Here is a 72,089-nt window from a genome sequence, read left to right as displayed (position 1 = left end):
TTTTTCCTTCCTGCCGGGCTGCTGCTGACTCGTTGGACTTCACTGTGTAAATGGTTCACCACATATGGCAGCTGCAAGCTTTTGGGCCAACTTGTTGAACTTGATGGATAGTGAAAAGGCCTTCGGGCTGCGTGTGTTGGCCCTCCCTACCCCATGCTTACTTTCTGTCTTTCTGTCTTTGCTTTCTCCTCTCCAACTTACTCTCTGTGCCTATTGATTATCAGAACTTCCTCGCAACACTCGGATATATTAGCTACTCTCCTCAGCGTGTCTTCGCTGCTCTGACTGCTGGAGGTTCTCCAGCACTCTCCAAACAGGTCTGATCCTTAACAAAGGTGAGGGGGCTGGAGCTCGTTGTGTTCCAGCACAGCAGAGGTGAACGGAGAGAGGTCTGTGTTCCTGGCACACAATTCCTTCAGCACGCTGTCACGTCTCTTCAACTCTCCCCCTCTCTGATGTTACCTGACAGGTGAGGGTGTGTGTGTATGTATGTTGTTTCATGCATTCTGCAGTTGGGGCGGGATAGGAGTGGTGGGGGGTGGGGGGAGTGAGAGGAGGGCTGGGGGTGACGAGGAGGTGAGGGAGGAGGACAAACAACAGGATATGGATAGGGTCGAATTGAAAGGGGTGCAAGGTAAAGGATAGTAGGAAGACAAGAGGTGGGAGGTAAGTAAGTAGGAGACGAGGGGCGCACGGTGTATATGTGCATTGTGGATCTATGTGTGTCTGGGAGTATGTGGGCATCTGTGTGTGTGTCTGTCGATTTGTGTATTTGTTTGTGAGTGTACCGTGGACAGGGAGGGTGTGTGATGGCAGTGCCTTCAGGCTCCTCCAGGCGTAAGAATCAGTGAGCAGGTGGAGCGCACCAGCATCGCTGTCTTCTGACGAGTCCCCGCCGTCTCCTGTTTTGTCAGGACCCCTGGAGCGAAGACCGGGGAGTGTGCGTGTGCGTGTGTGTGTGTGTGCGTCTGTGTGTTGACCGGTTGGGATGCACTATGATCATTAGGATTCACAATGGCTTTGACAGCGGGGCTCTGGAGCAGTGGACACAGCATATGCCCAGGGAAACAACTGGTTGGCTGACTGGTTATCTTACTGGCTGGTTCGCTAACTGTGTCCACCCTGCTAATAAATTCAGATCTTTTAATTCAAACAGACTTTGCTCTGGATGTAAGGCTCACTCTGTGCAGCCAACTGGTCTGTATTGCATCAGGCAAGGCCACAAGTCTGAATTATTAGTTTGCTCTCAAAGTTGGGATTCATTTTGCTGCAGTCTTGCCTCTGTGAGTGTCAGAGTGGACACTGTTGATTGATTGTTGATTTTGTAATGTGAACATTTGGGGCTGCTGCCACAAGATAAGGGCTTTTCTGCTGTAATAATTCTAGGGATAAATACCAGGCCTGTTTCCCCACGAGCATCATTTGTTCTTACAAGCAAGCTCTTTTGACCGAGTTGAATGTAAGTGTGAGTGTGTGTGTGTGACTATCCTAAGTGTGTAAGTGGCTCAGGTGGTAAAGAAAGGACGTCCTAATAATAGCCCCCTGTCTCCACACTGGTCCACAGGCTGTAGCCGTATCGATTCTGCCTCTCCATCTTCCGCGTTGCCCAGCATCGTTATAGACCATGTAGCGAGGGTTTAGTTTGGAATCTTGTGCTGCGCAGAGCCGCTCCGACCTGAGCTGGATAAAGCTGAGCGCCCTGGGGGGAGGCAGTAGTGGTTTTTAATTGTTTGTAGTGTTAGTTGGTCACGCTGGAGGCAAGCTCTCCAGGGACAGGCCTCCAGCCCGGGTCCTGACCTCGCTACTTGCACACAAACAGCAATGACAAAACAAACTCACTAATGCACACAGCCTCGCACAGGTAGACTGGAGCAACAGTGTCTGCGTACGCACAAACGCTACTACATGCACATGCATACATGGGTGATCCTGGTTTATAATGATAAATCAGACAAACATTTGTGCTAATGCTGAGACTATTAAAAGAATATATTAAAAACATCTTCCTCTAACTTGATGTTTGCCACTACTCCACCCATCACACACTTTATTTAGGGTCCCAATTGCGCTGTAAACTTCTGGTGCATGTAAGAAAATTCAACTGTTTTTCCCACAAGTGAAAAAGAGTCCCATTTCATTGTGCATAAATTAAAGAGACTAAAGCCATTAATAACAATCACGCACATATACTGTATTTTTTTAGTTTTGGAAATGTATGAGGTAAGCTACATAATAAATGTGCTTTGATTTTTTGCTTAAGTGCCTTTTAATCGTTTGCGAGCCTGTAATCATTCCTAAGAGTGAGAACCCAAATGGACTTCTCATAAAGAAAATTTAAAATCTTCTCTGCACTTCATTTTTTTTTTTTCCCCCTCATCTGCAGAAGCAGTTGTTTTATCCTTTGATCCACAGTACATTAAAGTAATACTGTGGGTTTGAAAAACCATTAGATGGCCTTTTGCAGGGCAGCAGGTCTCTTTTAAAAGCACTGTGAACCTCTATACAGATCAGGTTAGAAACTTAGTTAAAGGCACAATAACACATAGTCTCAAATTAGTTTTAAATGGTGTTAGCCCTCAAATAAGACCATTGACTCCTGACCTGCGCTGCTGCGGTCCAATTACACCTACGGCTTATTCCTGTTTTCAGCTGCGAGCGAGACAGTGAGTTCTCAGATTCAGTCGAGAGTTAAAATATTCACATGGTGTGTCTTTTGTCTTTGACCGCCTGTCTTACTGCCCGTCATGCTCTCTGTCTGTCTGTCTGTCTGTCTGTCTGTCCGGGTGGCAGGGCTTGTTGAATAGAGAGTGGGTCATCTCCCTGACAGAGCTCAACTGGTAGTTATGGCAGCTTCGGCACGGCTGGCTGGCTCCACACAGTCACCAGGAGACAGGGGATCATCAAGCGGCTCCGCCACACACACACACACACATACACGTCTGTGTTGGACACAATCATGCGCTCGCTCTCATAGACACACAACATGCACACATCATAATAAGAGTGGCAAGATAAAATTGTAAGATCGTTATGACAGACAAGGATATATTTGTCCATTTCCTAACCTTATTTGCAGCTTACAAATTGTCATATTTCTATAGGCCTACTGTCAATAAAAAAGGCTTAGCTAAACTTAAGTTAAACTGAAATTTAAAATATTTTTTGACAAGAAATCTATATACATATAAACATCCTTAGTGTTAGTTTCAATGTGTGCGTTTATTTGGTTGAAATTGTAATTCGCTATTTGTATTGTTTTTTTTAAGTAACGGCGCCTCTTATTTTAGCATTCTCCAGAGGACATGAATTCCTGGAATCAACAGTGTTGCTACTGGACATTTAATCAGTTAAATAAAATAATGCTGAGGGGCTGATGTTTTTAGCTGTTGCTTAGCCCAGTACCTTTCTCTGTGACTCCGTAGTTATCCGTGTCGTGATTCCCGAGTTTAGCTGCTAACACTAGCCAAATCCCCTCCTAACACAGGAGCAGGAGCTGTCGATGCCTCAGCTGGGGCTAAAATAACAATGAGCAACAACAGCTAGTGCGCATCAGTACAATTGTTAGCAAGCTAGGTTAGCCGGCTTCCACTTTCCTAGATCGCTAGCTGCCACGTCAAATGACTGGAACGCAGTCTTACCCCAGTGGGTCCTCCAAACTGTCCAATGCTGTAAAATTGCTCTTGGCTTTTAACCAACACTATGTAGACTTCTTGAAAAATTCAAATCAATGTTTGTAGGCAAACATTATGATGTTTTTCAGTTAGCAGCGCTCCGCAGCTGTGTACGGCATGTCTCTTGGCTGAAGCTTGAAACCTGTTTCCACAAATTTATCCACAAAGAGTTTTATCCCCTTTTGAAAAATGCACAATAATATATGTTTTATTTTTTAAATTCACGTTTGTATTACAGTTGAAGACGATTTAAATTCCAGTTCAACTTTGAAATATTTTGACTGCTCAGAATACGCAGTTATCAGTTAAAAAAAAAGTCATAATACCCCACCAGTGAGCCTCCCACTTATTCCACAAAGCCAACAGTGTTTTAATCTTCTACGCCACTTAATGTCCCATTTAAATGTTCTGCAGCCTTCAAATATGAATCATGAATATCTGCACCCGGGGGTTGGCCAGCACAGTCTATTAGAATACATCACTACCGTACCAGGGGACCACTTTGTGCATCCTTCTAAAATGTATCGTATCTCCACAGTAGAGAGGGAGACATGACTTCATGTGTCTTGTGATGTAAGTATTATTACAATTCATGAAATTCAAACACTTATGGCAGGGCCATTAATTTGAACCATAAGCTGTTGGCGGGAGATTTACAGTGGAGTTAAGGGCGATCACACCATTAAAGGACTTGGGAGGAAGACAGAGAGAGACTGCGAGAGATAACTGGTTAGAGCTGGAGCTTGGCAATGGAAGCAGCGGTTTGAATTTCTTCATGTGTAAGTGCAGCAATTAATATTTCTGTTTCATGCTCTCAGGTCAAATTTGCAAACATTTCCGTCAGAATTAGAGAGGGAATAGTTGAGTTCTGAAGGTTCACCAGTTAAAACATAACCCCTGCCTTCTGCCTTGGCTCCATCTCGGTCTACATACAAAGCGCTGAATTTTGCATGAGCGCCTGAGCGTATAGCAACTGGAACCCTATAGCTTTATTTACTGATACTTCCTTGAGGCGTCTCACTCACACAGCCCATTGTGAAAAGAGTGCGAGCAGCTGAGACCTGTCTTCCGTCGGTGCTGTGTGATGGTCTTGTTATACAGCTATACAGCAGAGCATGAAGAAACAACGGGCAGAGGTCAGGACATGCAGACGTTCTTCTGTGCTTCAAAATGACCAATCAGGACGTCTGCTCCCAGCCAATGTTCATTTCTCAGAAAGAACTGGTACAAATTGACATGTGACTCACAGCAGAAATAGTCTGGGCAGTCCTTCATGCTGTTAAGTGCAGCAAAAGTTATTTCCCTATTTCGCGGAAATCGATATTAGGATTTTACTGTGATATGGTGTGACAAATACCCTCTTTTAAAACGATACGTAGTAAAAGATTTACATCCGCCACACAAGGAAAAACATCCTCATGACTCTTGTTACTTACTCTTACAGTAAATCTCTCTCTGTATCTGTCTTTTAGATATGATGCTAAAACCAGGAGCTTGTTAGCAAAAAAATGGAAGCAGGGGAGGAAACAGCTCGCCTGGCTCTGTCCAAAGGTAAAAAAAACCACAACATTTTAACTCTTCAAAGCTAACGGTCTCCTGGTTGTGACTTCATATTTAATGGACAGACACGAGAGTGGTGTCAATCTTCTCACCCAAAGAGGTCAAACTATTCTTACTTGACTTGCCAGGTGGTTTCAGAAATACAAATAGATTCTTGTCAATTCACCTGGTCTAAATAATGATTGCAAACATAACACGAACAGTGAAAACCTCAAACCTGAAATAAAAAGCTCCTTTTTTAAAGATTTAGTTTGAACTAAGCTGACTATAATCAGGCTCTGTGTTTGCTATCATTTGTCACATGGCCACAGTGTTATGGGTTCAAACAGAAATGTGCAATGGCTCAGTGCACTCCAACAGCACAGTTTTCCATCTCCGCTCTCCTCTAGCCCAGTTTCATTATCCTCAAGGTATTCAAGGAGTAATGGCTTTTAGGGCCTGAAACCCTCTTGGCCATTTCAAGTTCTTTGCCCAGACCTTTTAGTTATTGTTCAGGAACTGCGTGTTAGTGTTTGGAGAGACGCGACAGAAATTCTGAAATGATTTGTACACCTAACTGCAGCTGTGCCTGCTGACATCCCTCCCGCTCCTTTTTTTTAAGCTGTACATCTGTTCTAAATGTGATTTTAGGATAAGTAAACGATGTGAACTCCACACTACGCCTTTTGAGGATTTAAATACACATTTGAATCTTTTTTCTTTAAAATTGGTTTGACAGTTTAAAAAAAAGTAAAAAAAAAAAAAAAAAAAGAGAAAGCCAAAGAGGATTTATTTTAAGCGTAGCCCTGAATCTGACATGCTCCAACCATGCAAGAAATCGTCCACATTCACTGACAGTCAGCAAACTATATGAAGTAGAAAACTGCATTTGAATAATTTGTTTGTTCTCAAATGTAAAATGTATTTTCATGCAAGTGGCAACAATTATACAATTTAGCAGCACTCCTTCATGTCAGCGAGTCAAAATTGCTTGTTTACGTGCTTAAAATTCAGGTTCTGCGTGGTTTCTACATGTCTATACATGTAAACATCGTCTGAGAACCAGGCCGTCTTTTCTCTGAGGAGCTGCTGTAGTGTAACTTCAGCTCCGTTGAACATCACCCTTCACTGGGTTTGAGGTATCTGATTGAGTCCATCCATGTGGAGCGCTATTGAATCAAAAGAGTAAACCTCAAGGACATGGTCCACCACACACACATCTACTGCGCGGAAGCCAAGAAAAAGTCCTACAAGTACAAACGACGGCACACAGAAAATCTGTGTTTCGGGTAGGTGTACGCACAGGAAACTTAGCACACTTAGTAGTGATTGTCATAACAACAAAAAGTGTACATGTGGGTTTAAAATGTAGTCTGTTGCAAATTAGTACCTGCTTAAAATACATACATATTTATTTTAATTAAGTTTAAATCTGTAGAACATAAAGTTAAAAAGAAATTTTATTGTCACACTTTACTGCATTTGATTCAGACGCTGTAATGAGCAACTAGTGATTTATGATTTAATCCCAGCATGTGTAATCTGTTCCTCCACAACCCCGGTGAGATGTTTTTCTCATAATTATATTGTTCCTGATTGTCAGACGTGGATTCACATTAGTGGCAGAAAGGCAAATTCTTGCTCAGAGGGAGATTTGTCTCATTTCAAAGAGCCAACAGAGAGAGACGCAGAGAGCTGCTGAGAGATGGACTGGTCAGCAACAATAACCCTGCACTCACCACTGCAGGAGACAACGCTGGACTACTGTAGACTCGGCTACACCTCTCAAGTGGTTAATTAAATGAGTCCAAGCATAGAGCTAGCACACAACGCTTGGTTTACCATAAACAATGTGATTAAAGTGGCCATGGGCCAGCCAGAATGTAGAGTTGAAAGAAAAAATCAGATCACCATGGAGATGTGTGAGAAAGAAAGAGGTCTGAATACAGACAGGGATGTCATTATTACTTTTTTATTCATTATTTTCATAATGACTGTCATTATGCGCAGGCTCTGATTGAATTCCATTTTGCTAGTCAGGTTTGTGGCGAGCGGAATAATTATCACTTAAGTGATATTAAGATTCATGCTAAACATTTTCATGGTCAGAGCCTCTTCACGTTTGGCAAAAAGAACTCGCTCAGCTTTGATTATGAAAGAAAAAATGAAAAAGAAATGCTATGTTTTTTAGATGTAAAAATGAGTTCTGACTGATGAGAAAAGGGACAGAAAATACTGTTAAAAAAGACATTATTTCCATTTGCATGCTCAATCTTAGCTACTTGGAGGGTGAATATTACACATATTACACACATTGTTTTAGCTGTATTACTTATCAGCAGATTATATCCATGCAGAACACAACAACCAGCTTCATTTGTTCTATGTGCAAAATTCAAATGCGGTCATCACCTTTTATATAAAAGTGATGAAAACAGATGATTACATCATGGGAAGGGCAATCATCAGTGGGCTAATTCATTTACAGCATGTGAAAGAAAAGAATTGATTAAATTGGCGCAGCCATTAAAAATTATTTTTTAGCTGCTTATGCCTGTCTGCATTCCCTTTCTGGGTCTAATAGAAGAATCCTCCAGGCTCTGACAAAGCTCCAATGGGAAGCAGATGAAGTTTGGAAACAGTTAATTGTGATCATACAGCAGTATTAGCATCACCAATCAAATTTTACAGTCTGGTGACACTACATTGCCTTATAATGATGCTATTGATGTACTCTTGAGCAAGGCAGCAAACTCCCAGCAGTCCCAGTACAGCGCAAGCAGAAGCTTTAGTTCTCTGACATGTAGAACCTGTGTTTTAGATGTTGATAGTTTTCCTCTTGTTACTCAACCTCGTCATACTAATGTGTACGTTTCACGCAGCATTACCCCTCCAAAAACTCAAATAAGTCTAATATTTAGATGAATCTCGCTAGATTTTTATAAAAGTTTGTTCAGAAGAGCTGCAACAGGTTGACCTCTGGAGTCTTATTGACCCCTAACATAAGTAACATCACTATTCAGTACATTTCTCTGTGAGTGAATGACTTTTGGGTAAACAAAAGGAATATTTATATTTACGTGACATTTTTCTTATATGGTGTCACAACAGTGCTTTATGTTAATTTCTGTATTTCTGTGACAAAGTGTTATTGATTCAATACTTTTAAACATTTAAGAAGAACAGTATGTATTTAAAGGGAAATAATAGTTGTTTTTTTCTGTCTGTGGAAACATGATAATTAGATTGGATTTCATTTTGAGATTGATCCAGTTACCTGTTAGATTCTTATCAGTACAAGACTTACGGGACATTTGAATTGCTGCTGAGTGGATGGAGATGCATACATGCACTCGCACGCAGCAGAACTCTGTTTCCCGTCTCTCTGTCTTTTCCCCTCTCTGTGTCTCTCTCTGCCTCACACAGTAGCAGGCGGGCCTGCAGCCTACCAATGCGTTCAGTGAGGGGATTTGGCTGGGCTCTAATCAATCACTGACAGATTACCTCCAAAGCCACTTCCACGGCCATTAAAGCAGGACAAATGCAGAATTGCAACTGAACAAGTTGGAGTTTTTAAGCCAACACCAGGACTTCCTGGTTATTTGTCAAAGTCAGTGCCGCTGAGCCGCATGAGTGGCTGCGTGAGTGTGTGGGGCTCAGAGGCAGGCCGGCCAGGCGTTTGCAATGCGTGTGTGTGTCAGGGAGAATGAGGGAGAGAGCAAGAGACAGTAACAGAGTGAGTGAGTTATTGTTAGTGTGTGTGTTTCTATGCTCTCAGGTGTGTGTGTGTGTGTGTGTGTGCGCGCATGTACACACACCGTCGGCTGCGTCGCTCTCGGCCCAGTGGAGCTTACAGTAAATCACATTCCCTTTATTGCCAAATTTAGCAGCTTATGCTCAATAGGCTCTGCTCAAATCTACGCCGTGTCCCATCAGGGCGTTAGTCTGGGCTCATAAAAGTGGATTGGCCACACACACTAGCCTCTGAGCAAAGACGACTCATCCCCTTGTCTTTTTTTTTCCTACATTATTTCCACTGTCTTCTTTATCTGAGCCACCGGAAACTCTGTATGGGCTTTTTTAATCTCCCTTTTTTCTCCCTCTGGATTTCCTGCTTTGAGATTCCCCCACCATTGTCCCCCATTCACTGGAGCTTTGTTTATATCAGGGTACATTTGATAGAAGACACTAAGAAATTGGATATCATCATTTTCATAGCCTGTATTGCCAAGGGAACATGGTCTTTTCTAAATGTATTGTACAGTTTATAAAGGACGGACATTTCATCCTATAAGCTTTCTTCTTTTTCCCAAAGTGATTCTGACATTTTTACGTCTTCGTAGACATGGCGGGTTAAGTGCTGATAATTATTTGGAAGAGATGAATAAAAATATGAAATGTGTCTAGAACAGGTGACATCAAAGCGGCGGGGTTTGTTGCATGTTTTCCCTCTTATACTGTGAATATGGAACATTTGGAGTAGGGGTTTGATTAGTGTGACATTCAATGGGTCCTTTGATTAGGCACTTATTGTATAAAAACTCCTTTGTTTTTGCGTCGCATTAGAGAAAATGCCTTGTACTTCATTTATAGCAGTGATTTTATAAATAACACATGAGGAATAATATCAAATCTGGTTTGTTTGTGCTCTTCTCTGTTTTTTGGAGTATGTATAGGGCGGAGTGCAGTTGCAGTGAAATGATGAGGGCCGACAGTGAAGTCCGCAGGCACTGGAGTTGAAATTTAGCTGGTCATGTGACTATTACTCCCCCTCCCCATGACCCTGGAGAGAGAGGGGAGGGAAAAAAACACCCCATACCAACACAGGAGGCGGGATTGTACTCGTAGGTGTGTGTGGATGTGTCTTTGTGTGTACATCCTTTTGTGTACTCACAGTTGCATGGGTGTCCATGCAGTGTATACGTGTGTGTGTTTCTTCACCCCCCAACCGCGCCCCCCTCCTATTCAATTAAGAGCTTAAGCTCATTAGTGGCAGACTTACATCATTACCTCTCCAATGGCTAATGAGTTAAAATCTATTTAGATTTATGTTGCCGTTAAATCTCCACCACACACACACGCACACACACACATGCAGTTGGTGTCGGTCACAAATCAGAAAATGTGTTGCAAAATGAAATCTGAAAGTGACCTGTGAGTCTACATACGATTTTCTATATCACTGAGGGAGCCTTTTATAGCAACACTGCATATTCAACACACTTGAATTATACCTTTGCCTTCGGTATGTAAATCAGAGAGGAGAAAGAGCACGGTTGGTAACGTATCTGCACACAATAAAATTCTACAAAGCCCTGTTTCCTCACTATTAAAGGCTAATTTAAGTCTTTTCTTTCTAATTACTAACTAATAATTAGCACAGCATAACAAAAACAACAACACTTCTTTACAAAGCTATTACACAGCGATTAGTTGAGTTTTCAATCAATTCTAATTACGCTGAGGAATCCTTGATTGCAGTGCACACTGCATTGCAGGGTAGACAAATGAAGTGATGGGATTGTAAAGAAGAAAAAAAAAAGACAATTAATTATAGACATTGGATAGTGAAAGGTGGAGTCGTAGCTCTCAGTAATGCCGAGCTCTGGCCTGCAGGAGTGTGTAATCTGCTGCAGCCGGTGCTCTCAAAAACAAAGACTGGGAATAGCAGCAGGTGGAGGAAGGAAACAATCCGCCGTTTCTACACATGCTGCTCACTGGTGTCTCAAGGACATCATGTTTGACTGCATAGGCGTGTGCACGTGCACGTTGACCTCAGCACAGGATGCACATTTGGCCTTCAAGATGTGTGTGTGGGCAACTGCTTTTCCTCCACATTTTTATTTACATTTTCATTAACCCCGCCTTCAATTTTATTTGACCATATTAAAGGATATTTTCTCTGGCACACGCATTATCAACTTGTGGGGGTGATTAGGAACAATGAACTGACAGTTACTCCATCTTTGATGTCTTGTTTAAGTCTAGTCTCCCCACTGATGCTTTGATAACTCGCTAACTGGGACATTTTCATTCTAATTAGGGCTTCAATTGCTAATTCCATATTGCTGCTATAATTATCACTGGGAGATAGGCAGACACCGACGGCGCATTTGCAGTGAGATTTCGGGGCTCACTGGGGAGGCGGATGTGCAGATTTGCCCCCCTGTTCACTTCAGTGGGTTCCCAAGCTGAGGCCATGGGGCTTCTAGGGGTCCTCCTGTGAGCTATAGAAGGGCTATGGCTTCATTTCATTGTGCTGTTTTTGCAATCAATAGGCTGGAGAGGTGGGTGCAAAAGTTGATCCTCGCTAACAAACATGCCAAGAGTTTCTGGGGATAAAACATCTCTATGACTGATTAATAATTATTTTTAATGTTTATACGCACATTCCATAAATCAATGTCATTTTAACGACTGGATTCTCTATTAAACTATTAAACTCCAAAGCTTAAAGGCTCTACTTAAAGTTAATGTGCAGTAAAATGAAATGACTGCCTCACCTTTAATGTGTTAATTTGGGCAACATTCGGATTCAAGTCAGAAGTGCACATATCCTGTAGAGCAGTGGGTCCTCAGTCTCTTCTGATTCTATCTTTGGCTTCTAAACACTTTTCTGTTGTGTTAAGCTTCATCTCTCCTCACCATTTAGACTCCCTTTGACCACTTTGACACGGATTGCCACACAAACTAGACTCCCATAATAACCTTATGGCCAATAAGTGGAATTGAGATTTTTCTTCCCCTCTTTACCCCTTTGTACGCATGCGCATTGGGGAGCGTACTGGTCAGTCCGAGAAGCAGCTGTTCAGGGCTGGTGAAATTCCAACATGGCAGTGGCTGTGGTCAGTGTTTCCTGCGTTAACTTGGAATGGTTTCAGCTCGCACGCAACCCGGCTTAACCTCGGCACCCCGTTCATCAGAAGAAACCCTCCCCGGGATCGATGCGATCCTAACTCCCCCACGTGAAAGGTCGACCTGTCGCTAAAAAAGCAGGTAAGGACGGATAGTCTGGGGATCCGCTGCGTCGGCAATTAGACAGTGGTCAGAGCAGACAGGCTGTCCAGGCAGCGCGTCTGAAGAGGAGGGGAGCTCAGAGCAGCCTGTGCACGCTGTTTATCTCGGAATAATGCATGTGCAGTTTGCGATTTAACAAGTTTCCCCCGATTGCAAAACGAGACCTGAGCGTGAATTGCTGTGTACGTTTTTTTTTGTTAAATGTGATTTTCAAGGAGCGCACCTGCGCCACGGTTAAATCGCAGAGGCATGGACACGCAGGCTGCACTGTAGGTACCCTGCTTCTATGTGTCTGTCGGCGGTGCGGCAGTCACTGTATGGGGAAAAATACACAACTTGCATGCACAAGGAGCCTTTTCCTGCCTCTATCAGGCGGCTGCGGCGATACGGTTACAACAAGTTGCCCTATGCATGCGTGCAGAGAGCGGAGACAATGTCACCGCTGCATGTGTGGGTTTTTTTTTTAAAGCTTGGACATTTTAGGGCGTCATCAACCGATTTAACTTGACTCGACACTCCGGGCATCATTTCCAAACAATCTCTGAGCTGCACCAGTTGATTTTTTCTCTCTCCACCGCTGCCTGTCATCTCGGGCTCCACTTTCTAATGAGATGCATGTAGGTTAGACGCCTCTCCTATTGAGTTGCTCGCTCCAAGACTTGAATGGCCCACCTTTCACACGGTTTGAAATCCGAGCAGTGACGGACCAGAAAAAAGTGTGTGTGTGTGTGTGTGTGTGTGTTGTAAAGCTTTTTAATATATATTTTTTTTTGGTAAAGAGGGAATCCTTCCGCTTCTTTTTCTCCAGAAATTAATTCCAATGCTCTCATCTCCTCTCCCTGTCCCTCTTCCTCTCATGTTCCAGCACGAGATGATCAGCAGCAGCAGCGTCTATGGTAGGTGGATTTTCCATCAACTTGTGCACTTTTCTCTTTTTTTAATAAAATGTTAGAAGGTGTAAAAATGGTCAGATGCATTTCAGTAGCTGGTGGAGGTGATGGGGAACAGTCGGCATGCCACACACCCAGTGTTTTTCTTTATTTTTCTGAAACTGACGATTATATCGCGTGTCTATTCACACCTTCAGATTCAGTTAAAAATGTGCCTTTATTTGTTTTTCTATGATAAATCTCCAAAATTGTAACTGCCATCTTTAGGTTTATTTTTCATCTTTATGTTTTGCTCATATCACACTAATACAGCCCTTTGTCATACACACACAGCCACACCTGGTTATTAATATAACAAGTGTGCTACATTTAATTTACACATGGATTCATTTGCAGCCCTTATTAGATTTTTTTTTTAAAGATATTAAAACCTGCTTAAACATTGTTCTTGAACTTTTTAATAATAAATCTGCAGATTAGTAAGTTAGATATGAGTCAGGAGGTGTTTCTTGCTCAGTGTGTGCAAACACACACACACACATGCTCTCGCATACACACTCGCACAACTATGGGCAGTTTACTTACAGTGAGTTTACTTTTGATGCTTATTATAAAAATATATAGTCCGCTTCACTCATTGCTTAATGAAACAGGTGGCATGTGGATGTAATAGCATGCGATTGGAGTCAGAGTGAAGAAGGCCTCAATGACTGCAAAGTCAAAATGTATATTTACCACCAGGATTTATTTATTAGTTACCTTTTCACACATTTTATAGGTTATCACATTAAATTCTCTTATAATTATTAACATTATCATGTGAGGGAATTGCGCAATTATAACAGGAATAAACAGTGTTTGACTGGGACCTGCAAAAATATATTCTGCCTGTACCCATTCAAATTTCAGGTATTTTAAAAAACTGATTTATGTGGGCTGTTTCTAACGCCGCAGAGTGTCGTGGCAGGAAATGTGTTCTACATTCATGTAGAACAATGGTGGATTGTTGAAGTTGAAAATAGCCATCCCACCCTGTTGCAAGCGAGAGCGGCGGCGGATAGTTTTCTAATGAATAATCACGTTTGGAACCGCGATGGGCTTTCTGCACACGCGCCGGCTGCAACTTCCACGGTTGCACATTCTTGGTTTTTGTAGCAGTTATTACTGAGGACTCAACCTCTCACCTTCGATCTTTCTCCCTGCTCTCTCTCAACTACACACACACACTCACATATAGTTATTTCCTTCACGTCATGTTCCGTTTCCTCTTTTTCTCCTGTTGATGCACTTTGTGTGTGTGTGTGTGTGTGTGTCTGTGTCTGTGTGCGTTGGTTTTAAACATGTGGCACGTGGATTTACAACCTTGCAAATATTTGCATGTTTGTGTTTTAAGGTGTATATGTGTCCATACTGTCAAATGTTAACTGCAATGAAAATATAGTTGGACATAGAATAATAAGACTTCATTTTGAAGCATTATTTTTTCCTTTTTGGTGTAGAAATGATCTAAAATTACATATTACAGATATATAGGCATGCACTTTAGTGTTGCACACAAATGACACATAGAATTTCACCTTTTCTGCATTTCTTTTTCATTTTTATTTGTTTATAACTGACTGACGTTTGTGTGATTCAGATTTGTGGATAAGAAGTTATTAGAGATACTGGAGGACAGGTAGTATCATTCAGTCACTGGTTTGCTTAATGGCAGTGTCTTGTTCAATAAGAGACTTCTCTGGCGTTCTAGATAAACATGGGAACTGATGGCGTGCGTGAGTTTTGAATTGTGCGTGTGCATGTGTGTAAGAGACGAGGAAACCCAGGTGCAACCACGCATGTTCCGTCTTGTGTGTAATGTAAATAATGTAGAGACTCAGCGGTTTGTTTATTCCCTTTAAGTCTATTTGTTTGCTACAGTTCCCGGCTTAAGATCTGTCCCTCCGCATCCGCTGTCTGCGCATGTTGCAGTGACAGTAGCAATAATCCCCCTCATTATACACATAACATATTGCCTCACATCTCCAGCAGCCCCCCGATACAGCTAATAGGGACAGAGATAGCAGAGATAATAGGAGTAGAAGAAAAACTGCTTTGCAAACAGGCACCCCTTTACTCTGCTTTTATTTATCTAAATACGGACTTTTCCCTCAAATGAATAGAGAGAGCCTGTGTGCTGCGAGGGTGGCTAAGCTACTCCCAGTGGGACCGTATAAATAAATTATCCCGACACTTTCTATCAGTCTGTAATGTTTACCATTAAAAGCTGTTTTACCGTCCCAGAGCCACCGGCGTGCGATCTATCCCGCCTCATGGGACTTCTGCCAGATGTAAGAAGATGTGGGGAAATATTGTGCTTTTTAGACACACACGCACAGGCCAAGAGACATTTGTTAGTCTCCGCCGCGTCCGTATCAGTGGATTTCTCCTGTCTGCACGTCCCTGACAAAGGGCCTCTTCAAACGAGATCCAGCCAGGGTTGTCATCTTTTAGCAAATATGTTAAGTGTTATCTTTTGTGCTCTCGGCTCGCCGAGCAGAGCTGGACCCCATGGGAGCCCGACGCATGCAAATAGAACAAATCCCTCTCGGACCTGTCTGTCTGTTTCACTCTCTCCATCTCTCTCTTTTCCTCTCACTGTCTTCTCAGCCCCCCCCACCCCCCCTCTTTTCTCCACGTTTGCTCGACAGTGCGTCAGCCTGCCTTGTCTCCTTGCTCTCTCATCTATTCCACTCTTTGTCCACTTATTTCACCTCCTCTCTCTCTCTCTCTCTCTCTCTCTCTGTCCCAGAAGACAGTGCTGGGGCTCTGTGTCAGAGCTAACTGTAGTGAGGCTGTGTAGTCTTTGTGTGTTTCCCTGCATGCTCGCTGACAGCCCCTCCTTGCTGATCTAAGTTCCTCTCCCAGAGACGGCTGGCAGCTGTCGGTAGCGCCGCAGCCTAAGACACGTTCCTCCGTAGATGAGTGGACGCCAGTTCCTTAAAATCCCTGACACCATGATCCACTCAATCCTCCATCCCCTCCTCTCCTCCTTCAGTAGTGGTACACTGGCTGCATTTTTTTCCTTTCAAACAGGGGTTTTTGGGGGGGGGGGTTACTGTTGCTGTGACTGACAGTTGCTGGTTGACAGACCCCCCCCCCCCACCACCACCATGTTGCAACTGAAGAAGAACCTTTTCTCACACACACACACACAACCGTGCAACCTCACACACTCCACATTATATTCATCCTGCCCTCATGTCTTTCTCCCAGTGCTGACTGGTTATTATCCAGTCAGAATCTGATGGGTGTACTTAAGACGAGGGGTATCCACACAGGACTGACTCAGCTGTGGAATAATACTTACAGCTTACTACTCCTGTGATACTTTATACTAAGATAATGCTTTCACTGTAACACTTAACACTTGAAAGATCTGGTATTTGACCAGGTTTTTAGTGCATACGCATTCGAACCAGTGCCCAGGATGTGGCGATGTAACTGAACGGATGTGTTTAGCTATTGTAAAAAATCTACAAAGTTAAATCCTGGATAAGAAATCTCCAAAGCATTTCAGATTATCTATTAGCAGCTTTGAGGTAAAAAGGAAAAGTAAGAAAAGACATTATGTGGAAGTTTTAGTCTTAATAACAGATGAATACAAGTATGTCAGAGGAGACAACAGCAGTTCCACTGTCAGTTCAGGTCCCAATAACAGCTGGGGACCTTTTGAGCCAGTGGTGTCGCAACTGATCTAAGATCTGTGTCCCCAAATTTCCAGACATTTCCACCTCCTATTCGCCACCCTGGAGGAGACATTCCGCTAAATTCATTTCCATGTTAATTCCACCATTAAACGCATTATCTCACTTTGTTTGAAATGTGAATCCCCCCAAATGTTTGAAGTTTCTTTGGTTTATGTAATGCGTCATTTTCATAGGTTTTAATCAAATCAAAGCTGTAGATTTCCCCCCCCCTCCCTCCTACCATCTTTGCAATCCGCTAGACCCCTTTTTCTGAATTTTAAGCAGACCCCCGCTCACCTCCCTTTACTCTTTACCAGCAATCTCCACCACCCATGGCCCGGATTCTCTGGCAGATATTAAAACATTCAGCATGTGGAAGCGTTAAATATGCTAAGGACTTATTAAAACAGAAAAAAAAATCTAACTTCCACTTTGGAATATTCCACACCATTAGACCTCAATAGATGTGGCGGCATACAGCTTATCCTTTACATTGTGCCTTCAAATGAGAAGGCGCCGTTTCTAATTAGGTTATTGCCATGGAAATCTTAAGTTAAATTGTGCATTGATATGCGGAAAAGCTCGCCACTCATTTGGCCCGACGATGGAGGATGTCGACGAGAGCCTTTTTTTCTCCTTTTTTTTTTTTTTTTTTCTTTCCAAGGGCCAAAGAAAATGACAGCTAGGAGAGAGGAAGGATCTGACTGTAATCTCTCGCCACTGCTGCTCTTCTCAGAGCTCTTCTGGCTCTGGCTGGATGATCTGATTTTGTTAACAGCGAGCCTTGGCTAGATAGTGGCCGTCTGCTGCCCCCCAACCACCCCCCCCCACCTCCAGTCTGCAGCTCAGTTTGAACGTCTTGATTAGCGAGGCATCTTGCGCGAGCGGCAAGTGCATCGGACACTTTTGTCTGTGGGGCGGCAAAGGTGTGCGTGCGTGTTAATGCACAATGGCTCATTGGGTGCGAGGAAGAGCTGGTGTGTGTGTGCTTGAGCTTGGCAGGCTGCCAGGGGATGGACACAAAGGATGTTGAGTGGCTGGGCGTGTGGCACAGCATCACTGTGGCCTCTGAGAGATGGACACAAACTGGGAACGAGAGCAAAAGCAACTGCTATTGCTATGTAGCTTCACATTTAGCAGTGTCTATTGTAGGGCTGTAAAAATATTAATATTCCAATACTCCAAATAAGAAAAAATTGGAGCATTTGTTTGATAAATGACTGAAATGATTAATCAATTTCTAAAATTGTTACTGACTGTTTTCCTGTCTTCCTTAGTCTATTGTCTAACTTGCATCTGTACTTAAGTACTACTTAAGTGTCAACGTGCTGTATGTATGTGGTCTTGCCTTAAATTAAGGCTGCAACTAAGGGCTTCATTAAAGAATATGTAAATAATAAATCTGCCAACAATCTGTAATTTTCTACCACAGTTTCCAACAGTCCAAAGTGTTGTCTTTAAAAATCTTGTTTTGTCTAATCAGCAGCCCAAAACCCAAAGATAATCAATCAATTTCCAATCATTTAAATCAGACAAAAAGCAATAAATCCTCATATTGGAGAGATTTTCTATTTTTGCCTGAAAAAATGACTTTAAATATGTTTGTGTACCAAGGCCTGCTGGGGAAAGAAGGTGTTTGTATGCTTACCTGTGATTATGTGCGTGCATGCTTGTACTGCGTGTGTGTGTGTGTGTGTGTGTGTGTGTCGGCCAAGTTTCCCCACTGGAAGCAGGCGTGAGCATTAGGATGTTGCTTGTACGACTCTGTTGGCAGGATGGACACATGTGGTAGATAGCTAATGATAGCATGCAGCGTATAATGAGATCCTACTCTCCGTCTGTCTCCCCTACCTGGCATCATGCATTAACCATACAAGAGGAAAAGGAGGCACGCATGGTATTGACTTTTGAGTGGGTGTCTGCTTGTCCGTTGTTGGTTTTGTTTAGCACTCAGAGGTCAGCATGGCTGCAAGCGCCGCACAGTTATAACAAGTATTTTTTATTTTTTTGGGGTTTTATTTTCATGGCAGGAGCTCTTTTATTTATTTTTTTTGTAAGGCAAGAATCTCTTCATCTGCACCTCTTGAGCTCTGTTAAATGGTCGTAAATTGATTTTGGATGTGTTGCAATGTATACGCTTAAGAAGCCAAATGGGTTCAGTTTGTGTGTTAGTTTGTGTGTTCAGAAGATTATTCTATTAATGTATTCCACACTCTCATAATCCACAGTATGGTGTGTGAGGGGGGTAAGCATTGGCAGGGATCCATCTTCGTGCCCAGTAACATATATTTATCCTCTTCACCACACAATCCTCTAGGCTGCTCAAATCCCCCAGGGGGTCCCAATGACATGCTTACTAATGTGTGCTTTGGAAACGGAGTGCTATTGTATCCCCTAAATCTCACAAAGCACTGTATGATTTGCCCATTGTCGTTAAATCGCTTTGCTTGTGCCAAGTACTTGCATCTCACAGAGGCTTAATGCTTTGAGGGTTTCAGGGACAGCTTCGAGTTCCTCTTTTGTTGATTTCGGGGAAAAGTGCCAAGACTGCTGCGCTGAATATTGTTTTGAGTATGGAGGAGGGAGGGGAAGAAGGGCCATTGCCAAGCGACTCCATTGAGTCCCGTGAATGGGCCATTCATATTTAGTAGAATCACCCAGATGCCATATTGTTGGCTCAACAACGCTAAATATTCTCCAACAAGGATGGGATTGTAACAGGTTTTGGAATTGTGCAAGTGTAGAAAAGGACGTTGGGAAATTGGGGGAAAAAAACAGTCAAGTCTACAGTCGCGTTGAAAAGGGTGAAGAGTAAAGCAAGACCAATACAACTGCGACACGATAGTGTTCCTACTGTGCTGAAAATGTTTTATTTATATTTATAATCATGCAAGTTTAGAAGTATGTGTGCATTTTTCTTCTTTCTTCAAACATGCACCAGAAATTCTGCATTGTTCTGTACAGTCAAATAATACATTTTTAAAAATAATGTCAGTAATACATGCCAGTTTAACAAAGTTCAACATCACCTTTCTTTATATATTCAACATATGGTAACAGTTTACTTTAGCACACATGTGCTTACAGCCACATTATAGTGTGTCATAAACCATTTGTTAAATGTGTATATGCTGCTTGTAAATGTTAAAAAGGGAGGTGAAAGTGAAGTGTAATATTTAATGCATTTCAGCCTCAACAGTAACTAAAATGTATTTTAAGCATATACCAATCTGAATTTCAATATTAATGATTTTAGAATATGATTTTAAAAAATGACATTTAGACATATTGATGCCATATCAAGTAGGAACTTAACTGTCTAACTATCAGCCTTTGGATGATTACAGTCTAAAGTGCAAATATAAAAAAAGTAAAAAATATCCCTTTATGGGTTTCTTGTCTGAGCAGTTTCTGAAGCTCGTCATTGCCATTAGACATTGTCTTTAACAGTGAGAAGCTTGCTATGGCGGCCCCAGGACAGCAGGTGCTGGTGGGATTCAATCCCAGGCCAGCAGGGGAGGACAGTATATGGCTGCTGAGGTCCAGAATTTTCCTCTCATTGCACACGGAGTTCTCTTAAGGTCCGGACGCACTAAACAACCTTGAAACTGCCGCTGTAAGCAACCAAAACTTCAGTCCCCGCACTGTCAAAGGGTCTAAGACAGGACGTAACAAAATGTCATTGTGGTCTTTTATGTCATGCATGCACTGAGTATTAATCACGGCTGGATCTGCGCCTGAGAGGCTGATCAAATTTATTGTTTGGCTGCACGGGACAGTAATGGGTGTTTAATTACTCAATAAAAGCCCTTTTATAGATTCCCAGGCCTCCTGTGTGTTGAGCAAATGGTATTGATCTGTCTCCGGGCTGCAACATGATAGCCTGTGAAGGAGAATTAGAGCCGTTAGCCTGCTAGCGTTTTCTCATTCATTAGCTACATTAGCCAGGGGGTGGTTAAGACGTAGCATCACTGTTAATGCCAAAGTCTCAAAGGTTTTTGTGTCTGCCTTGTGTTGTAAAGCTCCGCGCACCTCATTTACACAAATATGGATTAGATGAGCAATGAATAACATTGACCACCGTGGAAAGTGTTTCAATAAAAATCTCCAGGAGAGTCGTTTTTCTTTTAAACATTTCCCTCAGCGTGGTTTGTCAATGGACTAACCACAGCATAATCCACAGAACTAAATTTGACAACGCCCTTAGCCGAGCTGTGAGCTGTATTAGCCGGGCTACCATCTAGACCGCATGTTTAATCCCACCACTTCCCCACTTTCTAATCTGTAATCTGACGGCTCCTCCTCCTCCTCATAGGCCTAATTCTGGATCTCCGTCCTCCTGCTCACACTGCAGACTGCAGAACAACTCTCAATAGGAGGAAAGGGTTGAATGATATTGACAGCGAGCCTTTCCGTTCATGCATTAATGCAAGCATACATGTTTGGAAGATTTTGTCCAAGTCTGCACAGTGTCCACAGTGTATGTTTTTCTTTTTCCCCCCCAACTGCATCTGCCTTGCGTCTATTGTTCTTTTATGTTCAGAGCATATTGCTGCTTCTGTGAACCAGCTCCACTTCTCTTGATGCACGGCAAAACCACTGCAATATCTCCCTTGATGTGTCTATATCAAATGAATGTGGCCTATTACAGACGGTGGAGTCAGTTGGGTGGCTTTGTGGACGAAAAAGGGCCTGCAAGGGACCATGAAAGAGACATTGTCCAATATGGACCATACAGTTCCTTTGTAGATAAATGGATTTTCATGCTTATCAAGTCGGACACTGACATGAGTGAAAACTGTGGAGAATGTGGAATTATTCTCACTCCTCGGCATACACATGGACAACTGTAGTTTCAAGTGTGTGTGGTCTTTCATTGTCCTTCAGCAACGTTTTTTTTATTTGGGTGTAGTATTCAATTTGGGACAATATGTACTGTTAATGCCGCAAATTAACAGTGTAACATCAGGTATATACTGTATGTACATGTGTTGGGTGATTTTATACAAGAAAACTAATTTAGCTTTTAGCAGGACCATCATACAATTTTTCGTACTTAATCAAATTTGGTTTTGAGAAGGATCCATTAGGGGTGGGCAATGTGAGGTTTATGGCCAAAATGGATACAATTATATTGATAGAAATACTTTTCCAGGATGACACTATGGCAAATACAAATTTACACAAAATGACATGTAAAAAGAATTGGTGTTCAGTGCAAATATATATATATATATATACAGATCTAAATTAGATCAGTTTTAATCCCAGTATCCATTCCCAACAGGCTGTTGGCCGTTATTGTAAATAAGAATCTGTTCTTAATTAAACTGCCTGGTTAAATAAAGGTATGATAAAATTATTAATGATAAAAAAAACAGACACCACATATTTAACGTTAATTTTTATTTACTGAGCAGATTTTTGTTTTTATATTGAAATTATGATTTGAAAGTATGTAAATTTCAAATTGCAATTTTGCCATACTTCAAAAGTTTAAGGTGGTGGCCCAACCATAATGACACCCCGTGTCTGATAAATGTACTCATCTGTAGCTAATTACCTTTTATGTGTTCACAAAAGAACAAAAAATAAACTTTTGACTGTCTGGTTAATTATGCTCTCTATATGGAGGGGAGGAAGATGAAACAGTGAAGATGAAACAGGCTGTGTCTTTTTACTGTTCATAAAAGACCAACAGAGTGGCGAGTCTAATCTTGGCCATTGTCTGAATTTCAGCTCGTAAGCTAGCAGGTTGCTCTGAAGTTGTTGAGTGTAAATGCCAGAAGAGAGTTGTTCGGATCTTCTGTTAATCTTAAGATTATCACATTAAGGTTTCAATATTGAGACCTCCAGGGTCCAAAGCGTGTAGCTTGTCAGCATTAACGTAAGCTGTGGCTGCTTAAGCTAACGTTAGCAGCTTAAGTTAACGCTAATGCTAGCCTAACCCAACTACGCAGCTGTCATCAATAAATAGTAGACAGTAGTAAATAGTAAACATTAAAACACCCTATGAAAGAGTTTCTTCACAAACCAAATCTTTAACCAGTTTTGTAGTTTTTAATTACAACTTGCACAGTTTTATTAATTTGGGCTACAGAATGCTGTAATCAAACACAGTATGATCCTATGGTAACATTACAACTCTGCCCAAAGCCAATCTCTATAAATAATTGAATTATCACCCAGCCAATGGATTCTTAAACCCATAGGGGAGCATATATCATCATTCAAAAAATATTATAAATGAGACAAAACAAAGGCTTCACCTGACAGCAACGACTGGCACGTTAAGAATTAACCCTACAGACATAAACAGGCCCTCTTGATTCATGTTCGAATCCTTGGGACACGTGCACATAGCATGCCCCCCCCCCTCCCCCACAGACACACATTAAACCCTGTTCACATTCCACTGCCTGTGGGGTGCGAATGAAAAGCCATGTCTACTCAATGCGGAGCCAGTGATCTAGGTAATCTGCCTGTGCTGTGGGACAGGTCTATTGGTCCACAAATCAATTGGCTTCATGTCCGTGCCATTAAGCTAACATGGCGCTGCTGAGGCGCTGAGAGCGGTAAACAGACTGTTTAATTCCCCTGGACACTGGCCAGGTGGACACTCCTCCTCCTCCTGCTTCCTCCTGATCCCCTCCGTTTTATTTTTTTCTTCCTCCCCTCATTCTCTCGTCCTCTTACATTGACTCCACTTCAGTCAATGCGGTTATTCTCAGTGGACGAGTGCTTACAGGAATATTGCTTGGAGGGATTGTGTGTGTATGTGTCTGTAAAGAGGAGAGATTTTGGCCAATGAACCCTTGCTGTGCTCTGTCCTCCAGTACTGTGTCTATACTGAGTAAGTGATCCCTTGGGATGCAGTACACACATCCAGCATCCCTCCTTATCTTCTCTCTCTCTCTCCCTCTCTCTCTCTCTCTCTCTCTCTCTCTCTCTCTCTCTCTCTCTCTCTCTCTCTCTTTGTTTCTCTCTCAGTATATCTGTTTCCCATTCTGTTTCTGCCTCTGTCTGTCTTTCTCTTTATTTTCTCCCCCCTCCCATTTTCTTTCTATCTCCAGACAGAGGCAGCAAACAAGTACAGTAATATGAGGGGGCTGCATCAGAAACAAACACACACACTCATGATTAGAAAAATGCAGATTTATGTCCGGGCTGCAATAAGTTTACCACTTCCTCTGTTGCACAGCTACACCAAATAAAACACCTCCGTCCTCTCGTTCCACCGAGCTTTTGGTTTCCCTATATGGATGCGACTAATGACTTAGCTTGTATAACGTCAGCAATTCAATTTATCCACTTCAGCGCCGTGCCGCGCATCCTGTTTTGTGCGAGTCTTTGTGCTACAGTATGGTAATTGAGGCAGCGTGTCTTGACAGATGAGTGTTGTTGGCAGTATCACGGCTGTGTGTCTCATTTCCTGCACGCTGTTGCCGATTGACTGATAAGATAAGACGCCCGTAGCCAAGTCTGAGAGCTTCAGCGCAACTAACAACCTGATGAACGGCAGCGCTAAAGCCGTGATCCGTGATTAAGCCGGGGGAAGCGTTGTTGGCACGGGCACTCACGGGAAATCTGGGCCCAACCCAGTTCAACATGTACATAGCAAACACATAATCTCCTCATGTTTTTTTTAGAAAGTAATAAAAGTTAAATTTACAATGGCAGTGTTATTTGACAGCAAACCATTAGAAATGACACAGTATAGAAATCTGTATTATGGTTTCAGCTTTGCCCGTAGCGCCAGAACGTTTTACTGTTGCTAGGAGACTCTGAAACCCTCTGACACATCTGGTCAGCTGTTAGTACAAGTTGTTGACAAGGGCTGGAGCATCCGCAACAGCATGATATTGTTTAAAAAATGAGTCCATCTATAGACTTAATGTCAGTCAGTTTCCTGCAGGGCTTCTGTCTGAGTCAGAAGCAGACAGTCATGAAGTTTTAAAAAAGTCTCAAATAATTGTGACACGGTCTCCAGTTAAAGGCGGTTATATATGTGGTTATATTAAAAAAGGCATCACCAAAAGGTTTAGTTTCACAGGAAATCATTGTATCATGACCACTTTCCAGAAATGAAAATATCATGGCCTGTTTTTCAGGCTCTTCTGTTGGCCCTTCATTCCTCTGCCTTGACTCATCTCCCTCCTGGGACCTCAGTGATGAAATGACATTCCCCCTCCAACAGGACAGCAGAGTCACTCCTTATCTTATGCCACAGCTCATCGCTTCAATAAATACTTCACGTCCTTTTCTCCATGCTGCATCGTATTCCCATCTTCTTTATGGACCAGAGGTTTATCTCTCTGCTTCTTGTGTTGTTTTCATCTTACATTATGTGATAGGTCCATTCTAGTAAAGCGTCACAAACATATCTATACCAGAGAGTGGAGAGTCCTGTCCATCTGAAAAGGAAATGGTTCGGTTCCCTAAACTGGATCAATCAATCATCTTTTGGAGATACAGTACTTTGGTGTTTTGTCCAGACACCTACATATGCATGTGCTGGCTTGTACCAGCACCCCACAGTCATAAAGCTGTAATTATTTATTCAATAAATGTGAAGACAAGACTTTTTACTGTTGCTGCAGTGAGAAATATGTGGAAGTACATTAAGTTGCCAACACGTACACAAACAGAAACATTCACACTGTTATCAAGGTCCTGGTCTTTCTCACTCCAGATCATGCAGAGTTGGATGGAAAATGTATAATAGTGTAAATAGAGGTATTAAATATCTCATTTGCTTCACAGCTTCAGTGGCCTTCAGCAGGAAGGCTGCAGAATGCCCTCCTGCTGATAACATCTATGATGGGTGCTGTACACTTTAACATACAAACATTGTCCAACTATATGCTTAGGGAAGAATAGGTTTGGTTACAAGATTGTCAAAGTAAAAGGTTATTTAAAGTTAGAAATTTAATTTACACTTCCAAAAGTGTAATGTATTACATTTAGTGTTGACAGCTACTCTACATATTCTGGCCTCTAAAGCCAACAGCGACAAACTACTGCTTGAACTCAAGTTCAACGCTGACTGGAATGTCCAGATCTTTATCAAACATTTGACATTTTTGTCTGCAGCATTGTAGTTTTTGCAGTTGAATGAACTGATTTGTTAGTTGTGCTGGCGACAAGACATTGGGTGAAATTACATCTACTGGCTTTCTGGCCTGAGTAGTGACATCTGAGAATGTTAAACCAGTCAAAAGACAAAGTTTAAAATGCTGCTTCTTAGAGCTGAAACGACTAGAATAAACAACTATTGTAATAAAAGCCTTTTTCTAAGAAAAAAAAATGCCAACAATTCATAGCTTCCAGCCTCTGTCGTGGAAACTTTCGCCTGTTTTCATTGTCTTCTATGATGCTAAATAGAAAATCAGTAGTGGTTTGACAAAACAAAACACTTCATAGTAGGGCTGGACGATATGGCCAAAGATGTTATAGCGATAAAAAGTTTAATATCTTTCGATATTGATAATTATCACGATAAGTATCAAATAATTTTTTCTTTCAAGTTTAAAGGCTGATTTTTGCTCCTGAGTGAAAGTTGAAGAAACCTGATGGTTAATTGTGGTTTGAACTTTTCTTTATGGTCAACACTTGATCCCAAACAGTGGATCACATCACAAATCTGAGGTAGAACATTCAAAATAGTTATGATAAAATCTTTGTCAACAAATATCCTTAAGTAAAATTAAGTAAAAGCTTTTTCAGTCCTTTTTCCTCAGCAAAATAAACATCTTAAGAAAAAGTCCTAATTTGTGTAATTCAAGTGAACTATATCGCGATAATTATTGTTATTGTTTTATTGTCCAGCCCTGCTGCACAGATATTTTTCACAATTTTCTGGACTTGTATAGACGAAACAATTACTTGAAAATGGTTTGCATTTTTAGCTACTTCCTAAGCGCAGCTACAACTGAAAATAAATAAGTAAACTTGCCAGTCTTGTTCTACATCTACTCTGATTTCATGTCTATTAAACTAAAATCATAAAACAGCACACAAATCCTGAATAATATATGACTGAATATTACTATTACTTTTGATTGTTTTTATATTTATTTTTTACCTAATGGTAATGTTAAGTCAGCAACCCACGTAGCCACATCCTATTAGAGCTGTAGCATTAAAAGTGCGCTGTTCACTAGCGGTGCCTCCGCTGTCTCGCTTGAGCGACAAGTTAGCTAATGTTATTGTAATGCAGTTTTAGGCTAATGCACAGTTTTTCTATCTGTGTTGCCTAATCCAAAATGCTTTCCCACATTACTGCTATGATGATTTGGTTTATTGATTATCTGTTATCCGCCAAAATACCGTTAGCTAAAAGAACAATTTAGCCTTGACAGTTCATACAATGGATTGGAGAAACAGTGAATTAGACTATAAGACTTGGCCTGTTTTGACTTTAAACAGATGATAACATCTGAGATTAAATTAAATTTGATTTTTTAATTGAACCCCAATTTAGAGATAGTGATACTGAAACTAGTGTAATCAATTACCTTTAGTAATGTTGTATTTGTAGAAGTGGCGATGGTATTTTATTTATTCCACAACCTGTTAGAAAATATATACAGGGCATAAACATTATTGTTCAGTGCTTGACATATTTTTAAGGTGGCCTCTTGCAGCACAACTCTTTATTCTTATCACTAATCAGAAGGTAACAGGTTGTACTTCACATTGAGGTGTAGCCACTCTGAGTCTAGATGGTAGCAGAGCCTTGACAGCAGCAGGCAGAGCACTGAGCTTTATTTACTTCATCAGTAAATAATGTATGTTGTTTTATTACCTCGCAAGTACAGCTGATATAATCTGCCAACAGTGGTTGTCATTTTAGCCCGTGAAATCAGCAGTCGACGGATAAACTGAGAAGCCTGTGTTCACTGTGTAGAGCCTGCTACCGTGTTCATCGCCTGTGAATGTGATTACAGCTATTGATCGATAGACAATGACACGATGCTGCTGGATGTCACCTGAGAGACAGTGTGTGAGATGACGTGTGTGTGTTATGTGTTATGTGTGTGTGGGGGGGAGAAAAACAGGCATACAGAAAGAGAAGGGAGTGTGTCTGTGTGTCCATATGTTGATGCGTGCTGGTCCATATGCCGGTGTCCGCGCATATACATACATACTGTACCAGCCAGCCGCCTGTGTGCGTGTGCGTGTGCGCGTGCGTGCGTGCGTGTGTGCATGTTAAACCCAGACCCAGTGTGGTAATGTGAGATCAGACGTAGCCTGTTAGTCGGAGCCTTACATCTGCTGTCAGCCACTCGCTCTAACTCTGTTAAGGACGTTATTGATTGCTCATTATTACCCCGTTCCCTGAAAGATGAGCGTCCCCTATGATCACATTAAATCTCTCCTCTGTCCAATTCTCCAGAGATGCCTTCTGCTCATCGGTGCCCATCAAATTTCTCCTCCGAGATCTGATATCAAGCAGCCTGACGTTTTTTTATTGCCTCTGATTCTCTTTGCGTCTTGTTTGATTTACTCCAAATAACTGTCTTTTTTCTTTCTTGTTTTTTTTCCCCCTCCTTTTTTTTTTGAACGGACGCAGTTTAGCTAATTGATGTCTTTAGTCTGTGTAATGGAAATCAGCAAACACGGATGAGCAACATTTGAAATTATGATTTGTTTTCTTTTTATTAGCGCAAAGAGAAGCTTCAGGTTTTCATGTTAACTTTGTGATCCTTGTTTATTGACTTGATGGCAAACAAGAGGAGCTGACAAGAGAGTCATAATATGTACTTTATTTTTCAGAGTGGGGCTATATTTACTCTGTTATATTTTATTTAAAAGGCACCAACACATGTTTGTGGAAGGGGGGTCTTTAAACTATCAGGTCAAACTTACAGTCTCATTCAAACCCTGCAAATGTGAATTTGCTTACAAATTCACATTCCTCCCTGAGCCGACCCTTTAAAGTTCCGTGCCCTTTCTCGTGCCTCATGTTGTCATTTTCGCTGACGATAAGCAGTTGTTGAAGGTGTCACGCGTCCGCCAGCCCCTGTAAAGTTTGGGACTGTTGAAATCCAGCCCTCAGTGAGAGGCCATCTCATCGGCCCCCGCCATCCCCATGAATAATGCAGAGCTATCGACTGTGTCAGTTGAGCGCGAGGAGACGCGGCGGCAGCCAGCTTGATATTCAGCTGCTGAAGCTGACTGGATGCCCTCACTTTGAGACAAACTGCTGGCAGACTGCTTCGACTTGAACAGACAGGACCTGAATCTGCTCATATGAGATGAACACCGTTGTGTCGGTGTGGAGGTAGTTTGTATCCCAAGGAAGCCTGAGCTTCTGTTCGAGTGGGTAGTGAGGCATGTGTGGAGAAAGAGGAGAGCACAAATGTGTGTGTTCACAAATATGTATACATGCGTTCACAAACATTTGTGGTCCACACAAATTCTCAACTGTGCAGTCTGTGTATATACACTTTCTAAATGTGTGTGTGCGTCCTCCAGCCGGCAGCCTGCAGAGAGCTCTAGTGAGAATCTCCTGCCCCCTCGACACGACCAGTTCAGTCTCAATGCCACCGATCGATGGGTGTATTGATCCGCTGTTTGACTGTTTAGACAACCTGTGTGAATTCCAGCATAATGCGAAGCACAGTGGATTTAAAGATGCTCGCGCAGGCTTCACCGGCTCATGCGCTGCTATCATACCTTAGCACTTGTTCTTTCTTAACACCCACAGCTCCAGATATATAGTACATTCAGAGAATCAGCAGCTGTAGGGCGAGCATGACAGACTGTTGTGGCGCCCTGGTGACTAAGTGAGCTCATAGAAACTATGGGTAGAGTTTGAATCCAACTCCATGTCCTTAAGCGACATGTCCTCCCGTTCCCCTATCCTGTCAGTCACCACCACATCCTGTATACTCGGCCGTCACACAAAGCCAAGGGTGTGACTTTAAGATAAATGACTCCAAAGTTTATTCCCAACTCATTGTTAGCAAAGAAATGGACAATTAATTGTGGATTTAAATAACTTTTTATGTACATAAATCATGACCTTTAACACTCCTGATTTTATTCTATGTGGGACATTAAAGCTAAAATTAAAGCCAAAAATAAACAAAACATAGTATTGAAAAATAGTCTGAGCGACTACTTCACATTTTTTCTTTTTTATGGGGACACAGTGAGGGAAGGCGTGAGTTGGCAGATCTTGCCAGAATCTATATGAAGTGTGCAGGATTTGACACTTCAAACATGCACGGTGAAGGATCCTGCGAGTTCACAGGCTGGGGGTAGAGGTTATCCCAGCCAGGGCCTCTTCAGTAATCCACACACACCCCACGAGCGCGCACACACACACACACACACACCCTCGCATGTGCTCAACCCGCGGCGGGCGTTAATCTCCACCAACTGCTGTTGAACTGTAATCTCACTTGCTTGCCAAGTGTTTCATACACTGCAAAAACTCATCTTAACGAGTCATTTAACACAGTGAACGCTTTTAAATTGTGCTTTTCTTTTCTCAGCTCTGGTGATTAAATGATAATATCAGTTTTATTTTGTTAGTGTAAGTGGGGAGATATGTGCTGTTTCAAGACAGACTTTTGTGAATAAATTATGCATCAACATTTTCCTGAGCTCTCTGTAGTAATGTTTTGCTTATTTTTAAGGAAAAAAAAAAATTTTTTTAATATTAATTTGAATCTGAAAAGTTGTCATCTAGTTAAAATTGACAGTTTTTGCAGGGTAGTAAACATTTGGCAGCAAGTTGGCCTGCTGTTGTCAGAAGTAGCAAACTACGGAGCTGTGGTCCAGTCTAGTGTCTGACTGAGTGCACCCACCCACCTCCAACCCCCCTTACCCTTCCAAACCACCCACACACACACGCACACAAACACACACACGCGCACACACAGAGACACACACAGCCCAGTGCAGACAGACATAATGCATCCACAGATGGTGACACTCCGGCAGTCACTCCTGGGCTGTCTGTCTACGTGCCAGCGATGATAACACACACACACACACACACAGACATATGCACACACATTTACACACAGCCTGGCGGCAACAAACACGGTGATGCATCATTGAGCATCGGCTGGTTTTTCTCTAACTGCTGAGGGGAAATCAGTGTGGTGTTAAGTAACCATTCATGTGGAGCCGAGACCACACACAAACAAACATCGCACCTACACTTCTGAAAATACATTTACCTCGGCAGAATAATATAATATGATTGAATAATATGAAAGTTCTCTCACAGACACGACTTGCATCTGGATATTATTAACTACCAAGCTTTCTCACAAGTGGGATCATTGATATGTTAATACACTCCAGTATCACTATTTAATTCCCATGACAAATATCTCTTGTGCGCTTTCAAACTCTTACTTGGATTGTGATATATTCGTTTGTTGATGCATTGTTAATGTTTCCACTCTGGTCGGAGTATGCTGTGTAGGTAATCGCCCACTCCGGGGCTGCGGCGCCGCTGTTTGTGATGCGGATCTTCCTGAGGATTGTATTTGAATAATGAGGGAGGCTGGAGCGTTCTCTTGTGCAGAGTGTCTCCACGCTGCTGCAGTAAATGACCTCTGAATAGTTGTTTTGGATTAGCCATCAAAGTCTTCTCTCGAAGTGCCCAATAGATAGGTACTTCCAGAAATGAGTCACTTGAAAATGATCATCGCTGCCGTTGCCGTATAAGATAATGGATAACCATTACACTCCATTTTCCCCAGCTCCTCACCCACACAACGCCTGCTCTTGAAATATGATGCATCCACTGTGCTTAGTGAGCACTTAATGTCCAAAAGCACCGTGTTTGTTGAGATTTACAACTGCGCCGGCAGGAGGGGGGCAGAAGAAAGAGTGCGTCGTTGGCGTATAATGTTGTTCACTCAATAATTATCTCATTTTATTTACGAAGACAGACAGCTTTAGACGAGGTTAGAGGCTTCCTCTCTATTATCTCCACCTGCCACCCTACCCCACTACTGCATCTCCCCCTCCCCTCCACGCCTGGCCCTAAATGACGTCCTTCATGTCGAGGACTTTCCAAAGTTTCCATCACGGAGGAAGGGGGCGAGACCATCCTCATCACAGCTGGTATGGAAAGAGCGTAGGGGAGGGGAAAAAAATAAACCCCATCAGAGTTACACCACAGCTCTCTTGCATTGGTCGCCAGATCGATGTCATTTCTAAAAGGATTAGGCCTCCTCTCAGAAATCTATTTTAATTACTGAACACACAGGTAAACAAAGTTGTAGTGGTTCACAGGTATGGATCTGGGCGTCAGAGGAGTATTGATAGCACGTGGCCCCATGTTAACCTCAGGGCCACTCTGAAAGATCCTGTTCACTGCACCTCAGGTAGAAGCAGCAACCGTTTGGAGGGAATGCCGATGTAGAAGTACAACTGCTCCCGCTGTCGCCTGACAAAGACGGCAGACATGGACAGTGTAGGTTTAACCGACACCAGTCTGGGAGGATGTTAGTCTTACAAGTTTATATACTGTGTTACTTATCTTTAAAAGTAAGCAGAGTTTTGTCCATCAAGCATCACTTTAGTGACAGCAGCTTCAGCTTGTGTAGCCATATGAGCTGTCACTATATTAAACAGCAATGTGAAAACGTTACACAAGAAGAAAAACATTAGGGATTAGGCCTGTAACTCACATTAAATGATTGATTAAACATTAGTGTTTTCATTTACAACCACTTTCACTTTTTTATGAATGTTAATATATCAGTAATAGGAATTAATAAAGGATTTATTAACATAATAAAGACTTTAGCTGTTCCTTATAAACCAATGCTTATTAAAGGGTTTATATGTTGTTGCTAATGACTTTATCAAGTCAATAAATACTTGTAGTTCTTTATAGATCAGTAATGTGAAATCATAAATTATTCATTAACTTAAAAAGCCAACAACTTAAAAACCTTTAATAAGACCTACTTTATCAAGGGTTTATTTATTATATTAATGTTTTTACACGTTAATAAATGTTTTTTAATGTTTATGGATTAGCAATAAAGCCATTAGTTACAGCTTATAAACCTTTAGTAAATTATGGATTAGTAGGAGTTAATGACATTGTAAAGTTAATACATTGTTTGTCAATGCTTTATAGACCAGAAATAATAATTAATAACTAGTTAATTAATATTAAAACCTTATTGAGGACTTGGAAGTTGTCACTTGTGGCTTTATTAAGTTTTTTTAATTTTTCATTATTAAAGCTATATAGATCCGTAATAAGCCATTAAAAGATTTACAATGTTTGGGTTGCACATTTGTGAAACACCCATGTGGCTGCAGTCTAGCGTGACTTCAGCCCTAAATATTATTTAAAAGCAAGCCATATACATTTACATCAAGCACATACTGTGTCTGCAGTAGTGGCAGTAGTTACAGCACTTTGTAGTTTAGTCAGTGATCACACTTCACTTACCATAAAACTTATGGTTACCCCCCACCACCACCACCACCACCACTGATGTATACGTGGATTTTTCCCTGCACAGTGGTGGTGAGAGTCTTTACAGATGTTTTGTTCACCAGATAAGAATAATCTGTTTGCCTCAGCGGGCTTGATGTTTCTGTGCGTATTTGTGTGTCCTGCATATGTCTGTCTTCATTCTACTGTGTGTGTGTGTGTGTGTGTGTGTGTGTGCACGTCTGTCTTTGAGGAAGGAACCCCACGTCGAGCCGGGTGATTAGGCACGCTGCGCTAGTCACAGGAAATGGAGTAGCTGACGGACAGGCCAAGTGCATTATAGATGAATGCCATGCGTTAGCGGCTCCATGCCCCCGCCGAATATCTCTCAATTTCCTCTCTGAATGACAAAAGAAGCCACGCACAATTTCCTTGATCTGGAGCATTTGTTTAACTGCGCCCTACCCATTTAACCCACCCATTCAATAGTCTGTCTAGTAAAAGGAAATTTAGACAGTGTCAATTTATACAGCACTAAGGAAGATCTGATATCAGCTGGCAGGGGCGACAATGATATGCCTCTGGAATTTAGTAAGAGATTTATAGCAGTTAAGTCTGATTTCTTCTGCAAGTTTAATTTAGTTGCGATTAAATATACCCTGATATGTCTTTAAACTTCTATATTTCCATACCACAGTGAAAGCTGAATTTCTGTTTTTACTCTAAATCTCCTCCACAAAGACAAACTGATTTCAAAGTTTGAGGGTCGAAGCTGCAAAATCGTATCACGAGGTCAAAGATCACAGATTACAATGAATATTTGATTATTTTTTTAAAAAACATGCTGTCATTTGTCAAATATCCTTATATCGCATCTCCAAGCTGTCATCTTTACAGCAATCTCTTTTCCCCCCTTACTGTCTTTGAGTTAGTGACAGCTCATCTCTCCCGGTCACTGCTCGACGTCTAGACTTTGAACTCGCTCTGTTTACTCCCTTATCTGTTGTTGTTTTTGTTGTCGCTTTTGCGACTGACTAGTCGCTGTAACGGTAAGCTGCGGCTGAGCTTGAATCGCCGGCTTCAAAGAGGTGGATTCGGGCTTGTTGGTTATTTTCAGAAGAGGAGTCTGGCTCGGAGAACAGTTTTGTTGTCTGTCACAGGGGATGGGAGAGAAATTTTGTTTATCTGTTAACACACATTTGTCTTTTTTATTCATTTTTATGAAGTTTTCACTCACTTCGAAACAAATAAAGGCTGTTATTAAATCAATCATTAAAATTTTTGCCACTTCATGCACTGCAATTGTTACTCCGAAGAGGACACATTACAATGAGAGAATTTTGATTGCGATGTGTGCGTGTGTGTGTGTGACATCAGCTCATGACTAATTTCATAATTAATTGCCTTTTGGAGGACCTAATCACATTATTTGACTCTACTGTAGGTTGTGTGCCAATACAGCGTAGCCCGTGGCTTAGTCACAGTGTGCTGGACTCATTAACAAGGTGGTCCGGAGGTTGTCAAACACACAGAGGGCCTGTGCGCATGAGAATACACACACACATAAAACAATCGCTACATATACCACATATTCAGGTTTCTTTGTGCGCACACGTGCAGCGATTTAGAGGTTAAAAGATGCCCTCTGGTGTATTTGATAAGGATTTGAATAACTGCCTGGTTAGATTTCCCCGGTGGTGTGTGAAAACAGGTCTCTCTTGATGAAGTTATCGCTTGTCACGCAGCTCCTTCTCCTCCTCCTACACTCAATCGGAGACACTGTAACAGATTTTTTATAGAAATATGACATGATAGTTTGTTTTTGAAGGTCCACAGTGTCTGTTTATACTAAAAAGACAAAGAAGGGTGCACACATTTGCACGCCTTGTCTCAGATTGTGTGTATGTTGGTGTCGACGTGTGTGCCGGCATCTCTTTTCCACACACACGCATGGCTTAATTATGACGTTACCAAAATGGGCAGTTTGCTCTGACACCCCGCTTGCAGAATCACACAGCGGACAGACTTAAAAGAGCTCATTAGCTCTCTCTAAAGAGCTGTTTACTGCACATACACACACGCACAGTAATAGGCAGCTCTGTTGATGCAGATGGACGCCGAGTGTAATGAGAATGATTAGGCTTCTCTATGTGGAGGCTGGGAGGGGGGGCTGGCAGACTTGACGTTTCAGAAGGTGGAGAAGATTTCTGTTGGATGTTGTTTTAGCTGAGTGCACGATCTCTGTCCCTCCCTCTTTCTCTTTCTATCTGCAACACAAACACACACATCGCTTGCTTTTTTCCTACTCACACACTTTACTGCATGTGTCCACCCAAACCCTTTGTACAGAAGTCCCTCAGGCCTTTGAAAGCCTGTGGATAAAATCAAATAAGGGATATGCTGCACGCTCGCAGCTCTACCGAGTTGCTATAATCAGGAAATTAGAATTCACCTACTCTTTAGCAAAATTTCAACAACTCTTTTAACTGCGCGGTCTATACATGTAACCCTGACAAAGGCTATTGCAGCCAAAACAGACTAATTTCAATATTAAAGCTCAGGCAAATTGGGCTGTGCAAGTAGAAGAATTCTTTTCATGTTTTAAAAAGAAAAGGGGCCTTGAAAGTTTTTGGAAATGAATGTGCTGCATTCAGAGTAGTAGTAGTCCAAAGAAAAACATTATGATTGATATTTGCGTTTATTGTGATCCACGTCTTGTCTGTCAGCTTTGAGTCCTTGTTTTTCACTTTGACAATGCCTTTCAGTAAGTCAGGCTACCTTGAACATATCTCCTAGTTGACCCCGCCCATCCCGCACCACCGCATCAAGTGACTTTGCCTCGCTCGGTGCCCTTGGTTTGCATCACATTGAATTAGAGGATACACACCGAATGATTCCAAAGTCAATCCTCCTCCATCTCTTTCATATGTTTTGGAGAAGGAGCAGCAAGTTCAAAGCGCTCGGTTCAAAGCGTCTGTCCTCATTTGAATAACGTAGAGTAATCGCTATTACCTTATTTAAATAGTGCAAGTTATCATTTGGCCTTCATTTGCATTGCTGGGGTAATCACTGCGTCTCTGCATTAACCTCATTATAGAAGAGATGAAAGCCCTGATGGAGCCTGACACACTCTTTTATATATGTTATCTTTATTAATGATGGAATTAGAAAGATTCATGTAACTTTAAATGGAGGACATATCAGAGTTTGATGGAGTGTCAAACTATGTGGAGAGAAGTGTGTGTGAGATTCACAAGGCTTGTTTTATTTTCTGTTTTTCTGCTCCCTTTCCCATACCGCCAACAACCCCCGAGCTTGCTTCCTCTGTTCCTGCTTATCCCCTTCTCCATTGTCTGTCTACATCTATTTCTCTGTACACATCCCTGCAATGGAAACTACAACCAGAGCCTGGCACGTAAAATGAAACCTAAATGACCTGTGCAAAGGAATATCCATCTTAACACGTCATAATATTTCTACTTGTTTGCAATGAGAGGTGCTAAATCAGCTGATAATTTAACCTTATTGCAAGATGTCGTCACTCGCTTCAAAATTCTTGTCTGATTGGATGAGGACTGGCAGACAGAAATCACTTCCCTGCTTTTACAGATTTTTTTTTAACAATTTGGAAATAAAATGTCAAATTAGTTGGAAATTACAGTCCCATTATGCTGTATTATAAAATAGTATAAATTTGAAAAAAAGTGTTTCAGTGCTAACCCAGCAAACTAGTAAAATATAAAAAGGTTGTAATACTCTCATTAAACTGAAGTTGAATGTTTATATTTGTATAATGTACTGTAATATTGAGTTTAATAAATTAATACTTAGTTTCAAATGTTTAAATATGTGATATAACTATATTATGAAAAGCTGCATCTTTTCAATACCAGTATCTGTCTCAGCCGTCTCAGAGACGGTAAAGTGGACAGCATCTACTCAATTCTTGGCTGATTAGCTGGGCTTGCTTTATTGTTTATGGTTGCAGACGTTGGCTCAGGGTGAAAACAGCATGGTTCCCTAAATTCGCTGTGTTACCAAAGTATTACATTTTTTTTGAGGCACTTTCTACACAGCATGTGTCTTGTCCAGTTTGTGCTTCCCAGTTAAGTGAATAAAATCCGAAATGTACCCTGATGTCTGTCTTCAAAATACTGGGTGTGTTTTACCACTCGCTGCTGATCTCTGCGTCCCTTCGCTATGTCTCTCAGTGTCACTGCATCGAGAATGCAGAATCTTCCACGTTTGCATCGTGATGCATCATAGAATTGAAAAATGTCCACACCTCTTCTCTCAAGCTTCATTTTCTCTCATTATATGGGGTAGCTAACTGAATTACCGAAATAAGTGATTATAAAAGTAAGGAAATTTGCTTCTATTTGCCTTTAGCTTGCGCTGGCTATCTCACTGGCTAGGTTTAACCATGGACTATAAAAAACACAGATGTAGAAGCTGTTTTGAAGCTCAGTGAGGGCGGCTCCCGGCAGCTTCGGCCATCAACATCTTGGCAGCGCCGTCAAAGAGGTGGAGCTGAGGCTAGCCGAATGAAGCCTGGTTGCTGAACCACCTGTGACAGCAGCCACCTGTCACTTAAAGCGACCACGTCCTTAATTATGCATAACTTTAAGCCTTAATAGAATTTACATGGGTAAGTGCTAGTGTGTAAAATTCACTGTGCACTGCACAGTTGCCATTAAGGGGAAAATTAGCGATAGAGACTGAAACCGTTTCCTGTAGCAGGCTGTAAACGTGTTTATTTCTGTATAAGGTTGGGCATTTTAAACACGGGGGTCTATGGGCTTTATATAGTTATCTTGCGTTAGCTGTCTAGTTAAACATCTCTCTGTAACAAAGAGAGCACTGAAGTTCAATGATCAGTGATGAAAGACAAGAAAGTAAAGGTGTCAAAAGATATTCAGTTCTCAAGTCCAAACACAAAGCTTTTCAATTATAACATTATTTGGTGTAGTGATACTGTGTATTACCACTTCACCCCATAAGTCTGAAGGGTCTATATACTATAAAAATGGGGCTTATTGTGTTAGATACAGGCCAAGGTTAAGAACTTCACGACATTGTTGTCATTCCTTGATGACCAGTCAATAATTAGATTTCCAAATGGAAGATTACCAAATGCCCCATTGAATGACATGTGAAAGTGGATATTTCTGTCTACAGCCAAATCAAGAGACACACCTCACTTTCCTCAGCTATGTATTATCTGTTAATGCTGAAGACCTCATGTCGAAATAATAGAGATTTCATGTACCAAGCCAGCGTTTTGCTTCTTACTATGGATCAAACATGTAGCTTGAGAATACAATGCAACTTTTAAAAGCCCTTAAACATGTTATTGATTCACTCTGCTTTCACAAGACAGCAGTTCAATAATATTTATTTATTCATTATTATTTTTAGTTTTTGTTAAACCTTGTTGGGATTTTATGATGTTAAGGATAACAGAATAAACAAAATGTGCCTGCCAGTTATTAGATAGTTTTGCCATACTGATGAAAAAACAAACTACATTCTCTTTTGGACGCTTAAAATCGATTTCCATTGATTTTATGTATAAAAAAGCACATAAAAACAATGTAACAGTTAATACAAACTGGGCTATTATTGAAGGATTGTTGTGAAATCTGTATTTGGCCTAAAGCCTCATTTTCTCCATTATTTTGTCCACTTGTAATTTTCTCTCTTCGGCCCTTTTATAGAGCTGCTTCCACTTAATATATTCTCAGTATTAAAGGAGCCTCCCAGTTAATGCAAAACTTTCCTCCGCTCAGCTCTTTGTCTGAGGTGTTCCCTGCTTGGTACACTGGGAAGGTGACAGGCTTGCCAGCCCCTGCTAGACTCCCCTCGGCTAAAATGTTGTAAATTAACACAATTAGCAGATCGCCATTCTGCTAATTAGCCACTGGCGTCTGCCGAGAGATGGCTAGAGAGGAGAATCAGAGAGGAAATAGGAGTCTGGGGATTCCCCCCTCCCTCCCTGTGTTGTTACCAAACAAACAGGGCCTCAGAAAAGAGAGCAAGAGTGTGAACGTGTTTGTGCCTGCGTGCTCTGCGTATGTCTGTGTTTGCAGTGGCATAAATGGATGGGAGGAAGGGAAGATTTGCTCCTCTATGAATGGATTTCATTGTGCATGCCTGCTTTACTCACACAAGCACAAAAACACACACATAGGCCAATTCTGAAGCAGGCATTGCTCACCAGACCCCCAACTGTGGATCTCTACATGCAACTGCTGCCAGTCAATAAGTCGAAGGAAGCAGCCTAAATGACACCGATATTATCCTTTATTTGTGTGCACTAAGTCAAATCAAACGGGGTTCAATCTGCCGTGCGGCTGCTGTGATTACGCCCCGTCCAACCTTTGATAGTGCTGCGGCTTTGATACTGAGACAACTATGGAGTCACTGTGTGATTGTCAGTGTTTGCAGATGGCATTGGCTGGGATTAAAGGAAACAGTGGCTCTCCAGCCTCCTGAGGCAATAAAGGGGAGAGCCAGGTGAGTGTGTCTGAGATGAGATGGTGCAAGGAAGGAGGGAGGGGAGGAGGTGAAGCAAGCACAGAGGAAGTAAATAAGAGGAGGGGTGGCCGCGAAGAAAGAGCAGACAGGGAATGAAAAGGGGAGATATATATCGAAATAGATGGAGTCAGAATAAAAGGAGGTGAAGTCTAGCAAAAGGGGAGGTAGAAAATGGATGACAAAAAAGCAAAGGAGAAATGGGAGGAAAGACAGGGCGGCGTAAAGAAGAGAGGCAGACAGAAAGGTAAAGAGAATGGTAGAGAGAGAGGAGGTCAAGGTGGAGCTGTGCAGACAGGAACTAAGCTCGAGACACAACGTGTTGTAATTCATTGCTCGCTACAGCTCCTGTGAGCGTGCCTGTGTTTGTCCGTCTGGGTCAGTGGATGTGAGCTTGTGTGTGTCTGTGTGTACGTCAGTGTGCCTCAGTGCAGGCATAGATAGTTTTTTTTTTAAACGCCTGTGTGTCTGAGCATGGGTTTGTGTGTGTGTGTTCGATGAAAGCACCATGAGCAGAGGGGGGTGGGTTGTGTATGGGTGTGTGTGTGTGTGTGTGTGTGTTGCTTTGTGGCACTCGGCGAGCCGCATTTTCAAACCCATCTCCAGCCACCTCAGATGAGCTGGGGATTATAGAGTGACCCTCAATGCCTCTGTCTTATTGGTCTGGCCAGGGTGCATTAGGCTGCTGTAACCAGCCATCCTACCATCCCTCTGTACCGCACTATACCTGCCAACGCATACTCTGTCCTTCTTATGATCTGTAAAAAAATTCACATGTAGTTGGACATAAAACCCTCTCACGATATGTATAAATAAATCAAAATAAAGTACCACACCAAACAAGCCTACAGATGAATATCACCTTTTTAATTGACCCTCCATCACAGGCAATTTGAAGGTGTTGTCATTTTAATTATTGCTGAAATTATTTTAGCGTGTCAGTGTGTTCACATGCGGTTGTCTGTGTGTCCATTTCTCTCAGGCTTAAAGATGCAGTGGACCCCCGAGCATAGCCAGTGGGCCGAACAGCATTTCGACATCTCCTCCACCACGCGCTCGCCAGCCCACAAGGCTGAGGCCTACAGGGCTGTACCTGGCCACCTGCAGCGCTCAGCCACCTACCAGTATGCCTGGGCCAATGATGACATCTCAGCCCTCACCGCTTCCAATCTGCTCAAGAAGTATGCAGAGAAGTATTCCGGCATACTGGAGATGCCGGGCTCCTATTCTGAGGCCCCTGGGGTCCCAGGAGTGATGAACGGACGGAAAGGTGAATCCGAGCCATGGCAGGATGGCGTCTATCCCATGAGCTGCATCCCCGAGGGGGTTTCTGTCAGAAAGGGAGGGGTGGCGGCAGCTTCAGAGGTGGTGTCTGGGATGTGCAGCTCCCCAGGCCTGGCCTCCAGCACCCTGAGTGAGCCCAGCTACTCCAGCAGCAGCTGTGGGAGCCACACTGCCACCGCCCTCCACTCCTCCTCCATGGCCTCTCAGGAATATGGCCCTGCATACAGCAGCTCCTACCTGCACAGTAGTTACAGCTCCCAGTCTGCCCCCGCCCCAGCACTTCCCTCCCCACTGCACAGCTCTGGGCTCCTGCAGCCGCCCCCTCCACCGCCCTCCCACCCCACTTTAGTCCCCGCTTACAACGGAGGCTCCCCCAACTTGTCTAGTTATAATTACCCCCCAGCAGGCTACCCAGCTCAAAGCTCAGTCGGGCCAGGATACAGCCCTGGGGGAGCACCCCCTCCTTCCTCATACCTACCCTCCGGCATCGCTGCACCTACACCCCTTCCCCCCTCTTCTGCTTTACCTGGATACCCATACCAGAGCCACAACCTGACCCCGATCGCCCCCACCCCGCTCAACAGTAGCTCCTCCAACTCACTGAAGAGGAAAGCCTTCTACATGACGGGCCAAGGAGAGATAGACTCCTCTTATGGTAACTTTGGCTATGGCCAGGCTCGGAACTCGGCCGAGAGCCCCATGTACAGGATAGCAGACAGCAGCAGTGCAAACGGAGGCTCCAACAGCACCAGTGGTGGGGGATTTGACAGGAGTGCTGAAAAGTCATCTTTACCTTTTAATCCTCAGAAGCAGTCCACGATGTCCTCAGAGCAGCAGCAGAGGAAGTACAGCAGCCAAGCAACAGGCGGGCCACTGACTCCACCTGCCTATGTCTCCTCCACCCTTGGGGGTTCCCGCTCTGCAGATTCCCTTGTCAGCTTCACCTCCCCTTCCCTTAGTGAGCAAGGTGCTGATGATCACCGTCTCCACCTCTCCCACTCAGCGCCAGGGCCTACCTCCTCATCCACTTCCAACTCCCGGCCTGCTGAAGAGCAGCTAAAAACCAGTGACCCTCACCTCCTAGACATGGTTACCTCTGAAATCGTTCAGCAGGGGCCCCCAGTGGATTGGAGTGACATTGCAGGACTAGAGCTGGCCAAGGCAACCCTGAAGGAGGAGGTCCTGTGGCCCATTCTGCGCCCGGACATGTTCAGCAGTTTAGGACCAGCCCCCCGTTGCGTCTTGCTATTTGGCCCCAGGGGCAGTGGCAGGACGTTGCTGGGTCGCTGCCTGGCCAGCCAGCTGGGGGCACCGTTCCTCCAGCTCAGTGGTTCCACGTTGGCCACCAAGTGGCTGGCAGAAGGAGAAAAAATCATCCGAGCGTCGTTCCTGGTGGCGCGCTGCCGGCAGCCCTCAGTACTGTTCATTAGTGAAGTGGACATGCTGCTGTCAGCCCACCTCAGCGAAGAGAGTCCTATCAACCGGCTGAAGGGGGAGCTACTTGCCCAGTTGGACTCACTTCTCATGGGTTCAGGCGACGACGGAGGCAACCAAGTGTTGGTGGTTTGCTCCACAAGCAGACCCCAGGACATGGACGAAGGACTGCGAAGGTACTTTGCTCGGAGGGTCCTTGTGCCCCTGCCTGACAGCACAGCCCGACACCAGATCGTGAACCAGCTCCTTGCTCAATCTCAGCACAAATACTGCTTGAGCGAGGAGGAGCTGGTGCTGCTGGTCCAGCGCACTGAGGGTTTCTCCGGACTGGACCTGGCCAGACTCTGCCAGGAGGCCCTTGTTGGTCTGTTACACGTCTCTGCACAGGGCATGGACATGACAGGTATGATGCCCAGGGGACAGGTCAGGCCCCTCACCTACCAGGACTTTGAGAGTGTCTTTTGTAAATTCCAAGCCAGTATATCGCAGAAAGAGATTGACACGTACACTGAGTGGAACAAAATGTTCGGCTGTAGCCAGTGAAAAGATAGATTCCGCCCTTGAGAAAAAGAGGCATCCACAATTCCTCCCCTCAGGGCAGAAGCATTGTGCTGGAGGGAAAGGCACACAGAAGGCCATCACAAGCCCACTGAGTTCTCACAAGCAGGGTTTAGACGCACCGAGAGACCTGTTTTGATGAGACAACTGGCAGTTTTGCAGTTAATGAGCAAGAGTTTTAATTTGAATGCTTGACACTCCAGAAAGCCAGGCATTGTTTACACGTTGCAAGCAAAGTTGGCTTCGGAAGAGACTCCCCAATGTCTGTATATATATATCGTTATGTTCTTGTTCTTGAAGTTTAGTTGGCTATCCAAGTGCCTGAAGTGGTGCTTTCTGATTTTCCTTCTTTGTTTATTTGCCTCACAATCTACATTCATGGCATGAGCTGATGATTATTAAGAGCTTTAAAACTTCAGCGGTGAGTCTGAAAAACAGAGATTGACAGTTGCCATTGGCGGTGGTCAATCATTCTTTATTGTCTTGCTAAGAGCGGTAATCCATCAGGGCGGCAGTAGTCTGGGCCCTGAGTCACACTCATCTCTTCTGATCCTGTGTCTGCAAAACAAACAAACGTAACAAACAAAACTCAGGAAAGCGTTTGTGAATTGTACAGTACCTCAAGATATTTTGATGAAAAGCACTAAGATCTGAGAGGAGAATCCGAGGTGTATTGGCAGTTTATGTTTAGCAAAGCAGTGTTAGGTGTACCTCAACTGGCTAGAATAAATAGCAAAGAGGTGACAATGAATGTACTAGATATGTTCTGGAATGATCGAACATAATCAATAGTGAGAGTAAAGACATTATTACTTTTAATTTGTTTTTCCTCACAGCAGGTGCTTTAGTGACCTGTTTTTACTTGACCAATTCTGAAGTTTATTTCCATAGCCCTTAAAAAATGTAAAACCGTGTTGCCCAGATTTGTTGTTTTGGGGTTCTAAGAGAAGGGCGTTGGTGTTGGGGTGGTGGGAATTGTATATTTATTAAAACAACCATAATCAACATTGTTTATATTGTGCGATCTAGGCTATGTGGTTAGGCTGCATGGAGGCTCCATCAGTTTGTCAGCTAACTTCTGCGCAACATACCGGCTCATTTGTCATACTGTTTAATAAGGGAAGGCGTATTCTCTGATGTGGATGAAGCTGACACTACACCACCACCAAAAACACTTTAAGACATTGTTTGACATTTTGAAAACACAGTTATTTGCTTTCTTACTAAGAGTTGTATGAACGATCAAGCTAGTCCGAGTAGCAGGTTAGCTTACCTTGGCATAGAAACTGAAAACGGGGAAACAGCTTGCCTGTCTGTGTCAGAAGGTAATAAAATCTGTTCTTAAATTTTGCTTGCTTAATCTGTGTGAAAACGTAAGTGTAAAAAAACAATCTGTGGTTTTACAGGGGGTTATGAGCCACTAAGCTAACGGGCTTCAGGCTGAAGCAGATTTGAGAGTGGTATCGACCTTCTCTAACTCCCTGCATTTCCCACAATGTCAAGCTATTCTTTTAAATCACAGTGATATCAAAGACCATTTACTGTAGTTCTTTGTGTGGCTCTTGAATTAAATGTTTGACTTAATGTCATTTTGTCTAGCTTACTCCAGTTGGTTTCAGCCAGAAATGCTGTATTGGATATCAAGAAGCAGCTCATCTGTTTTTATAACAGTAAATAGAATCAAGGGAGCTAAATCCAGATATCCTCCTAGTCCCTAAATTGGATTTGAAGTATCACAACTTGGATATGGAAAAATGGGTTTTGCAAAGTTACCTTGTCACACACACTATTTGAACTGGATTAGCTGTAGAATGGGATACCGCTCCTGTTATTTGGACAAGGTCATTCGTCCAGTATGTCTATAATTTTCATAAGTGTGGAAAGTAGAAAAACATTACATTACATTAAATTTTGCCAGAGGTCAGAGGTAATTTGATAATTCTGCAATTCTGATTGTGATTGTAGTGGTCATGTCCAACCAGCGGGTATATACATAGTTAGCAAAACTATAAGGGACACTCTTTTAATCTAGTTACAATCAGAAAAGTGATTTTATTCCAAAATGATTTATCAAAATAACCCAATTCATACCCATGTTAGTAATTTTTTCTCATCTGTAACTTTATTGTCAGTTTTATTTTTCACTTATTCACACGACACCACATAATCTAAATGCTTTTGGATACATATTTCAGTTGACTGAAAAGCTTTTTCAATTTCGGCACTTGTCTTAAAGTCCTTCATCCTTGAAGGTTATCTGTTGCCCATTGTATTGCATTGGAATGTATTTTTGTCTCTTCCTTGTCACCATATAAGAAGCTATCCTTTAGCACTACTGTTGTGACATGGGGGTGCTTCAGATGGTTTAATGTACGTGCACTTAAGCGTTTTGTGTGTAATATTGTTTTGTTGAAATGTATCAATGCCGTTGGCAGCGTTTGTTTTGTTTTGTCTATCTGGTATTTATCTTGAAGGAGATTTCATTTATCCAAACTGGTGATCAGTTTTACACTTTTATTGTACATTCTACTTTTTGAAAATAATGTCCATGCTGAAGTAGGAGCAACATACTGTACGTGCTGGCCCACTCTGTATTGCTGTCTCTTGTCTAGGCACCATCAGTGCAGCAGCACCTGATGTTGTGGGTGGGGGTCGGGGGGGGCGGGGGTTCTGCTGAGCATCAGCAAAATTGACGGAAAGGAAAGACAGCCTGGCAGTGTGGCGGCAGCACAAGGGGAAAGAAGAGTGGTCCGTCAGAAAACCACCCTCAAAACAATCTGTACCAGAATTCCTTCTGTCAGCAAATCCTCTGGAGAGAGAGTCCCTTTAGACAGAAAAACCTACTAATGCACTTCAGAGCACACATCAACAGCACAGGCATTCTCTCTCCACAGCCAACGAACAAACGACTTGAAACACACCGGTCAATGCTACGCTTGTTTGTTACGTTCTTTGTGTCTTGACCTTTTTCTACATGGTGTTTAAATCTAGCTCCTTTCGGGGGGGTGGGGATCTTTCTTTAAATGGATGCTAGAATTCTTCTTTAAAGCATTTCTACCTCATGGCTACAAAACACACGTGGTATTTGATTTACGTCTTTCCAAATGTCAGACATTTGTGAAAAATGCATTGGGGAAAAAAAGAAGGGGAGAGAATAACACCATGAAGTTTTGCGCAGTCTACCTCAGATGACTGTACTTAAAACATTTAGCTGATGGTGCAACCGCAGGCTGCAGCATAGCCTAGTGTGTGTGTGTGTGTGTGTGTGTGTGTGTCTCAGTCACTGTGTGTCAAGTTATAGGCAAAACACACACACACACACACCTGATAACTCTTACATCAAAAACACACTCACAAGTGACTTGTGAGGGAGGACCAGTTGGGGTCGACCTAAAGGTGACCTGGAAATGTATAATCCAATACATTTGCTTTAATCTTTTGTGAACTTCTGTGGTTGTGCGCGTGTGAATGTGTATATACGTGGGCACTCTCTTCTTTTTTTTATTTAGTGTGTTGAATTTTATAAATTGTTAGTATATATAACACACTTGCACAACTTTAAACCAGAGTGTAACGTGTTTCTGTTGTACATACCTATACATACAATACAAATGCACCACTTGTTTATATGTGTGAATATGTTGCCATACTTGCAGTCAACTTAAATGTATTTTCATGTAATCTTACAATCTTAGGTACAAGCAGCAACAAACGATTCATTAAAGACATTTTCTTGGGAGATTATATCTTGTACATCTTGTGTTTTTTTTATGCCACTGGTCACATTAATGCTCTGAGGGATGAATAAAAAAAAGACTATTAACAGAATTTATTTATCAGTAGAATGGAAAAATATATGTATTGTCCTGCCAAAAAATAGCCCAGCTGAAAAATCGCCTTAATGAGCCTTGAGTTAGTCACCCTTGTGTGCAATTATAAAATCATCGGTGTTGCGCAGGAAGCCAGAGCTGTCGCTTCTCTCATTAAAATGTAACAATTCATTTCTCTTGCTGTGGTAAGAGTGGCACGACCAAAACATTAAAGCATTAATTATCTTTATCCATCAGAAAATATTCAGATTATGTGAGTACTCTTAATGAAAATGATGTGCATTTGCCCACTACATTTCCAAGGTATCATTATATAGCTGGTGGTGAGGTGTGGGAAGCAGCTGTATAGCCTCTATAATTATCTGGGAAAACTCAAAACGCTTCAGTAGAGGTTAGAGTGTATCGAGGGCTGCTGTTTTCTTCATTTTTCCACTTTGAAACATGCTATAGCCATGATCAGAAATAATTTGACACAAGCTTTTTTTTTTTTGCTCGATCAGATATAGAGCTGATAAATGTAGTCTTACAGATTTTGAGCCTATGAGGCAACAAGCAAGGAGACGTGATGATTTTGCTCACCTTTTTTTGCTCCAAGCTTCATAAATACTGTAGCAGCAAGCTGGTCTGTAAATAACCTGTATTCACAGAGCTGCAGTTGGTCTCGGCTCGACTCAGCAGGGGGAGTGATACAGGAAATATCATCGACAAACTGACCTGCAAGTTTTTATCCAAATAGCGGCGAAGCAGCCAAACTTTAATGGATGTTGTTTCTGTGCTTTCTAACAGCGTAAAGAACTGAGTGTGCAATGAGGTCAATGCGAATGTGTGCACCCAGAGGTTATCTGCCAAAACACCACCATGTCCCCTTCACTTTAAAGGATCCTTGTTCCTCACACCTCAGCTCACTCTTTGCACGACAATTAAAATATGCTAAGTGATCATTTTCCTTAAGTAGTCTTAAATGTGCAATCCATTCAAATATGAGAGGAAATTGCTCACAGCTCGCAAAAAAAAACAGAGGTGGTTGAACAGGGGGGTAAAGAAGGAATAAATTATGCAAATAACACAAAGGACTTTACCACTTGAAAGCCTAATTTTCCTATAATCAGCACACTGTCGCCCTAATATTTTTTTCCCACCTCTTATTAAAAGTGACTGTTCTTTTGCCGATCCTCAGATGGCTCTATCTGTCACTGGTCTGTGAAATGACTGCAGCCTGCCAGACTAAATGCTAAAGCATTTTGCTGGAGCTTTTAGATGATGGTTACATTCCCACACAAGTAATTATGCGTCGGAGAGTCCAGAAATAAGGTTTAATTATACAGTAATCGTCTGTGATGGACACTAGGAAGTGGTGAGTACCGCCAGACTGCAATCCATCAATGACAAACCTCTGGCCAGTTTTAATTCCTCCTCATTTGCATCCTAACCTCCACACCAAGTTGCGCAAACGCTGTTAAATGTTAATAGGACCTGTCTCGCCACTCAAAATGAATGCTTAAGCCATTTTTTAGTCACTTCTCTGTCTACCCCCTCCTCCTTCTATACCACCACTCACTCTCCTCTCTCCCCCTTTCCGTTTCATCTCTTGTCCTCTCTTTATCTAGCTACCTCTATAACCCACTCCCTTTCTTTTATTCCCTTCCAAAGCCATAGTCTTCATGCCATTCTCTCCTTTCCTGTCATCCTCCCTCCAATCTTTCACTCAGTGCGGCCCCTCCCCCCCTCCTCACAGGCCTTGCCGTGGAGGAGGCACAGAGCGGTCACTGATGCACTAATTGGGAGCAACACTTACAGTTTTATCTCCCCCCACCACTAATAGCGGTCTGAACTGAAGCAACTCACCTTAGAATGAGGAATGGATGGATGAGTTGGAGGTAGGAGGTGATGGTGGGTAGGGGGGGGGGCTGGTCGAGGCCTTGAATGAGAAATTCCTCCGTGCAGACTGCAGCGCAGACTCAGTGTGAGATTGGGCCCTCAAGCCATCATGGTTAATCCATATCCCGCTGGACCTCGGACTCAATTCCCTACTTCATTAATTGAAAACGATGGCCTTTTTTTGGTGTGAGTGAATAAAACAAGGAGTCATTTATGAAAAAAAAAGCATTTTGTCTGGTTTTGTTCCTGAAGTAGCTGCAATCTCATTATGCCTCTGTGCTGCATTTCAAAATGTGCTATCATCTTTGTCTTGATTGTCTCCCAGCGTCGGGAGAGATAAATACACACGCCGCTTTGCTGTGCTGATGCCAGGACTGTTTTTCAGTGAATCATTTGAAGTCTTATCAGCCTTTATGGAAATAAAGCCTTTGCCTAATAAACTGTTCCACAGGCTTTGGGAGAGTAGCACATAAACACCTTTTTTCTCCCGACAACGCCATCATTAGCGCATCTTGTTCAATGCTTTACACATAATTGGAATCAACATCTATTGTTCGTGTTCTTGACCTTCCACTTGTTTTCCAGCAGACACTCAGAAACATTGTATTACTGCTGAGAGGGAATCTTAACTAGGAGAACACATGCTAAGTGCCTTTGCTTTGTTTTATCAGGGGCACATTGCTTCACTTTGAATATAACTTGAAAACCCATACCTTTCTGATTTAATGATAAAAATCTCAATATGAATTCTAATATACAATTGAAATTAATCACATTGTCTGTTTTCACATGTTGTTGTCGTCTGTCCATGCAGGACAACAGTATGGTAAAAAGACTTACATTCTGAACATATAGAGAATAAACTGATTTTGAGGTCAGAAAGTCAATTTTTTGACCACGACCATATTTTGTTTAGTATCTGTATTATTGCAGATAATATTATTTGACTTATATTAGATTGAAATGTAGTTTTTTAGGCAAAATGTGATGCATTTTTCCCTTTCTAATTTCAAACCACTCTGCTTATACAGCTAGCTAAATAATGGCTGACTGGGGTGGGTTGGGTTGTAACACTTCTTTAAAAAGTGTTACAACCATCTCCAACTAGGTTTTAATATTTGACAGAGTGCCCTTTGCAGTTTCTGGGCCCATCCTGCCCGCATTCCCGGATTACCAGCATTCATTTGTCTGCACTGTGACCAATACCTCCCAGTTCACATGTAGTTCACATGTTGTCGTATGTATCGGCACTTCATCTTTTCCATACTCCGTCTCTGCCGGCGGAGAGGGCAGAGAAGCGTACGGGCAGCTTGTGAGAAGTGCCGGTGCACAAGAAAAAGTCCCAGTACGGCAAAGAGTAAAATATAGAAGTGCTGGTACTGCGTACTGGTGAGTACCAGCCCACTTCAAGCACTGACTATGACTGATTAACAATTTACGCACATTGACACACAGACACACACCTCTTTTTTGTTAGACCTAAGGATGTACAGACATGTTCTTTAATTAAGTACATTTTAGTAGTATTTATGAAGTATACTGTTAAGTAAGTTTATTCTGTAAATAAGTTTACATACACATACATGAGTCATCAGACAGTCTATTGCAGTGAGACAGAAACATTGTTCTTTTAAATCACTACCTGTTTATCATATCTATTTTTGCTTCTTTTGTCTTATTGTTACAACTTACCCCAGCATGTGTTCCAACCTACCCCTATGGGGTTGGTTGGAACAAGGGAAAACAATGCATTTGACATCAGCTCACGAGGTCTGTGATATTCTTGTAGAGGAATGAATTGGTGTCATTTGTAGTGAACAAATGTGGGTACTTTGTATAAAATTTGAGAACTCTAGCTACAAAATTCAGCGAGTTTTTGTTACAACTCCCCTACACCAACTGTCCAGCACCAAATGGCAGACAGAAACAGTTAGCGACTAGCCGGTGAACAGGTTGGAGCACTTAGCAGCTAAAGGGAAAGCAATTTTTCTCAGCTGGTAGAGACCAAACCAGAGCTAAAAGGAGAGTGGATACTTCAATTTATCAAGTGGCCAGAAACACAACTCCAAATGAATGATAATGTTATTCTGTAGGCCCATCCGCTGGCAATTGTTAGCTAACACGTTAGCCAAATTACCTTGGGGATAATTTATGCCAATGTTCTGATTTATAAAATAGACTTTGTTTTCAAGGCCATAAATGACAATTATGGGATAATGTTTCATGCTAAAACATAATATAGCAGTAGCACAAGTTAAGCAGGGTCATAACCTCCATGACCTACTGATCATATAACATCGAGTAAAAATGTTCTCAGGAAATAACAGACCAGACACACCAGAGTGTGCTTAATTTGGAAAAATGATTAAATATTATTATAGCATCACTATATTACATATTATTGATTTTTATTAGTGATGCATAATGTAGAATGGGAATTGTTGGGTCTCTGTAAATAAGATTACAAAGAGTACATAGTCTACAGAGTCTATCCCTGCTCCATAAAAAGTGCAATGCATAAAATTGACCTGAATTAATGTGTAAGTAGAATTCCAGTGTGTAGTTGGTGGCGCTAGTTTTAACTACTTTTAAATACTGCTGGAAGGTATAATCGGCAATAATGTTCTATATTTACATAGCTCTACATGTTTTCTATGTAAAATCTGAATCTGAAAAGTAAACGGCTGTAAGAAAATAAGTAGTGGAGTAAAAAGTAAAATATTACCTTGTAAATTATAGTGAAGTAGATGTATAAAGTAGAATAAAATGGAAAAGGGGTCAGCAGCTTGATCCCCGGCTCCTCCAGTTTACATGTCAAAGTGTCCTTGGGCAAGATATTGAGCCCCAAATTGTTCCCGATGGCTGTGCATTCAGTGCATGAATGTTAATTTCTGTTTGTGATGAGCAGTTGGCACCTTAGGCCTCCATCAGTGTTTGGATGTGTGCGAATGTGACGTAGTGTAAAAGTGCTTTGAGTGGTTGGAAGACTAGAAAGGCGCTATACCGTACAAGTACAGACCATTTAATATTTAAGTAAATGTACTTTACTGTTGGAGCGTGTTCTTTCAGGCAGCAACTTCACATAATAACTTCTTTGAGAGAGGAAGGCTATAGCAACAATGGTGCGAGGAGTACGAATTCATCCATGCAGCACTCTGGACGCAGAGTCAGCGCTGGATCTATTGCCATCAATGTGACTGAAACTAAGCCGAGATTTCACAAAGCTCTGAACTGGCAGAAGATGAAGATGTGGCGGCAACTGAAGTGGCTTCACCTTTTGCTGATGCGTGGAGATCCTGTGTGGTTTACAAGAACATCTCCCATGCAAAAGGTAGTCTTGATTATGCTAATATATTATTATGTTAATAGTGTTCATCTTTAATAATGCATGATGTTGGCATATTGATAATGCATTGCATTTATTGTCATGCAAATTATATGTTAGAAGCTTTTTAACTGACACTTATCAGATATTCTAAATCACAACAGGATTAAGCTTTGATTTGGCATTATAATTAATAAGGTGATTTCCTAATTAAATGTCTATCTATTCCTCATATATCCACATTGTACATTATATTACATTCATTCATTTATAGCTGGCTGTCTAAAAGGTATCACTCACTATTCAAGATCAGAGATGTTCTTTAGGTTTAACAGCTGGCTGGTATCAATGCAGCTCTCCTCTTACAATGCTCCTGTGCAGCCATCATCGAGATTCAAAAGCTCCAAAAATCTGATCCATTTGATCGTGCAGCCCCCTCGCTAACAGGGAGTCAGCCGTGAGTCATCCTCACTCCGATGCCCACCTTTCTCGGCAAAAAAACCCAACTTAAAACGAGCCTTTTCCGCCGTCACAGGAGGGTACCTTCAGAAACACTCTTGCTTTTTTTTTTGTGTTGTCAGGTTGGCGGCGCTTGTGGAGTGTTCACAGGCACTCTGGGATGGGCTGTCGTGTTAGCGGTGAGTGGCAGACCGACCGACTGACAGCCAGCAAGGTTGTCTCTAGAGGATTCCTACTGAGGAGGTGTCGCTGAGTGAACTATCAGGGACTGTGATGTGCATTAGGCTGTGCAAGAGACCTCTACAAAGACAGGATTTTTTTTAGAGAGGGTGGGGGTGTTTGGGTTTTTTTTAGGGTGACATTATGAGAGATTCATTAGCTGTCTACCTTTTTTTTCAGATCATTACTCATCAAAGCCTTACATCTTTCTAGACAGTGATGGACAGATTGAAACAACTCAATTCCTACCTCACTGATTTTATACCAGCACATAATGTACAAACACCATCATCTGATCATCATCAGGTTTTCTCCTTTACTGCAAGGAAAATCCCTCACTGCTGAACTCGTTCTATATCCTCCACAGTATATCGTGTTGGAGGTCTACTTTCCTATGTGATTTTTTCCTGGGCTATAATGCCACATCGTGTATAACTGCCAATGGAGACATCCAATTAGTAGCCAGTCAGGCTGTGTTAGCTTAGTTAAGAACACACACCTACACGCACACACACACACACATCACACATGTTGCAGATGTACAAACACACACACACACACATAGGCCAGGGATGGGTGCACACAGAAAATGCACACAACCACTTGCTGTTTCCACATGAGTACACTCAGTGGAGATGGGGGATGGGAGACCTGAGATGTGAGGGGAGAGTGGGGATCGTGGCGGCAGCGGTGGTGGTGGTGTGGTGGTGGTGGTGATGGTGGTGGTGGTGTGGTGGCAATCTCACCCAATCGTGTGTGCGGGGAATGACTTCATTAGGAGGCCCTGTAGAAGTCCGGTGCCTGGGAATTGCGTTTGCGCAGGGGATTGGAGGGAGGAATGGAGCTGAGGGAGAAGCAGGAATGAGTCCTGAATCCCTCTTTTATCTGGCGTGTGATGGAGAGATCCAAATCAACAGCTGTCAGTCAGGTGGGCCCCAGGGTGAAGGCCTCCAGCGGGGGGGGGAGGCGGGGGCAGAGGGTGGGATGGAAAGGGGAGATCTGGTGAAAGCCGCAGGGGGGGTGGGGTCGACAAGGACATTGGCCTGACTGATGGGGTGAGTGTCAACCCGTGAATTCCTCCAAAGGTTCATCACATCATCTCCTGGTTCAAACAGGCTGGTGATGCTGATTTGCACATTTCAAACCTATAGTCTGGGCCCATGTTTATCAAACTACTTAAGGAAAAAAAGCGTGTGATTTTTATTCCAAATTTTTACTTAAAAGACAAAATCATACACGTTTTACTCCAATTTGCAAACTGCATATTTGCAATTTAAGAGCAAAATGCTCTTAAATTAAGGAGCTCCAGAGGTCTCTGACGTTGATTAAGAGTAGATCCTAGATGACTACAGTACAGAAACAGGTGAGCACACAGCATACTGTAAATAGCTGAAGCAATATGTATATATATATATATATATATATCCAAAATAGAATAGTTTTAGCCTTATATTTGCATTTGATTTAAACATTTGATAAGACAAATGCTATACAGTGTACACCACATACTAGTCATTGTCTTGTATTGTACTGTTTCAGCAGTTAGTTATCATAAACATACTTTTACCATTTTACGCTAACAATAATACATCACTCAACCCAACAGCAACTTTGGAACTGCCAATTAAACTTCACAGAGAGACATCAAACTGTTATTCCCAAGATTTAATACTTTTTAGTTGTTTTCTATGATCTTTTTGGAGCTGTGTCACCATGACCCACATTTTATTTGCCTGTTTTTTCACCTATAAGCAACTCCTCCATTTCTGAATTGCATACTGTCTAGTTGGACTTGTTCTCTTCCTCCATGCAGCCTCCTTCTCTCTGTACTTGGGCATAAGGCACTGGTGAAAGCCTCGGGGGGGGTGAGGTCGGCGAGGACATGGCCTGACTGATGGGGTGAGTGTCAACTTGTGGATTCCTCCACAGGTTCATCACATCATCTCCTGGTTCAAACAGACTACTGACCTTGTGTTGCGAAAGTGAGCACATGTTAAAACCCTTACAACAATGGGGGAACAACCAATACTTTCTGCAGTAATATAAAATAAAAAATAAATAAATCTTTAATCACTCTTAACTTAATAAAACACGCACAGATTCATTCATTTACAAAGCACTCAGTGTGAAGTTATGGAAAAATAAGCTGCATAGATACAAATTATGGGTTTCTCTTTATATTTAAAATTACAGATTGCAGATTTATTTTAGGAGATATGTTCCTATTGTTTCTGTGTATTTCCTATAAATAAATAATTTCTCTATAAGTAATCCCTCTCCTACTGAAAGTCAGTGTAGGAATAACTAACTCTGAGTCCTCCTCCGAGGTAGGAGTGCTTTCAGTACTGTAAGTTTCTGAAATTTTCTTGAAGGGATTCTGAGAGGCTTGATAAATAAGGGCCCAGATTACCACTCAAACCACCCTCTTTCCTAGCTTTGTTTTTATTTTACACAGGCTATCCAACAGCCTACGTTCCTCATTACTGTATAAAAGCAGGCTATTATGTAAATTGTATATTTCTCGTGGTCAAATCCCTGTAATCAACCTCTCCTGCTAGTGGCAACTTCTGCTCAGAGATGGTGGGGGGAGTAGAGTAGATGCAGAGAGAGAGAGAGGTGAGTGTGTTTGAGCGCCAGGAAGGTCACTCCAGATTGAGAAGTTTGTCAAAATGTGATGACATCAGCAGTCTGTAAACTGTTATTGGCCCTAGCTGAGCGTTGACCAAGTCCAAACTGTCTGAAAATTACAACAGAAAAAAAAAAGAGAAAACACAGACACACACACACACAAACCCAAACTGACTGCCACCGCTCTGCCAGAAATGATTGCCTCCGAGGTTTCTTTTTTCTTCTCCCATCTCCCCTTGTTCACCCATGCCTTTCCTCCTCCTCCCCACCACCAACAACAACACAACTCATATCCCCATCCCCCGCTGACTTTCTGCCTCGTTCTCACATGCTTGTACTGTAGAAGGCAGGCGGCCAGGCATGTGTAAGCTTCCAGGAAAGAAGGAAGAGGCAGAGGAGGGGCGGGGGCTAGATCTGGATTTAATGACATTAAACATGGTTTTTATGCTCAATAAGGGGCCTATATTATGATTGATCCAAGACAGTCAACACTTTATCTAGACACAAATGGAATTGTCTGTCACTGAGTCAATTGAGTCATCAATATCCGCTGTAGTTATTTCTCTTTTTTCCTCTCCTGGATCGTTTACAGTGAGTAATCATCTGTCTGGTCGCTCGCGTCTCAGGGGTTTGATCGGATAGCGCTTTTGAACACCGGCGGAAACCTGCCTGACAATCCAACAAGCCACTCACTGAAGATTGAGAGGGCCCCATTATGTCGGCTGCCTGTGGCCATATCAGAAGGCTTTTCTTCTCCCTCCTCTCGCCTCTACATAACACATAGCGGTAAATAAATCACAGCTCCGACTCTGTTTATCGATCGGCCCGCTCTGAGCTCCTTTTTTTTCTCCTATACCCGCGTCTGCTCGTTCTTCTCCGCAGGATGAATTGTTGCTTTGTGTATTGAGGAGAGCAAGATTGTCAAAACAGAGGTGTACAGAAAGGAGACGGGAGAGAACAGGAATACGCTCCCACTGCATGACCCACTGTGATGCTGCATAGTTAGCCTTGATTAGGCTCCATATTAATCGAAATAATTTCAATTAGTGGCAGCGTTCGGGTTTTGCTTTCCTGGAGGGGAGGCCTGTGTCCTGCTGGGACTACTCTATTGCTGCCATTGTTTCAGGCAAGATCAATTAGTTACAGGGAAGTAATTGAAGCCATTCTGAATACTTATTTAACCGAGACATGCATGTAGCTCAATTAAGCAAAGCCAGGAAATTCAAGGTGATTTGCTGGCTCACATTCATCCCAGAGAGTGACAAAATCATTGGATTGTGTCAAATTACAACTAATTGTGCTTCTAAAACTAAGTGATTTAGATTTAAGGACTGATAATACTGAAACAGACTGGATCCTCCTGCTTGAGTAACTATTTGATCATGTGATCAAATAGGATCACAAGTGAAATTGGTGGATCTATCAGCTTGATCAAAATAAGATATACATTAAGGTTGTATCCACATAGTGTTTCACTTTTAGTCCTGCTTAGTGTTATATTCAGTTTTTGTTTAGGTTCCAGGTTTATAAAACACAGTCACGTCCAATATTTGATTTTCTTTCAGCTCCTTTTTTTCTTGGGGGGGTGGCTGTAGTTCAGTCCCTATGGCCTTGGCTGGAAACTGGAGGGTTGCCGGTTCGAGTCCAGCTCGGACCAGAGATACGAAATGTGGACTGGTAGCTGGAGAGGTGCCAGTTCACCTCCTGGGCACTGCCGAAGGCGGCCTTGAGCAAGCCCCTGAACACCCCACCTGATTGGTACCCCCTCGCTCTGACATCGCTCCATGTGTTCGTGTGTGTGTGTGAATAATACTAAAAAAACACTGAATTTGTCTTCTTCTACTGCTAAATGCTCCACTATGTTCACCAGCTAGTCGCTAATTTTGCGAGACACACACACCTTGCAGCAATATGCAGCTGAATCAGGTGCTTCTCAGTTGGAGGACAGCAGTTGGAGGGGGAAAAAAGGGACTAGAGCACACTGATTGATTTGCAAGCCTTTAATTGTGTAATTAGTCCAACATTGCAACACTACTGTGTCTTCATCAAAGTCCAAATGGACAAAGACAAGAGGCAAACACACCTAGGCAATCAGGATCAGGTGTACAAGTCATTGGATAATTGATTGAACAGGATTTTAAATGTATTAGAGCTTTAAAGATTTCAGTATTACAACACAAAACTGCAAACGGACACAAAACATGGATCATGCCATTGCTCGACATAATGCACATGCTAACCATGACTCTGCAGCATTATGACAGTCCTAGGGAACAGAAAAAAATGTCATCCTCTCCTAGAGGTGGTAACATTATCAAATCAGTGCTCCACAGAGGGGCTTATTGGATCCACACTCTTAACACAGTGAACACAGCCTTTTCGGCCTAAATGAAGGACTGAACTTGTCATGTTTCCTCTAATTTATTACACTTGTTGGATGCAGTACTTGTACTTTTTGTACTTCTAACTTTGTAACTTTAAAATGTATCTGTTCTTTGTTTTCTTAGGGGTCCAAGGCTGACAACAACTTCCTGTATATTGCAGTCAAATCTCCACATAGGTCTGTCCGATTAACACGAAACTTGGGCTGGTACCTTCCCATGCCACACTGAGGCTCTGTGCAAAATTTGTGCTAATTACTTTTTATCGCAAATTCACGAAATGTGCCACTATGCCACTGCACATCGGTCTGTCCGATAAAACGAATGTTGGGCCAGCAGTTTTAAAACTGAAGCTCTGCACAAAATGTGGCGCCAAACTTGGTGGAACTTATTTTGCAGTCTATGTACTGCTCTCCACCTGCACATTGTGTCGTTAATACCTGCTTGCAGGTCTAGTTTTGTTTGTCTTTTGTATTATTATAGCGCATGGGTTGTGGCTGTGGGAAATTGACTATGGCAACTTCCAACCTCTGTTCTATTATTTAAAATAATCTTAACCATAACATACTTGCCATGCACTGATACTGTAGAAAATGGGAATTGCAAAATCGCTATCACTGATCATGATCCGGAGGGATTTTATTGTCTGGAAACAGGGTTGAACCTAAATACAGTAAATTGAATAAAGCATATGAAAGGACTTAAATTTGATTAGTGGAGTCGATACTGGATTCAAATTTGATAAAATGCTATCAAACCCCAATCCTAGCATTGCTACAGTCCCTGTTCATCTGTGAAAGGGTTAAGTAAGGTGGGTTCCCGAGGCAGAAAGCGTCCTATGACTAGCAATCAGCACTAATAAGATCCATCTTCTCTTAAAAGACTCGGTGAAAAGCCCTAAATCCATTCCGAACACATTCAAAGGGGAGATAGGAGAAGGAGCCATGTGCTGTGATGTTTTCATGTCCCTCTCTCTTTCTCTGCCTCGTTCTCTCTCTCTCTTTCCCCCTCCACTTCATTATCATTCCCAGGTTATCCTAGCAGCCAAGTGAATCTGGAGCACAAATGAATTAAGGGAGAATTAAAGAGCCTGTGCAAAGTGAAGCCTTTCCAAATCTCAGCACAGATGAAAGGTGGACTTGCTCATACGTGTGCACACACACTTAAACACGTTGCTCACATGCGTCCACAACACTTATCCCCACTACCCACCCACACATACACACTACCAATGTAGCTGATGCGTCTGTAGATTTGTGGATGTCAGTGAGTGTTTGTTGGGAGTGTTTGTCCTCACCTTGCTTCTGGGCCTTGTGCCAAGCCCAACTTCCTGCAGTCCTCGGCCAAGGCAACACAATGGCGCTTAACGTAGCCCACCACCTTCCCAGCATATTATATCAGCTGGGGAAAAAAGTTGTTCAAAGAGAGGACAAAGAAGTACACATTACGTTCTATAGAAACATATACAGGTACAGTATATACTCACGTATATGCACTGATGTTGAATGCGTGAGTTGAGCACAGTGTGTTAAAATGCAAATGATGTACTCTATAAGTGGAAAGTGGGAGATATAGTGTATATTTCCCCTCCATTTATGATGTGGAGGACACCGCAGAGAAGTTTGACATTGAAATGGTTCAGTGGAATGTGAAAATGTGACTTTCCCTCCAATGACCTCGGTTTCATTCCCAGCTGATAGACTGATGCAAGCTGGCTTTTCACATAGCCTATGTTTGAGTTGCCTAAACCCACTAGTTAAAAACACTTTGACGTGTTTAAATTGGGCCTGTAGCTTCTTTCTTTGGTAATGCCCTCAGTATTTTCTTTGAATTTTTGTTTTCTAATGGCAGTTTTAGAAATTGTACAGATTTTACATTATTGATTAAAAAAAAAATTTAAAAATGACATCGGTTTTGAAATTGATTGATTGATTTATTCCTATTTTGTTGACAGCCATTGGTATCAGTTATCAACATGAAAGTTGCTTGAGCAAGGTAAGGCCTCTTTCTTTTATTTTCTTATTGATGTGTCAAAGTTTTAATATTGTCATATGTTAATATGTTATATATTATATATATTTGTGTACTGAAGAAAGCACAGACAACTTGAAATATAGGCTAAAAGCAATGCACTACCCCATTCACTCCAGTGGCTCCCACTGGCGAGGAGTAGTATGTAACTGCAGTACCGGAGGCTGCATTTTCAGAACCGCAATCCTAGGACCAGAACTGCATTTGTAGGGCCCTTGTTCTTTGACTCTGCCAGCTAGCTGGCTTGCTAGCTAGCTAACTATGTTACTCTTGACAGCCCATTACCCTTACCCTAACCATCACAAGGTGTGTGCCTAAATTTATTGATATATACATGTGGACCGGTTAACCTTACAGCTGGGCACATCGCTGACAGGGTTAACCTCCTTTGTGTTGCTGTGCATGACCACCACCAATCCACTACATGGCGGTCCTAAAACTGCGGCCCCAGGACTGCGGGGGTCCTGAAAATGCTGCCTCCGGTACTGCAGCTACATAATATTGCTAGCGAAGGGGAACATGCATAAAACGCTACACTGTATATATATAACCCCTGGGTTTGAGTTAAAAGGTGCTTAGCAACACATATAAGTGTTGTCATCTTAGGCTCTGTCACTTTACGAGGGTAACTGCTGACCCTGATGTTGATCACATTTCTAAAATTGTGATTGGTTAAGGGGCGAGACTAACAGGCAGAGCTGATCGGCGTTTCGGCTCAGCCTGCTGCTGCCAGTGTGTTATTTCTCTTGCGGTAGCCACCAGCTGCAGAAGAAAGAAAACTGTAATTTAATTAATATAGAGAGACAGTTAGTAGCCAGGCTAGTTTATAATAATAGTTTGTCACACTGCTACACAGTTTTATGTACTGTACTTTGTGCTGAGACTATACTAGTCTACAGAACAGGTTAGCACCATCGCTAACAGCAAGCTAACGTCGAAGGCAGCTCTGCGGGGCCAAAACGAGTCATCCAGAAGTTTGCCCAGAGGAAAAACTGCCATGCCGCCTTTCTCCTCAAGTGAGGCCTCAGCTGTGGCGAGTGAAAGCCTCTTTTATCATCCTGACTCTCTGCTGCTGCTCCTGCATGGGCCAAATGGTTGTGCTGGATCGATTGATACTAAGCTATAGATGGTGATGAGTTTCAGTGTGTCCAGTAAATGTTTTGTTCTTTGCAGTCAATGCACTCAAATAAAAGCTGTATTTGTCTTTTTAAGAAAAAGGCCAACTAGCTTATTTGAAAAACAATAACACATACAGATATATAACACATTAAACAGGATTTTTATAGAACTCACAATGTTAACTGAATTGGATTTAGTCTACAGACATTAGACCATTAGTTACATTAACTGTAAAATAAGAAACCAAAGTATACCAGTCTGTGATTCCTTAACTCATATTTTTACTTAGTAGTATTCAACTAGTCTATATACTGCATAATAGAATTCCTGAAATTCAGTTATGGCTTTTGGTTTTAGTGTGCCACCCCAGGATTTCCACTTGCCCCATCTGGCCACTCCTAGGAAAATGTTCTGGGGGTGCCACTGCTTGCCTGACTCTATAAAAAAATAAATCCCAGCCTACCAACACCAACAAGAGCTGTGGCTCAGGGAGTAGAGCGTTGGTCCAGTCTGCATATCTGCAAGTATGGGCAAGATACTGAACACCAAATTGCTATGAATGGGGTGAATGTGATGTAAAAGTGCTTTGAGTGCAATAGCCATAGTTTTATATTTAGCTTAAAATGAGAGCGGTATTGATCTTATTGTCTAAATCTCAGCTAGAAAGTGAATACGTGTCGTGTACCGCTCAAAATGTCGAGATACTGCTTTATAAAGGTTGATATTGAGAAACTCCAAAAAAAGAAATACTACCCTTTTTACATTGTGCATTACTCATGGTAATCAAACAGCTGTCACAAAACTTTTTTCATGGCGGAGAAATTCAATCCGGACCACTCCCTGCATCCCAGGGCTTTTGTTCAGTTTTCATGTCACATGCAACACTGCCTTTGCTGTTTAATAGTTTCAACACTTGAATACGTGTGACTCCCAGTTGTCAAGAGACCCAGCTTAAGCAGCCACCTCTCTCACATCCTTACCCCGCTCAGTAGGAATCAAAGGCAGGGAGAACAGAGACAGGGGTGAGGGAGGAAAGGGCCTCCACTGAGGCTTTGAAAGCTGCACTTTTTGGAATTTAAAGTGCTAAATACGAGAAGAAGTTTTACTTTCCTTTCCACTCTTGCCACTGTCTTGAGATGCTGTAGTTTCATTCTTTCTGTATTTCTACACACAACACTAGTTACATCTCAGGCCTCCAGGTTTCCTTTAATTTTGATTTTATATAATCTGTTATGATCCTGTTTTTTTTCTCCCGTCGTTATCATCTCGTCTCCTAATCATACAATAGTCTCTGGAAGGTCTGGAAAAGCTGTTTCATTGATTTTGCGGGAATGTGGATTGATCCGGTTGAATTTGCATGGGAATCCATTCCGTTTGAGCCGAGAGATCATAATCGATCAGACGGGATAAAGCCTGTATCTGGCCTGCTTGCCTTTCAGAGGTTAAGGTGAAAATTAATTTGCTTGTTCGTTAGTTACATTTCAATCCTGTAATTAAGTCTTCCAAATGATTAAAATGTAAAACAGTGGAGCAATGAATGTGACTTTGATTGCTTGTTTTTTTTTTTTGCTCAATAACACGATCTGTTGGCCTGATGACTGTGCTTACAGAATCCTAATGAAGGTGAGTGAGCAGTTGATGGCTTGCAGAAACCCTCTTTTTTTAATGTTGTTTTGTTGTTTGCAAAGACAACATTGTTTTCATTTCTCCTCGACAGCAATTGTCCAAATTTTACATCAGAGAAGAAAAACGTCCTTTGTGAACCAGACATTTTGATGGAAAAAGATTATATTTTTCCAAAACTAAATGTTGAAATGGCAAAAGTGGATTAAGTGGATGTGCTTTATCCATATTAGACATTCACTAAGATTGCACCCATATAATCATATATATGTCTACCAGCACTTCAGAATTTTACCAATTCACACGTTATCTCATTTGTTTAATCCGTACACAAACAGACGTTAAGACCCAATTTACACTTGCAAGCTGCTGTATAATATATAACAGCTGTTTCTCCGCTTGCTGTTCATAAATTAATAAAAATAATTTAGTGCTCTGCTAGCGCTACCTTTTTATGTGACTGCTCTGATTAATAAATGTATTATTTGATTTTGAAACAGTAGCCTTTTGTTGGTGTTACTTCCTGAGGCTATTGCATGGTTAAATCATTTTTAAAAAAAAATGCAAATGATCAGGGTCCACACAAATTGCGAGCATTTGGATGCTTGTTTCGTATTTCATTGACAAGAAGGCATGCATGACTTGATTTTCATAAGTAATGACAAATGAGAAGCGTATTCTCTGTTTGGGTAGTGACAAGACGAGAGGACAGAGCAGGAGGGTTTCCTTCTGCCTCATTCATATGGCCCTGACTTAATAGTCTCAAATTATGGGATGATTCCATATTTCACGGCACGGTTGGCGGCACTACTTCCTTTTCAGCTAGCAGCATTCTCATTTTCCCCCCCAGGCGTTAACCGTCACGTCTTCTGGTTCCAACAACAAACTTTGCAGGTGGCAGATTTATCAGCTGTAGCTAACTCTCTACAAGTAACTTTACTGGAACATTGGAAGAGGCTCCCTCTGCGTTTTTTCCAAGCAGGCAGGAATATTTCATCAGCTCATTCTCAAATTTGAGGGTGAAACCGAGAGGCCGGAGAGGTGTTTGTGGTATCGACTGCTGGACAAACGCCACACTTATGCAAGGAAATTCTCTGCTGTTTGGATGTGCATCTGAGCATGTCCGTGCACGTGTGTGTGTGTGTGTGTTTGCGCTCAAGCTCGAAGCCTTCTGGACAGGGCCGAGGGTGAAGGGGAGTGCTAACACACTCTCCTTGTCAGCGGCAAGGGTAATTACTCCTGGCTGAAATTACTCAACATTTGTTTATAAGCTCCCCTGAGCACACTGTAAATAGATTGTCTGCTCAAGTCCAATGCCATTGAAGCCCTGCTGTCCCCAGAAAACACACACACACACACACACACACACACACATGCACGCACAGGCTTTATGTTCACTCCAAAGCCATCTTTACCCCATCACACACACTGAGCCAAAATCTTCTTAAGCATTTTCTTTTTCTTTAATGAATTACTTATGTTAAAGATCTTGGCATAGCTAAATGTTACAACCCTCCTGTCATGTGAAGTGACTTTCTTTATCCTCTCACTGGATTGTTTCAGTCCTTGGCAACAGCTCTTGATATTTTCACTCCTCATATAACTTTGCATGTAGTCGAGTTGAATCTATTAATCCAGTATTGATCTCCGCTTTGCCTCCCTTTACCTCCACCCCCGCCTATCTCTTCCATCCATCTCTCCATTCCTCCCACTTTCTGTACCAACAATAGCCGAGATCTTTTTAGCATGTATATGAAGAGAGGAGGTGGAAGAAAAAAAATGAAAGCACTCCAAGTCAAGGTCCATCCATGTAGTTATTGTATGAGATGGTTCCTGTCAAAGATGACAGTTTGAAACAATTGACCCACAAAAATGAATTCTTGGCCAGGGCCAAGTGACAGCCCAAAGTAATTCATTCTTTTGAAATGTTTAGGGAGATGGAGAGAGAAGTGAGGGGAAGGGGAGTGACGTGCAGAGCGATAGAGCAAGACAGAGAGATGGAGAGGAAGGGGAGGAAAGAAAACGAGTGAAGCAAAGAAAGAGAATCAAAGAAAGTGCCAATAGCAAAAAAAAAAAGTGATAGGGAGGGACAAATGAGATAAATAAATCTCAAAGCAGGTTATTAATTTAGTTCCAAGGTGGAAAATAGCCTCAGTCTTTAAGCATTACATCATGTATTTATCAATCATGTGCATATTTAGGAACCTTATACCAGGTTCTTGATTTAAAATATGTCAGTGTGAAGCATTAGAAAGTCAGCCGGAGAGTTCTCAAACATTACCGCAAGCTAGCTACAGCTGATAAGTTCTGTTTGTGGCATTTGTCATTTTGCCCCTCACAATCTACAAGTGTAGACTGAAAATTAGATATAATGTTTGTTTACTTCTGTCTTAAATCGAGGATTTTGAATGTTTAATCTGCCACCGTTATCATTGTAAACTACATGTGCAGTGTGAGAACGGAAAGCTTGGTGTGGAGAGCGGGCGGAGAGGGAGACAGCAATGTAAAAAGCGGAGAGAAACAAAGAGAGCAGGTGTTAAAGAGCAAAAATGGTGATGAAAGGAAGGAATAAGATAAATAAATTAAATGAAATCAAGACATCTTATTAATCTACAAGAGCTCCAAAGGTGGAAAAATTCTGTTTACGATAAGTGATTTGTTAATGATGATTTTGATTGTATTCTTCTGTACACAAACCTCCCAACATATGTTGTTGTTATTGCGAGCTGCCATCCGGGCTAATTTGTCTTAATTACACTGAGTGTGTTTGCTGCCTACTACCGCCGTCCACTGAGAGAGACAGACACGTTAGATAGAGTGGAGGGCGGGGAGCGCAACATCTGTCTGCTGAAGAGTCGGAGCACACACAGACACACACAGACACACACACACTTTTACAAACACACATTCATAATTTCAGAAACACAAGCTCACAAACACTCAAATGTGAACACACTCATATACCCACACAGATAGTGAAATACAAACACGCACACACCTCTGTAATAAAACCTTGGTCTAGCCACCTCACCGCCATCCCTTAGCCCTTACCTCCCATGTCCTGCTAATGGCGGCCACCACAGAGGTGACTGTGTGCAAATAGGGCCGTAGCGCCGATGGCCATCCATCACAAGGCCCCGGAGCAACATTACACCACTCTAATGGCCCACTCTGGCCTTCCTTATGATATTAATCCACCGCCTCACAGCACTGATTTCATTTGTAAAGTGGTGGGGGGAGACAAACTGTTCATTTTTTTTCCCACAGGGTGCTAACGTACGTAGTGTCTGTGCTGCAGACACCTCCGCTTGCACACAAAAACACAAACATGCAGCCTCGCACACACATGCTGTATACGTGCCGTGCCGCTCACCTTGGTCTCCAGCATGTACAGGTACACACGTACACACGCACACACACACACACACAGACATAAAAAATAGATCAGCAGATGCCCACACTCTCACCGACTTTCTCCGCAGCCCATCAACCTGCCATTACAAGGAGTCTAATTATATAAAGTAACAACAAGATGCTGCATACATCTCAAACTCGCTCAGCGAGGTAGCAAAAGAGAATTATTGGCGAGATTGGTAAGTGAGAGTTTGCTTTGCAGGCTGGAAAAGCGAGTATCAAGAAAACAACAATTAAATTGCTCGGCGTCCCTTAGAGACTGCAGGATGCATCAATCCTCAAACACATTTTTACTTTGAACATCTTAGAGATGTTTGCTGGTAGATTCAGACGCATGCAGGCAGTTGCTTGGAGGACATTATAACCTGCACTTAACACTTTACATTTCAGGTGTTTCTGTTTCTCTGCAAGGCAGACCATTGCAGCAAAATATAAGATCATCTGACACCAGCTATCCCTTCTCTGTCTGCACATTTATCACCTGAGGAGCAGAGTAGCTGACGCATTCTGAAACTCGGTAGCCAGTATTATTGATTACTGATGACAAATTGCTGTGTTTTACTCACTCATCAGCTGTCTTTCATTACATAATCAGGTATGGTTGCTTTTAATCTTACATTATACAGGGTTTATGCTACTTCACGTTGTGTCTAATAACACATCTTCACTGTAACACATGACAAAATAATGTTTGCAAAAGCATTAAAAAAACAAATTTAACTTCAGTAATGCAGGTAAATGGCATTCTTATGAAAAGCAAGAGCTAGTGAACAAAACTTAAACAAAGTGGCGTTCATACATTTGAAATGGTTGACATCTCACATTTTTAGCCTGACCATCTAAGTGGCTGTTTTCTGGGGTTACAGGTTACCTTGGAAAATGCTTTTTGGGGAGTCTACATTTGCCAGACTCATTAGTTATTTGGACTACTAGTTTGAAAATGAAATAAATCTGGCAGTGTGGAGTTAGAAAGAAGTGAGCTTATCAGACCTCTGTAGCCTCTGTATTTGTCTGCTTTTGTGTAGAGGCTCCAGGTTCCAGACCAAACTGTTAATGCATGAGTTGCATTGTGGGTAACGTAGGCACCAGCTTTTGACCGGGATGTGTTGACAGAAATACATGAAATGATAGTTTTTTTTATCCTAAGATGTCCATCGTGAGTCCGCAGTGCTAAATTAGTAGCATACTCTTAAGAACTTTTTACATGGGTCTTGTTTGTTTGTCTGATGAAAACATTAAAATGATGGAATGTTTGACCAGCTCACAGAGTTTAAGCGTTGCTACAGCTGTTAAAATTGGATTACGGCATTTGTCATTTAGGCGGACAAAATCCATGATCATTGACTTAAAATGGGGAGCTGTTTTTGTTTGTCTGGAACGAGCGGGAACCTCTGGGTCTGAAAAGTGAAGCCAATGAGGAAGTGCCTTAAACCTGCATTCTTTTTAATGGCCAGCAGGGGGTGACTCAAATTAGTCAAATTAGTTTGACTCAAAAAGACGTCAAATTGCATCACACTTAACTGCGAAATAACCCTACTTCTCTCTTCTCTTTCATAATGAGTTTATGATCTCAGTCGCTTGTTTCAAGTCTTCTTCAGCACAGCATGATGTTCGTGTACTAAATTATGGTCCCATTTAGAGGAAAATAGATGATAAAGCAGGGCGGGGCTACCTTATGATCAGGATAGAGGCGACTCATATCCGTTGCACTGTGCAAATTTGACCAGTGTGGTTGAAAAAGCTTACTAGGAGCTATTGATTTTTCCAGTGAGTACACTTTGTTTTTTAAAAGCCTGTTTTTCGCTAGCCAAAAATTAGCATCCCAGTTACTATCACAGTTAGCACCTTGCTAACCAAGGTAGGTAGCGCCACCCTCTCATACAAATATATTCACATCCTGTGTCTGATTCCAAAAAAACAAGATGGCGACGGCAAAATGTCAAACTCGAGGCTTTATAATAGTTGTCCAATGGGTGACATCACGGTGACTTCGTCCACTTATTTTATACAGTCTATGGTCTGGAATCAAAAACCAACTGTTTTTAAAAACTGCTATGAATTTCGAATGGTAAATATCCCACAAACCTGGGGTTTACTGAACTATAATTATGTAACCTGGATCCACAGAGACGTTGAAGATGTTTTTGGGTCTTTTATGTTCTTTGGAACGGAATGTCAAATGTCAAATGCCTACTTCCAAGGTTAGTTTGAGGTTTCTACACGCAAATATGTAGAAAATGGCCCGACCGTAGAATTTCCTGCACTAAGAGATGTTTAAAAATGGCTGTTGGGGGAAGTTGTAGTAGACAGAAAATCAGAGCTCAGTCTCTAAGCACTTCACACATCAGTGCATATTGAAACCAGTTACTAAGCTCGCAGGCGAGGTGGTGGTGGTGGGGGGGCTCTGGTGACCTGGGGAGCAGATGGTGAGCTGAGAGGAAGGTCTGCTGGCTGGATGTCAGAGCCCAAGACGTTCTTTGTTGCTTTTTTATTTTTTAAACAGACCACCGCTGGCACAGGCAAGGCGTACACAGATACAGACACCTACCATACAGTGCCACACACACACACACACACACACACACACACACACAGACCATATGAATGTCAAAAGCTAAAAGTGTCAACCTAAAAGGACACACAGAAGCAAGCCTTCGCATTTTTCTCAAATACCACTGTACATTTTGCAAAGGGAACATTTTATGATTCGACCCTGACACACATGAACCCTATTGTTTCTCCTTGTGTGTCTGTCCCTCATTGAAACACACACACATTCCAGCTAACCTCCCCTAAATCCTGAACGCTTTGAAAACCACAACGACAACCCTTCAGAATACAGCACGTTTTTTTGTTTGTTTGTTTGTTTTTCAAACATCACTACACTATAGTCTTAGCTATCTGCGCCTGCTCTTCCCCATACTGTGTTGAATTATAAAATAGGCAGTCTGTCCTATGTAAAAATTTCATCGCTTGCTGTGGATGAACAGAGCAGTTGCAGACAAGCGGAGGAGTGGAAATGAGGAGAGCAGAGGAGCGGTGATGTCTGGCGCTGAACGTGTTGAGCCAGAGGTCAGCTCAACTCCGGTGAAACCCAGAAACAGTAACACACGAAGATGCACATACACACAGACACATATTCACATTGTGTGCTTGTAAATTGTTCTATTCACTGAAATTTGAATAACCCCCGGTCATGAAAACAAACTTTGTGAATGCTGAAAGATTTTGATGCCTTTATTAAGGATTGACTAAGCTTTGAGTTCATCTGAATCGTCTTGTATGATGTCCATGAAACTTCACATGTTGTGAATACTAATGGCTCAGTGGGCAGTGTGTGATAAGTGATGAAACATCTTTGAATGCTGCGCTGTCCTTGGCTGACTGTTGGGTGCTGTTTCATTATGGTTTTTCAGTGTACTTTGAAAATTAGCGAAACCTGGCAGGTATCAACAGTCTCGAAGTCTGTGTCTTTAAGCACGCCTCTGTGTTCTTTGCAGCCCTTGAACTTAAAAACGGTTCGGCTTGAAGACGCATAAGAGACTAGATATCGTTGAGCAAAGAAAATTAATAATGTAAAACACTTAAAATACAAAACCATGATGCCAGAGGTAAAATAGCTGTCAGGGATGGCCTTCTAGCCTAAAGTCAGACTGGGCTCATCATGAGAGAGAAACAAAGACAATCACAGCCTGGGAAATGCTATTTCTATAGATATACTCTAATGAAAAGATGAAAGAAGGAAATAAATAAAGATGGAACAAGGGAAGGAGTTGGCACTTTACTGTAACATGCTAGATGAAAGACATATTACAGCACGGCAGTGACAAGTGAAGGGAGGATGTAAAAAAAAACGATTAGGTAGAATAAGTAAGGAAATTAAAAGTTAGACTGTACTATTGAAATCAGAGAAACCCTCTGCAGAGAGGGCAGGAGGGCAAACCAAATATTCCTTGACTTAACGTCTAATTCTGAGTCTGAATATTATCCAGCGAGGTTTTAAATGTAAATATGCCATTATGCTGTCATTACAGTGTTCACATCCGCAGGCCCACGGGTCAGCCCAGCCACTGTTAATTTTGCAGGCAAAAGCTTTTTTTTTCCTTCTCCCCGCGCTCTTGAAATGTTAATAACTTTCTATTAGTTAATGTAGCGTGACTAAAATTCCGATTAGATATAATTCATTTTAATATCTGTGACTGGCCGGCCTGATCATTTTCCGCCACGTTCTCCCGGCCGCATTACACGATTCTAAATTGGACTCATTTACATTGGCTGGTTAAATCAAGGCCTTCTCTTGCAATTTAGCTGTCATCAAATCAATTTTGTAATTTTCTTTGCTCTTTGAGGTACGACTGCTTCCGAATTGAATAATACCAGCCATCACATTTAATTAGCCGTTATAGCATGTGTCAGAATAGGAGGGGATGCGGCAACATCTCAAATGCAACGAGACAGCATCGGCAGCCAACTTAGATACGATATTGCGTTAGACAAGAGTTATTTTCCCTTCATTTAGGTTTAACCGGCAAACTTCTGCCAAATTATGCACCAGTTTTTATTTTTTCTTAGTGGGGATTAGTGTTTTTTGAAAAGTGAAAGTCATTAAAATTTTGTGAAACATCAGGTACATTTGCACAGTGGTTTCGTCTAACTAATGTCTCTATCCATCTCAAAGTTGGAACTTTGTCTCCTCCTCTCTGGTTCCACGAAAGAACAACACCGTGGGCGTGCTGGGAGTTTCCGTTGGACCACTGTGGGTTAGGCAGGAGTGGAGCTCCCATGTGGCTTTGCTCAATGGTGACTGAACCATAAGAACAGAGGGACAGAGGGTTGCACACCGCAGGGACTCTGGGATAGCTCAACCTTCTCTGGGAGGGCCGCTGCCTTGGGTAAGTGGTGGTGTCGCTCCAGATCAGAGGACAGCGAGGCGCAGGGGAGGAGCAGGGTGGGGTGGCAGGAGTTAGAGGGGGAGATGAGGGTCGGCCAAGGCAGTGAGGATTGGGGATACAAGGGCAGATCACAGTGGGAATAGCAGTGAATAGGTTCGTTTTTCTTTGACTGGAGCCAGTTACAGTAACTGTGGGCTCACGCTAGCTGGTAATGGTGCAGTCAGAGATTGATATTCAGGAGTTTTTAGAGCATTACGCATGTCTGAGTGACACAGTGATAATTGAATGTTGCACTGACTTGTTCAGCCTCTGATGAAGGATTTCGTTTTCAAATGTCATATCAAACATTTCCTTTGTTACAACAACACCAAGATTTGTAAAGCTACCACAGTTAGATGAAATAATAGAAACTCCTGACAATATTTAATTGTCAGTACCTTATGAGGACTTTAGTCATCCTGGAATGCGTGTTAATAATGGGAACGGGGCAGTAGATACCATTGAGGACACCGAGGTCATTTCCTGATGATGTCATCAGGGTTATCTCAAATTTGGTTTGCGACTTCAAAAGGAACTTTGAGACTTTTAACAGAATGCTCATGTTCCTCAGGACATGGAGTTTGACAGATGTGGGCATTTACCATTCAGAGAGGGTCCAATGAAAGACGCTAGCGAGTTACATTGTGGGAAAAGTAGGATCCAGTGTTTTTTAGAGCTTGACCCTTACAAGGGACTTAAAGTCAGCAGATTTCAGCCTCTGCTGCTTAAATTTTGAGCAATCTGTCTATTGTGAGTTCTTCAGTTAGGTAAGAGTGCTGTGCTAAATTGTTGAAGCTCCTTTTATATGTGACTTTTAGGCCAGCAAACAAACAAATATGTAGCGTCCTAGTCAAAGAAGAGCCTTCTATTAGTGTGACCTATAGTTTATTGAACCGATGTAAGAGATGAACACTCACTTACATTTTGAACTTCCATATTCCTACACATAAGCACAACTTGGCTGCGCACTGTATTACGCAGTATTACCCCATTACCACTTTCGAATTTTGAGCTAATCTGAAATTACACTCTCTAATTCAGCTTTATTGTCTTTTTATTTTTCTTCTTTTCCTTTTGAGTTTCCTTCATCACATAAAACCAAACTCCTTCCAGAATAAGGTGCTTCCGTTTTTAACGGAATATCAAAATAAAGTCATAAAGCTCCTA

At 42.1% G+C, this 72,089-nt stretch overlaps 1 protein-coding gene across 1 annotated transcript; it reads left to right on the top strand.

Moving 5' to 3' along the window:
- Positions 1-12,017: 12,017 nt before the first annotated feature.
- LOC119901141 (fidgetin-like) lies at positions 12,018-46,828 on the top strand. Its single transcript, XM_038716647.1, has 3 exons — positions 12,018-12,206; positions 13,093-13,123; positions 40,791-46,828. Exons 2-3 carry the CDS (start codon positions 13,099-13,101, stop codon positions 43,067-43,069), a joined length of 2,304 nt encoding a protein of 767 aa, XP_038572575.1. The 5' UTR covers positions 12,018-12,206; positions 13,093-13,098; the 3' UTR covers positions 43,070-46,828.
- The last annotated feature ends 25,261 nt before the right edge of the window (positions 46,829-72,089 follow it).

The sequence above is a fragment of the Micropterus salmoides genome, unplaced genomic scaffold, assembly GCF_014851395.1.
Source record: "Micropterus salmoides isolate LMB-PRFRI ecotype aquatic unplaced genomic scaffold, ASM1485139v1 Ms_hic_scaffold_1, whole genome shotgun sequence".
Classification (NCBI taxonomy): Eukaryota; Metazoa; Chordata; class Actinopteri; order Centrarchiformes; family Centrarchidae; genus Micropterus; species Micropterus salmoides.
Note: the sequence above shows the minus strand (reverse complement) of the source record. Positions and strands in the feature narration are given on the sequence as shown.

Bases quoted from the DNA above. Each gene is read 5' to 3' on its own strand.
- LOC119901141 (XM_038716647.1), top strand. From the start codon at position 13,099: ATGATCAGCAGCAGCAGCGTCTATG. The intron at 13,124-40,790 runs GTAGGTGGATTT...CATTTCTCTCAG, and splicing joins CAGCAGCAGCAGCGTCTATG to GCTTAAAGATGCAGTGGACC.